Source organism: Manis javanica, chromosome Y (assembly GCF_040802235.1).
Source record: "Manis javanica isolate MJ-LG chromosome Y, MJ_LKY, whole genome shotgun sequence".
Classification (NCBI taxonomy): Eukaryota; Metazoa; Chordata; class Mammalia; order Pholidota; family Manidae; genus Manis; species Manis javanica.
Window position 1 is genome coordinate 5,967,384 of NC_133175.1, and position 72,089 is coordinate 6,039,472.

The window sequence follows — 72,089 nt, forward strand, 5'->3', positions numbered from 1 at the left end:
TACCTCGGAATTTTATCAGACACACAGAGAAGACATAATACCCATTCTCCTTAAAGTGTTCCAAAAAATAGAAGAAGAGGAAATACTCCCAAACTCTTTCTATGAAACCAACATCACCCTAATACCAAAACCAGGCAAAGACTCCACCAAAAAATAAAATTACAGACCAATATCCCTGATGAATGTAGATGCAAAAATACTCAATAAAATATTAGCAAACAGAATTCAACAGTATATCAAAAGGATCATACACCATAACCAAGTGGAATCCATCCCCGGTATGCAAGGATAGTACAACATTCGAAAATCCATCAAAATCATCCACCACATCAACAAAAAGAAAGACAAAAACCACATGATCATCTCCATAAATGCTGAAAAAGCATTTGACAAAATTCAACATCCATTCATGATGAAAACTCTCAGCAAAATCGGAATAGAGTGCAAGTACCTCAAAATAATAAAGGCCATATATGATAAACCCACAGCCAGCATTATAATGAACAGCAAGAAGCAGAAAGCATTTCCAGTGAGTTCGGGAACAAGACAGGGAATGCCCACTCTCCCCACTGTTATTTAACATAGTACTGGAGGTCCTAGCCATGGCAATCAGACAAAACAAAGAAATACAAGGAAACCGGATTGGTAAAGAAGAAGTTAAACTGTCACTATTTGCAGATGATATGATACTGTACATAAAAAAACCCTAAAGATTCCACTCCAAAACTACTAGAACTGACATCGGAATACAGCAAAGTTGCAGGATACAAAATTAACACACAGAAATCTGTAGCTTTCCTATACACTAACAATGAATCAATAGAAAGAGCAATCAGGAAAACAATTCCTTTCACTATTGCATCAAAAAGAATAAAATACCTAGGAATAAACCTAACCAAAGAAGTGAAAGCCTTATACTCTGAAAACTACAAGTCACTCTTAAGAGAAATTAAAGGGGACACTAATAAATGGAAACTCATCCCATCCTCATGGCTAGGAAGAATTAATATCGTCAAAATGGCCATCCTGCCCAAAGCAATATACAGATTTGATGCAATCCCTCTCAAATTACCAGCAAAATTCTTCAATGAATTGGAACAAATAATTCAAAAACTCATATGGAAACACCACAGACCCTGAATAGCCAAAGCAATACTGAAAAATGAATAAAGTAGGGGGAATCTCACTCCCCAACTTCAAGCTCTACTACAAAGCCATAGTAATCAAGACAATTTGGTACTGGCACAAGAACAGAGCGACAGACCAGTGGAACAGATTAGAGACTCTAGAAATTAACCCAAACATATGTGGTCAATTAATATTTGATAAAGGAGCCATGAACAAAGAATGGCAAAATGACAGTCTCTTCAACAGATGGTGCTGGCAAAACTGGACAGCTACATGTAGGAGAATGAAACTGGACCATTGTCTAACCCCATATACAAAGGTAAACTCAAAATGGATCAAAGACCTGAATGTAAGTCATGAAACCATTAAACTCTTGGATAAAAACATAGGCAAAAAACTCTTAGACATAAACATGAGTGACCTCTTCTTGAACATATCTCCCCGGGCAAGGAAAACAACAGCAAAAATGAGCAAGTGGGACTACATTAAGCTGAAAAGCTTCTGTACAGCAAAAGACACCATCAATAGAACAAAAAGGAACCCTACAGTATGGGAGAATACATTTGAAAATGGCAGGTCTGATAAAGGCTTGACGTCCAGAATATATAAAGAGCTCACATGCCTCAACAAACAAAAACAAATAACCCATATAAAAAATGGACAGAGGAACTGAACAGACAGTTCTCTAAAAAAGAAATACAGATGGCGAAGAGATACATGAATAGATGCTCCACATCGGTAATTATCCGAGAAATGCAAATTAAAACTACAATGAGGTATCACCTCACACCAGTAAGGATAGCTGCCATCCAAAAGACAAACAACAACAAATGGTGGCGAGGCTGTGGAGAAAGGGGAACCCTCCTACACTGCTGGTGGGAATGTAAATTTGTTCAACCATTGTGGAAAGCAGTATGGAGGTTCATCAAAATGCTCAAAATAGACCTACCATTTGACCCAGGAGTTCCACTCCTAGGAATTTACCCTGACAATGCAGCAATCAAGTTTGAGAAAGACAGATGCACCCCTACATTTATCGCAGCACTATTCACAATAGCCAAGATTTGGAAGCAACCTAAATGTCCATCAGTAGATGAGTGGATAAAGAAGATGTGGTACATATACACAATGGAATACTACTCAGTCATAAGAAGTGGAAATATCCAACCATTTGCACCAACATGGATGGAGCTGCAGAGTATTTTGCTCAGTGAAATAAGCCAAGTGGAGAAAGAGAAATACCAAATGATTTCACTCATCTGAGGAGTATAAGAACAAAGGAAAAACTGAAGGAACAAAACAGCAGCGGAATTACAGAACCCAAAAATGGATTAACAGGTACCAAAGGGAAAGGAACTGGGGAGGATGGGTGGGCAGGGAGGGATAAGGGGGGGAAGAAGAAGGGGGGTATTAAGATTAGCATGCATGGGGGGGAGGGAGAAAGGGGAGGGTTGGCTGCACAACACAGGACAAGTAGTGACTCTACAACATTTTGCTATGCTGATGGAGAGTGACCATAAGGTGGTTTTTAGGGGGGACCTGATATAGGGTAGAGCTTAGTAAACATAGTATTCTTCATGTATGTGTAGATTAAAGATTAAAAAATAAAAAAAATGAAAGAAAGAAAAGGGGAATTACTCCTTGATAGGATAAAGCTATTGGTAAATCAAAGATTAATGCATGCTTTAAATATACTTAATGTTGATCACTTAAAGGGTGTCAGATGATCAGCTATGGAGGTACTCTTTTCTGATAATACTCCTTTCTCTTAATAAAAGAAAAACAACAAAAAAAGCACTTCCTGTGTGCTGACCTCCAATGAGTTCTGCACAGTTGTATAGAGGGCATGTCAAAGTGTGGGCAAAGGGTCTGTTTGTTTCTATGCAGAAGATCAAGGCCAGCTTGTCTACCCAGAAAATGAACTAAGATACGATATGAGGAGGAGCTTCCGGCATCAGCACTCTCTGGAGGACTTGTGCCAGGGGGATGATCAACAGAAAGCTTCCAAAGGGATCTGGGCGATGCTGAGTTTGTGGCTGCATCCACCGCACCATTTCCTGGACTTGCCATTGGAATAAGGAGGGAGATGTCTAGGCTGGCATGTGCATACAGTGAGACAACGAATTTGACCAGATCTGTACTGTTGGAACTCAACCAGGAGTTGGGAGGGGTGCAAGTTATAGCACTCCAAAATCTTATCACTATAGACTATCTATGGTTAAAAGAACATATGGGATATGAACAGATCCCAGAAATGGGCTGCTTTAATTTGTCTGATTTCTCTCAGACTGTTCAAGTACAGTTGGACAATATCCATCATATCATAGACAAATTTTCACAAATGCCTAGGGTGCCTAAATGGTTTTCTTGGTTTCACTGGAGATGGATGGTAATTATAGTTTTGCTTTCTTTATGTCACCATATTCCTATTATGTTAATATGTGTGTGCAAATTAGTTAGTAGTTTAAAACCTATACATACTTAAGGTACTCTACAAGAAGATATGTCAAAGAAATAATCAATCCTCCCATGCTTTCTTCCACATACCACCTCTATAGCTTTTCTTCTTCCTTCCTAATTACAACCCTTAAATAGAATTCATGCCTCATATCGAATTTACCGAGTGTCATATTTCCTCCAGGAGGTAAAGATACCTCAAGACAAGTGCTGGGCATAGAAGCCACAGGGCATAAATATGCAAAGAAGTAAAAAGCTAACCTTTTCAAACAATATGGCTTCTCTCTCACTTACCAACTTTACATTTCCCTGTATGGCCCCGGAAGATGACTGGTTAGCCAGAGATGGGTTAGATTCCTCAAGGGAGGAACAACCTAAGACAGGAACAGTCGCAGGGGGGCCTTCAGGTGAGAAATTGGGGATCAACAGAGGTGAGGCTCAGAACCTCACACCCCCTGCTTTGAGAGAAATCTTCTGCATCCATGGATGTTTTGCTGCCCTTGTCTAGCTTGGATTAATACTTAGTCCATAGGCACACACTTGATCATCTACATTTGCCCTCTTACAGCACTAAACTATGTTTTCCACCTTTATCTTGTATCCACCTCCCTCTTCAGCATTTTATTAAAAATAAAAATAATAGTAATCATAAAGGGAGAAATGTGGGATCAACATATAAATCAAGTATAAAAATCAAAAGAGTATTCATATTTGACCTGATTGTTTATAGTTCATAATGCGTGATCAAAACCAAAAGTTTCTGTGATGAATGCCTTTGTTCTGTTCACCATGTAAGAACTTATTCATTATGTAAGAACTTGTTCATTATGCTTCAGAAGATTGGAGACTGACGAGAATTAGGCTTGAGATGGATTAATGATTGTGCATTGAGCATTGACCCCTCTGTACCGAATTTTATTGTTGTTAACCATTTGATGAATAAATATCAAAGATGTCCTCTCAAAAAAAAAAAAAAAAACCGAAATAACATTTGGTTCATGTGACCTCAGGTGTCATTTGGTGTGTGGCCAGCTTGTGCAGAAGTCAACAGTTGCTTGAGTAGAAAACTTTTGGATGGGAAAGAAAACACATTGTGGGTATAGTCTGCAGAGGATGTTCAGGTGGAGGACTTCGGAGGGGATATTCCAGCTGGCTGTGGGAAGCTGCCTGTCTGAATGGTTTAGGCTGCTGGGTCTTGAGCAGGATCCCAAGGCCTCTCCGCTTTCTCAGCAACCGAGATGTATCCCATGTTCTGGGGGCCACCCGTTACTTCGTGAGGGAACAATAAAACTACTTTAAGGTGAATGATGATTAGGTAAAGCGCCATTACACATCCTTCACTCCTTCCTCTTGGCCGGAGGCATTTTGTTTTTCTCCAATGGTGTAGGCCCTGTAGTTTCTACTGCTGCACTGCTGTCCAAAGCCACTGGGCCCTGGAGGTTGTGGATGATACTCTCGGGGCCCAAGTGACATAGGGCTGTTTGGATGGCCATAATCAGACTGCTGAAAGAACTGTGCTTGTCCTCCTAGTCTTCGAATGGAAGGAAATGAGCTACTGTTGTCAGAAGAATCACTTCTCTCTTCGGTTCCTTATTCCAGATTTAGTACCATAGGACCTCAAATGAAAGAAAACATTCAACTGAGCCTCAGCATCTCTGTAAGAAATGCACTAACATTCCTCTAGGGAAACTATTAAATATGCAAGGATTTTCAGCATCATCCATGGGTGTCCTGCTGATGGGATTCATATTACATTCTCAAAAAATTTATCATGTAAAAGATATATTTGCTTTTTCAATTTTAAAACACTCAAATGTGACTGGATCAAGTTTCTTTACTGCTTTGTCAACTTCTGCCCGGAAGGCTAGCTTACATAATCGTTTTAACAGCAAGAAAAAGAAAATGGCACTTATCATTGTGATTAAATGCATAATATGAATTAATAGGTATGATATAAACTAAATTCCCTAATGCATTCCCCCCCCAAAATGGTCTAACACAAAATTAAAGGAAAATACATAAGAAATATTTAATATGTAAATGTCCCCATATACAAATACACTGTGTTCATAATTGCTTATGTAAACAGAGCTAATGTTTTCCAAAATCGAGGAAATGTGTATTTACAATTATATGGCTTTCTTATTCCTACAAATATCCTAATATATTGGGACTAGTCAAAATACTTTGTATTTATATGAAAAGCATAGTTCTGACAAAAAGGGTTTTTGCATTTTCACCCATGTTGAAAGGAAAGGAGCGACACAGCAGCAACTCACCAGAGAAATCCACTTTATTAGGGAAATGTGCTGGGTTATATAGGAAGGGGCATGAGCTGATTGAGGTGTCACTTCTACGGGGCTGTTGGCTATTGGCTAGATGCTGGGAGTGAGAGGTGAAAGAGAGGTGAAAGGGCTTCAGGTGGCGCCGTCGGGAACCGAGGACATGGAAGAGAAGCTGGAAGTTCGCCATCTTACTGGTGGGGGCCCTTCATTACCCCCTTTCTCCTTTATGGGGTTGTGGACATTTCTTTTCTCTCTGACTGCTTCCTGCTAAACGGGGTCAGAGAAGGGAGTGAGGGCTTGAGGACTGGGAGGGAAGGGTTGATAGAAATCCCCACAGTAAGGACAGTAGATGTGGACTTCTTCAGTTTGGAAATCAATGAAGGTTCCCTGTACCTATAGGTCGAGGACTTGTTGATTCTAATGGTGGTGCCAGGAGGGTACGGATGCCAGAAGCCAGGTGTCTTTGGCCATTGTTTCCAGGAACAATTTCTAGCGGAGAGAGGGGTCCATCTCAGTGTATGGTGAGGAGGTTACGTGAGGGTGAGGGATCTTCTGTGGCTAGAAGCTGATAGTTCTTGAGTAAAAGCTGGTTGAAAGTTTGATTATAGATTTTTCCGATTTGGGATTTGATGAACTTTACTATACAGGGTAAGAAGAGACAGGTGAGAAGAATGATTATTATGGGGCCTGCAATGGGCTAGAGCCAGGTGAGGAATGGCTTTGTTAGTATTGACAAGAATGGGTTGGAATTGGAAGCAGAGTGGAGACTGGAGGCAAGGTCGGTGAGTTTGGTAATGTCAGTTTCTCCAATGCCGGATTTGTTGATGTAATAGCAGCACTCTTCTCGGAGGAAGACACAGGTGCCGCCCTTCTCAGCTGTAAGCAGATATAAGGCCCACCGGTTTTGAAGGGTGAACGGGGCACCCACCTTTTGAAGGGTGACCTTAGCTAGCGAAGTGACTTGTCTTTGGAGAGAGGCCGGAGAATCTGGCAGTGGATGTCAGGGCTCCCTGAAGTTTGGCGTTGAGATCTCTAATTGCCCATAGAGAGTGACCCAAGGCTCCCCCAGAAAATCCTGCCTCAATGGCTGAGGTGGTCAAAGAGATACGGACCATGATGGGAAGGAAAGCAGCCCTTTTTGTGTATGAGGGAAAGGGAGGTTGGAGCTTAAGTAATTCTGCTATGCTGTAAAGTGTAAGCTGTGGGATTAGGGTGACGAGAATGCAGGGTGTGCTGGAGTTGGGAGGCAGTGAAGTGCGCTGGAGGTGGGTGGAGTTGGGCTTACACAGTGGTGGATGGTGATATTATCTGTGTATTCTGGTTCCCATAGGGGTATGTCTGCCAGGGGGCAGAGGGGTTGTCCTTCTGTATGGAAGGAGTAGTTGGAAATATTAAGGGGCATGGCCGCCAGCAGTGGGCGCTGTATTGATGTGCACAAGAAACAATTGGTGGTGTTAAGGGTGTGGTTGAGAAAGATGGTGGTGTCCTGAATGAGCTGTAACAAAGAATAGGAGAAATTGGAAGAGGGGCCGGGATAAGTAGATGAAGAGGCGCCATCAAGAGTTTGGATAATGACTTTTTCGGAATATCTGATATCTGTTGCAACTTGAGAGATCTGGGAATGAGAAGGAACATACTTTTAGAGATATGAAGGGTACTGTGGGGGGGTAGAGGACCCCCATAATAAAGTGAGGCTGTGAATCCGGCAGCCCATCAAGAGTTTCAGGGATCTGGGATTGATAAGGAGAATGAGCTGTTGGGATATTTTATGAAACTGTTGGAGGAGTAATACTGTGGGTACTGGGAGTTACCCATGTAGTGAATGGCGCAAGACCAGTAGGGACATCTCCCGTAGGTGTCTGGCCATCACCTGCTATAGGCTTGTTTTTGATCATAGAGGAAGCAGAGGTAGGGAGAATAAGGGTAGCCGCTAGTGAACACTTCGGTGGAGGGAGGAAAGTGGAGGTATAAAGGCTCAGAGCAGCTTTTCAGAGGGCAGTCTGATGTGACAATGAGGGCAGTAACTTTTGTTTGATGCTGTGTGTAAGTCTGCCTGACTTTGAATCACCATACAAAGGATGCGGGGATGACGGAAGAAAATAGGAATGAGGGAAAAAAACGAGAGAGCAGTAAAGGAGGAAAAAGTCATGGTTCTAGTATGGATGGCAAAGGGGGTGAATGGGATTTTGGAGGAAAGAGGACAGTAAGGTCAGGAGACTGGAGGGAGGGAGAGTCTGTAAACTTTTTTAGGTTAAGAGATCACTTAGGTGATGTGGGGACGGAATGGTAAGGGGCGCTCTGAATGTCAGTTTATGAGCTTCCTTCTACAAGAGCTGTCCAGCGGCTAATGCCTGTAGGCAGGGGGCCCATCCCTGAACTGTGGGGTCTAATTGCTTGGAGAGATAAGCTACTGGGGCAAAGGATGGGCCATAATATTGATGTAGGACTCCTGGAGCTTGACTGGACCTCTCATGAATGTATAATGAGAAGGGCTTCAACAAATCAGGAAGATGGAGAGCTGGAGCTTCCACAAGAGCTCGACGGAGCTTAATGAAGGAGTGCCAGGGTGAGGAGGATAATGGTTCTTCAGGGGGGCCCTTTCTGAGGTCGTATAGGGGTCTTGCTAACAGGGAGAGGTTAGGGATCTACGCTCTAAAATACCCAGCCAGGCCTAGAAAGGAAAGGATTTCTGTCTTGGTTTTGGGAATGGGCAGGTCAGAGAGTAGCCATTTTCTATCTAAGGTAATGGACTTTCTTTGTTGAGATAGGAGAAATCTGAGGTAAGTGACAGAAAGGGAAGAGATTTGAGCTTCGATGGGGGATACCCAGTAACTTCTGGAAACTAGAAGGTTAAGTAGGGAGGCAGTGTCAAGTTGAGACTGTTCCCACGAGGTACTGCAGAGTAGAAGATCGTCCACGTATTGTAATAAGGTGGACTCGGACTGATCATGATCATGATTAAACTGTTTGAGGTCCTGAGCCAGGACCTGTCCAAAAATATGGGGACTGTTTCAGAAGCCTTGTGGCAAAACTGTCCAAGTGAGTTGTTCAGAATGTCTTGTGTATGGGTCCATCCAGGTGAAGATGAAAAAATCTTGGGAGGAGGGGTCAAGAGGGATAGAAAAATGGGTCCTTGAGATTTAGGACTGAGAAGTGGGATGCTGAGGCAGGGATTTGCGATGAAAGGGTGTATGGATTTGGAACAAAGGGATGGATAGGGACAACGGCCACATTGATGAGGCGAAGGTCTTGGACGAGGCGGAAAGATCTGTTGGTTTTTTTTAACAGCTAATATGGGGGTATTAAATGGGGAGTGAGTGGGTCTGAGGTAATTTTTGTTTAAGAGATCTTGAATGATGGGTTGGAGGCCTATGAGTGCTGAAGTGGTTAGGGTATATTGGGCCTGGCAGATATACTGAGAGGGGTTATGTAATTTGATAGAGGCAGAGGACATAGAGCCACGGAGGGGCTTGTAATGTCCCAAACTTTGGGATTTACAGGGTGTATGAGGGTGGAACTGGAGCTTTCATTGGGTAGAGGGGGTCGTCAGCTATGAGGGCCATCATAAATGGAGTACTGGGGGCTGTGGGAGTGGATATAGTTATGGAAACGTGGAGGAGGGAAAGGATGTCCCATCCTAGTAAAGGGATGGGACACTGGGGAATAACCAGGAAGAAGTGGGAAAAAGGTATGGGATTGTCTTGGATTGTGCATAAAAGGGGGGGGGGGTTAATGGGAAAATCTGTTTACTTCCTATCCCGACTACAGGAGTAATGGCAGGCGTGGTAGGACACCAGTGTTCTCAGAAGACTGAGAAGGTGGCTCTTGTATCTAGGAGGAAGGAGGTGGGGTGACTGTCTGCTATTAAAGTAACACTGGGCTCCTGTTTGGTGATGTAAATGGTCAGGAGTGAAACCCCTGGGCCCTGTCAATCTTCTTCTTCCAGCCCCATTACAGCGGGCTTAGGATTGGGGTTGTTCATCCAGCCTCCCCTTCGGGTGGCTGGGCAATCAGACCGCCAGAGGACCTTTTTGTTGCATCTGGGGCATGGGCTGGTAGGAGATCTGGGGGAGGGGCATGCCCTTGACGAATGTTGTTCTTGTCCACACTTGAAAGAAGCTCCTGGGGGGCGCTTGTTTGTAGAAGGGTGCTCAGGTTGTGGTTTTATCAGCTGGGCCAACATTTGGACGTTGGCCTGATCAGCCTTTTGTTTATGGCGTTCTTTCTCCTATTCCCGGTTATGGAAGACTTTAAAGGCCACTGTTAGGATCTTAGTCTGTGGGGTAGCAGGGCCCTGTTCTAACTTTTTGAGTTTAGCTTTAATGTTGGGGTAGCTTTGATCTAGGAAGTCTATCATAGGACATGTCTTCCGCCAGGTGTTTCTGGGTCAAGGCTGGTATACTGTAATAGGGCTTGAGTGAGTCTGTCTAAGCTACGTCCCAGAGGGTGGCGATAATTTTGGGAGGCCTTCGGGACTGAGTCTGAGGGGTCTGAAGGGTTCTGGCTCAGTCTGTGGGGGAGTGACATGGTTCAGCTGCGCCTAGTCGAGCAGGTCCTGATGTGCGGAAGGGAGGCAAAGAAAATAAAGAAAGAAAGAACTGGGAGGGCTGACGCTCCCACGTGTCACCAGCCAGCAGCCCAGCTGCTTGCCTCTGCCTCTCCAGTTGGGCTTGAATTCATGACTCTGAGGTTAAAAGTCCCATGCTCTACCGACTGAGCTACAGCAGGGCTCCGGTTAGTTGCTTATGGAATGCATAAACAGAATATTCTTTGTTCTCCATTCCTGCCACATTGGCAAGTAGGGGAAGGGCATAGCTAGAAACAGGGGTGGTGTCTCTACACATCTTCAAGGTCTCCCTATTTTCAGAGTGAGGAGTCTTGGCTCATCTTCATGGACAAGATATGTTTTTGTGGACAGATAACTTCCAAGGACTGCACCGGTTGTTCTCAACCTTGTGCTTTACTGTTCTGCGTTCAGACATAGGGGAAGGTGCTTTCCCATTCTCCCTACAGACATGTGAGAAGACAAAGGCGGTCCCCAACAGGGGAGAAACAGGTGATGAGGGCAAAGACAGAGGAGGCCCCCAGGACCTAGTTAAAAGGGGGCTGAAAGGCTCAGGCTTAATCTGTGGGGGATGAAGGCGGAGGAGGTGAGATGGGGGAGGAAGGGAGAAGGGCTGTTGTAGGAGAGGAAGGGGAAGGGAGTGAATGGGAGGCTTCTGTGGGGTCGGCGGCTTGCAGGGTAGGGGGACTTGCATCATATGGCCTGTCCTAAAGGTGGGCTGGGTCATAGTCTGATTGCTAGGGCTGACAGCAGAGTCATGGGTTATGCTGATACCCTTGCAGAACACTCACACTTTCCAGGCCACGTTGCTCCTGGCCATTTGACCTTTAACTGATCTCAAAGAAGATGTCTATACCTTTACCCTAGAGAGTAAGTGTGACCTTGACGTTGCAAAAGTGCTTAGTACCAACTTTCAGTAGGAACTTCTTTGCCCATTGTTACATGACTCTGACTGTAAATATCCCACCCTGCTTTTCCCGGAGGCCCTTACCCTACTCTGACAACACCCACCATTCTGCCTCAAAGCTACGTTTCTGAGAGCTCTTATGTACATACATGGAAATTAGCCCTAACAACAGATATAAATGTGGGTAAAATTGCAGTATTTCCAGAATCTCTTGCCTGGCCTTTGTACATCTGCATATCGGAAGTGTTTCCAAGGGTGGGGAAAAGTAGGCCATTTCCAAATCAATGGCTGATTACAAGGTGGGGCGAGCAAGGTTATATACCTGGATTGGGAAGTTTGTTGGAGTCCGTTTTTGCACTTGAGTCCCAAGAGACATGGGTGAGCCAAGGTGGAAGATTGCTTATAAGTGTTAGGAAAATAGATATAAGTGGATGGAAGGAGGAAAAAGACTAGGAAAGCCCACTGAAAAAGACCCAGAGTTAATGAGTTAGTTGCTCACATTAAGCTCAACAAGCCAGGAGTAACTTGGCCTGGAATGTTTGAATGTTACCAAAATAAAGGAAAGTATGTCAAGCATAGCCCATTTCTTGATTCTGTTAAACATGCAGGCCATGGTCTTTTTAACCTATCTGTATGCTGGTTTTTCTCCTTTAGCCCTAATCAAGTAATTTGAAACCATAGCAACGAATTTAACATGCAGGCCCAGCTGTAAACACCATAGTGAAATGCAGGAAGGATTCCTTCTTAAAGATAAGATTGCATTTTAACACTCAGGAAGTTAAGAAGTAGGATTCTTAATGTACGCTTTAGCAAACAGTCAATAACTTAGCCCACCTTGCAGGGCTGGGCAGGTAATTGTAACTGATATGTTCTCAAACCTAGGAGCTGCTCTCCTGGGAGGGAAACAGAGCAGTACATTTCTTGTTTTAATTTTATTTATTTATTATTATTTTTTTTACTAAGGTATCATTGATATACATTCTTATGAAGCTTTCACATGAAAAACGTGGTTATTACATTCACTGTTATTGAGTCGAACCCCATATCTATCCAATTGCGGTCACTGTCCATCAGTGTAGTAAGATGCCACAGAGTCCCTATTTGTCTTCTCTGACCTGCACTGTCTTCCCTGTGACTCCACACAGACACCATGTGCAACAAACATGATACAACACAATCCGCTTCTCTCTCCTTCACCACCCACCCTTTCACACCCCTACCCTTTGGTAACTACTAGTCCTTTCTTGGAGTTTACAAGTATTCTGCTATTTTGTTCCTTCTGTTTTGCTTCACTGCTATACTACACAAATGAGGGAAATCATTTGGCACTTGCCTTTCTCTGCCTGACTTATTTCACTGAACATTATAATACCCTCTAGCTCCATCCAGGTTTTTGCAAAAGGTAGGATTTGTTTGTTTCTTACACCTGAATAACATTCCATTGTTTATATGTACCACCTCTTATTTATCCATTCATCTACTGATGGACACTTAGGCTGCTTCCATATCTTAACTATTGTAAATAGTGCTACAATAAACATAGGGGTGCATAATCTTTTTGAATCTGAGATCCTATATTCCTGCAGTAAATTTCTAGGAGTGGAATTCCTGGGTCAGGTGGTATTTCTATTTTATGATTTTTGAGGAACCTCCATATTGATTTGTACAATAGTTGAACTAGTTTACCTTCCTACCAGCACTGTAGGAGGGTTCCCTTTCTAGACATCCTCACCAGCATTCATTGTTCCTAGTCTTTCTCCATCTCCTCCCCTTGAAGATTCTGCTCTCCTACAAGAAAAGTGCATGATTTAATTAGCAGATGAAAGAAAACGCCCAAATTGAGCCATAAAGGAGTCCTCAGCAATGCCCCCCACCTGCAGATAAACAGTGAGATAAATGCAGCACCTGATAGGGAGGGTATGACCAGTGTGGACAGAAGAGCGACTGGGTTTGCCATGGATATAGTCCAGCGTAGGAAAGCCTGTGCTCCAGGAACAGCCCAGTCATTGACTGAGTGTGACTTTGAAGCTCAGTTTCTATGGGATTCATTTTTGCATCCTTTTAATATGGAGATGAGAATATAGATCTTTCTAGTTCTTTAATGTGTAGAATGTGTAGAAAGCAGATAGAGGAAGGGGGGAAGTTCATTGTAAAGTGGAAAATGCCCTACATGCAATCTTTTATGATCACTAATAATCTATTACTTGGAATGGAACTACAAAGCCAAATTAAGAGAGGAAAGATGGGAAGATGCAGATCCTTGTTATTATGTCTTTAAAGATGACCTTTTGACAAAGAGTAGTAGTTTGACTTGCCTTTTAATCATAACAATAGTTATAGAAGTGATTGTTCATCTAGTGGGACATTTCCAAAAGTGCAAGATGCTCATTAAAGCAATCATTCCTTGGCCACATAAGTTAGGCACATTGTGATGATCTTTGAAGGCTCAATGAACATATTAAAGGTTCTGCAAAGCTCTTTAACAAAGAAATCCATCAGACTTTGTTTAGTCCAGTCAATCCTAAATTTATTAACCATAGACCCTCCTCCTACCATGCCTAATCTGTTCTGTGAGGGCCATCCTAATGGTGTGAGGTGATATCTCATTGTGGTTTTAATTTGCAATTCCCTGATGATTAGAGATGTGGAGCATCTTTCCATATGCCTGTTGGCCATCTGAATGTCTTTTTTGGAGAAGTGACTGTTCATGTCCTTTGCCTGTTTTTTAGTAGAGTTATTTGCTTTTTTGGGTGTTGAGGTGTGTGAGTTCTTCAATATTTTGTATATTAACCCCTTTTCAGATATATTTTACAAATATATTCTATCATACTGTAGGATGCATTTTTGTTCTATGGATGCTGTCCTTTGTCGTCCAGAAGCTTTTTAGCTTGATGTAGTCCCAATTGTTCTTTTTTGCTTTTGTTTCCCTTGCCTGAGGAGATGCTTTCAGGAAAATGTTGTTTATGATTAAGAGATTTTTCATATGTTTTCTTCAAAGAGTTTTATGGTTTCATGTCTTACATTCAAGTCTTTGATCCATTTTGAGTTTTGTTTTGTGTATGGGGTTAGCCAATAATCCAGTTTCATTCTCTTTCACATAGCTGCCCACTTTTGTCAACACCAGTGTTGAAGAGGCAGCAATTTCCTCATTGTATATTCATGGTTTCCTATATCATATATTAATCAACCATATTTGCTTGGTTTTATATCTGGACTGCCTAGCCTGTTCCACTGGTCTATGTGTCTCTTCTTATGCCAGTACCAAATTCTCTTGATTACCATGGCTTTGTAATAGAGCCGGAAGTTGGGGGGCATAATTCTCCCAGCTTTCTTCTTCCTTCTCAGGATTGCTTTGGGTATTCGGGGTCTTTTGTGTTCCATATGAATTCTAGAACTCTTTGCTCTGGCTCGTTGTGGAATGCCGTTGCTATTTTGGTAGGGATTGCATTTAATCTGTAGATTGTTATAGGCAGGATGGCCATTTTGACAATGTTAATGCTATCCATGAACACAGCATGTGTTTCCTTTTATTGGTATCTTTTTTCATTTCTCTCAGGGGTGTCTTGTAGTTTTCATTGTGTGTGTCTATATGTCCATGGGGAGGAAATCCCAGGGCAAAATATCTCTAAAATGTGAGATCAAAGGGATAAATAAAGTTTAAAACCTGTTTATTGCTTACAAACTATAGTCCAGCACCGTCTCTTTCCCTTGCTCTGGAAGAAGCAGCCAAGTAAACCCTTTCCCCTAACCTCTCAGGTTCATACACTCATGGTTGCCCAGGTAATTACCCACTGACAAGGAGATGAATTTCTCTTCAGCACTGAGGGTATTCAAATGCACCAAAGCCAGGCGAGACATTCTGGAAATATTACAATTTTACCCACAATGTCTTCTCTTCCATGGATAGGTTTATTCCTAGGTATTTTATTCTTTTTCACAAAGTTGTGAATGGAATTGTTCTCCTGATTTCTCTTTATGCTTGTTCATCACTAGGTATAGGAAGCAAAAGATTTCTCTGTATTAATTTTGTATCCTTCAACTTTGAATTCAGGTATTACATTTAGTAATTTTGGAGTGGATTCTTTAGGGTTTTTTATGTACAATATCACGTCATGTGCAAACAGCGGCAGTTAAACTTCTTCCATACCAATCTGGATGCCTTTTAATTCTGATTAAAAGGCATGTGGTCTAATTGCTGTTACAATTTTTAAAAATTATGGAAATAAAAAGCTTACATGTTAACATGATGTGTAAGGTAATTAAAAAGAGCTGCAATTGTTACCCTTAATGTAGGCTGGACTTATGATTTCCTGTAATTTAGAGTTCTCCAGAGAAACAGAAAAAATATGTATGAATGTATATCTGCATTTATGCAAAGAGAATTACTATAAGGAATTACTTTACCCAAAATCATGGAGTTTGACAAGCCCTATTATCTGTATACAGCAAGGTGGAGACCCAGTGTTTAAATTCCCAGTATGAAATCCAGCAGCCTTGATCTTAGACCCAGGAAGATGTGATTTTTACTTTGATTCCAAAAGCCAAAAGGACTAGTGTCCTAGCTCAAATAGGTAGGAGGAATTCCACATTATCCTTTGTGCTCTATTAAGTTCTTCAGTTGATTGGAAAAGGTTATCTATCCTAGACAGAAAAATCTGCTTTACTCATTTTACCATTCAAATGTTGACCTTACGTAGAAATACCATATACTTGACCAAATATCTGAGTACACTGTGGCCCAGTCAGGTTTACACATGAAATCATTTTTCTAACAAATAGAATATGGCAAAAGAAGCAAGGTGTGACTCCCAAGGATTTCTCTTTCTAGGAAGTTATGTTTTGAGTACACTTAGGCAAATCTAAGGACAGCACCATGTGGGTTGCAAGCGAGATCTTCTGTCAACAAATGATGAGCATCAACTTGACATCCATGTGAGCGAACCTCCAAGAAGTGCCTCCTCCAACTCAGTGAAGGGTTTACATGACTACATCCCTGGCCAACAACCTAAAACTTCGAAGCCAGAAACTCTCAAGTAAACTACTCCCATATTCCTGTTTCAGAAACTCTAAGGATAATGTGATATAACTAAACACTATTTATGATGTATGAGCTTTACATCATGGTTTTCAAACATGCCTTGGGAGCTTAAAAAAATTAAGTTGACAGATAATCTGCCAGTCACGTTTTCTCAGATTATAGGAGTAGGCCCTGGCATCTGAATATTTTTTACATTTAGAACTTTGAAAGCATACTGCACCTGAATTCAGCCCTAAGTAACTTGAGGTTTAGTTTGTTTCAGGATGGGACTATGTTATTTATATTTTAAAGTCAGAATTCTGATCTGCAGTCAGGGTTGGAAATCACTTGAGCTATATGGTCTCTATGTAAAGTGTTGGCTATTAAAGAGTTGGTGCTTAACATACCTGCTTGCACATAACAGGATTTTCATGGTGGTGCTTATGAGAACCAAGAGTGAATTTGCACTTCATTTTAGGGCACCTTAAAAAATGAAACTACAAAAATAATTGTTTGCAATCCAAACTTTCCACATACAGATTATAATTATTTTGACTGAAAATAGTAAGTCCACCCTGGGTGAATAAAACTATGATACAAAACGTACTTCTGAGATTTGTTTTTATTTTAGGATGGTGAAGTTTGTACTATGCAATGAACTTCCTGGGTTCAAATCACTGCTGTGTCACATATTACTGGGACCTTTATTCTCTTCAAGTCTCTTACCTACAATGTGGAATAATTAAGCACCCACCCCCAAAACAGGTCTGCTTTAAGAACTGACGTAATATACCTAAAGTGTTTACAGCAAATTGACATTTCAGAAATGCTCAAATGCTCTTACCTATTCTTTTAATATGGATTAGTGATAGTAATATACAGGATTAAAAAATTCCTTAGTGTTCTCAATACCTGAGTCTTTCCTAACTATGCTTTCATTTCTGATTAATGTTCGATGGTTCACATTAACTAAGGGTTTTGCATCTATTTAAACTCACTGGTGAACAAATTATTTCCTTTCACAGATAACCACTGATGGATGGGAAAGTTACCAGAAAAGACAAATGGAAGACACTAGCTATTGGCATACTAGAAGCTGATTCCAGAAGGGCTAGTGATTATTTGAAAGGCTAAATGCAATCAATTAAATATTCAGGTATGAAAAGAATTAGGGGAGACTAACAGGGTATTTAGAATTTTCTCTATAAACAGTAGTAGTATTAAGACCCTAAGGCAAATGAAATGTTAGCTATTTGGTACTGTATTCCCCCGTGGTTATGATCCTGCAGGAGTAAGTAAAATGATTGTCATAATGATGGAAAACAATACAAGGGATGAAATTTATTGTTTGCGGCTTCTGTAGAAATAAAACAAGTGTCTGGATCTTCAAGCTAATATTGTAGTAAAAATTTTGAAAATGAAAAGATGTAGGAATTCATCTTAAGTACAGTGTAGGCTCTTAGAATATACTACTTAACACTCACACATTTACTCATTTTACACATGATGAAAATGAAGTATATAGGAGTCACATTAAGTTCCAGAGGTTAATAGTGAGGTAGTAGTAGAGCTTCTATGGCTGTGCTCTTATCAATTCACCATAAACTGAACTTAAAATAAAGCTTTAAGTTGTGGGTTTTTGTAGTTGTTTCCTGCTCATAATGACTTTAGAGGAGAGCAAGAAAGCAAGCTAAGGACATTCTGAACGATATCCTGCATTTACTGAGAAAGCATTGTTAAATAATTTATATTAATGTTCTTACAGAAGAATCAAACATAGGACCAGTAAAGATTAAGTGGATTAGCATGATGCTGAAGGGTATGGGGAAATTTCTTCTACCCTTTTAGATTCTTGGGCTAGGTTTGGGAAAGTGATATCCAGAGATAACTGAAATCACAGTGAACTGTAATAATGCCTATCCATACAAATATGGGATATTAGAGCAAACACCGATTCTGTCACATAGCCATAGCAAGTAATGCCTTTGCAATCCTTACTGATACGTTCTATAATTAAACTGAATTGTATATTTACTTACTGTGATACCAGCATAGTTGATCAGATTTAACTACTTTTTGTATATAGTACTAGAATTGATTAGATGTATTGGGAAACTGATTTGAAGTCCCTTTCGCATGTTAATATTACAGAAAATAACTAGCTGAGGAAGAAATGGAGTTAACTAGTCATCTATACTAACTATTTTTACAAAACTTCATCTGAAGATATACTTAGCAGGTAAAAGGAAAAATTAGTAATCAAGTTACTACAGAAATATGAAAACCTATGCAATAGGATTTAAAGGATGCATTTTAAAAAATCTACATCCACCCATACTGGTTCCTTCACATGTTAGGGTATCTATATTGATAATGTGTTGCTGTACCTGCTATACAAAAGTAAAACAGAATATAGACGCTCAGCAAAATATAAATGGTTTTTATGTAGAAACAGCTGGAGGGTGGGCTGTGTAGTAAAGAGTCTACCTCCTGCACAGTGGTAAGCCTCTAAGTCTCAGAATATCCTCCCTGATAAAACCTGTTTACCTGTTGTTTTTGGGTTTCAGCCGATACTTACCACAGTGAGATTTATATGGGAGCCTACCTTGCATTATCAAGATTCATATCTAAAAGATTGAGTCAATGAAAAGTCAGCATTAAAGTTTATGTGCGCTTTCCTCTTAATACTCTATGCATACTGTTACACATCTCTGCTAGTGGAATGACTTACCATTATCCATACGTTCATGTAGAGAAGGCAACTAGGAGCTTTGACCTAGTTTTAAGTCCCACAACTCTGCCTCATGTGTCTTTTCATCTGGCTGATTTTAATTCTAATCTGTAGCCTTTTATGTAAGTAAGTTACAAACAAGAACCAATTTCATTGCTCTAATTGTGTTAACACGACTCTTTCAACTGAGTTATCAAATCTTTGGGTCGTTTGGGGGAAACCTGACTCATTACGGGCACTTAAAATTCAATTTGAAATTCACAGAACTTCCAAGTAAAGTAAAAGTAGTTCATGGGTGAGCAGAAGGAGGAAAAGTACTAATAAGTACTGGGGAAAAACATACTCTAATTTTTTAATTTAATTATTTGAATACGTAGTTATTTTCCTTAATCACTGAAATTCAAATTGAAGTGTGCCTGATCTGTGTATTTTTATCCAATATAAGGTTTAGATATTAGGATTCACTAATAAAAATTAAACATGAAGAAACATTATTTGTGCAGTTCTACTTTTTGTATATAAGTAACAAAGGGAGAAGATTGAGGAATTAAATTTCGATTGAGAAATAAGCCAGTAAAAGACAGAAACTTTTTTATTTTCTTTTAACTTGGCATGATTAATCTACAATTACATGAGGCACATTACGCTGACTAGACTCTCCCCCATCACCAAGTCCACCTGCCCACATACGCCATTAAGACACTGTCCATCGGCGTAGGAAGATGCTATAGAATCACTACTTGACTTATCTGTGCACTATTTACAATAGCCAAGAAATGGAGACAACCTAAGTGTCCGTCAGTAGATGAATGGATAAAGAAGATGTGGTGCATATACACAATGGAATATTATTCATCCATAAGAAGGAAACAAATCCTACCATTTGCAAGAACATGGATGGAGCTAGAGGGTATACCCTCAGTGAACTAAGCCACGTGGAGAAAGACAAGTACCAAATGATTTCACTGGTACGTGAAGCATAAGAGCAAAGCAAAAACTGAAGGGACAAAGCAACAGCAGAATCACAGAACCCCAGAATGGACTAACAGTTACCAAAGGGAAAGGGACTAGGGAGGCTGGGAGGGAAGGGAGGTGTAAGGGAGAGTAAAGGGAAAGAAAGGGGGCATTATTGTCAGCATGTATAATGTGTGGAGGGGGACACGGGGAGGGCTCTTGAAACACACAGAAGACAAGTAGTGATTCTGCAGCATCTTACTATGCTGATGGACACTGACTCTAATGGGATTTGTGGGGGCAACTTGGTGATGAGGTGAGTCTAGTAACCATAATGTTCCTCATGTAACTGTGGATTAATGATACGAAAAAAACAGTGGGAGGATACTACGGGCGGTGATGAATATAACCTATGTCCTTGATGGTGATGTTTTCACAGGTGTATACTTGTTCCGAAAGTCACTGTCTTGTACACCATTAAGTAAATACAGCTTTTGACATTATATCCCAATAAAATACTTTTTTAATCACATGTATAAAAAAAGAATCTCTCTGGCTTTATATTTCTGTAGTACCAAAGAAACCCTAAAATAAGAGATTGGTTATGTAGATTACGGATTATATGTAGTGGAAATAATACCTTCCATTTATATTTGTATTGCTACTTTTTCAGTTCCACATGCTTTTTGTCAAAAAAACCCCAAACCTCCTTGTCCATTAAAATGCCATTAAATTCACAGAAATATATTTAACATTTGTAGATTCTGTATTTACTAATATGTCTGGTTAGTAAAATTCACTTGTAATCTCACACTCAACACTGTGTTGCCATTCAATGAAGTGCACAAAATAGCCAAAGTTTCTAGTAGCCTCGTATGAATGTCCCCAGACAGAGCTAAGAAAGGTGAAAGTGACCTTTGTACATATGTATTTTTCTTGGTGAGTTCCACTTCTACTTCTTTTTTTCCTGCTTCTTGTTGCGCTTTTGCTCTTAATGGTCACCAAACAAAATATTAAGTGCTGTCTAGTATTCTGAAGCATAGGAAGGCTCTGTCATGCCTTACGGAGAAATTAGATTTTATATAAGCATTGACTAAGGATGAGTCATAAGGCTGGTAGACCTGAGTTCAATATGGATTGACAATGGATATGAAGTAAGGTGTCTTCATGCATATATGGATATAAGACCAGCTAATATATCAATAGGCTCATGAAAATCTGATCAGTTTTATAGGATCTAACCCTGTATTTCCTCTAGGAGCACTGGTTCAATGTTTGCTAACTCAGTGTGCACAATGACTTTATAGAATATAACTAACGTAAACAATAAGAGCTGCTTGTAAGAATGTGCCAAAAATATAATTTTGTTTAATGTGGGAAATTTCTGAATTGTCATTGCTTAGTTTTCTTTCCTCTAAATCCTTACACACATGGGCAAAGGGTGAATCCGTTTTCGCACAACAGCACAATGTATTTGAAATACTGAACTCATTGTTATTCCAATGCATATTTTGCCAATAATTAATTTTAATGTGTAGTCCTTAAGAATAAAAGAATAACCAGAACCAAAACCCACCACAGGACAAAATTACTCTCAAACCAAATTCTATTTGTGAATTAAGCAAAATAATTTCTATAAAACAAAACAGCAAAATATTCAATAGTACAGAATGGGATGTATCTTTTTTGTGGGATATTTATTTTATAAACTGGTTCCAAAATATTACACACATTCACAAGTTACCATTTCTGTTTAAATAGAGTATCAATTCGAGTTTCTTGGAATTCCGAAGCAAATGTTTATTCTAAAACAGTACTTCAGAATTACACTTATGAGAAGTTTATGTTTCAAACTCCACAACAATTGAGTTTTGGAATGGAAAAGGATCTGGGACAATTCTTGCCTCACGTAAATTGTTACTGACTAGAAAATCAGCCAGGCATCTTGGTGCAATGTTACTTCAAAACACTGGAATTCTGATGACATCCACTTCAGTGGTCTCCTGTAGAGACAAAATTTTAGAACCTTCACCTAATAATCTCTATCAGAAAGAAAACACATCAAATACAGTCTCCTATTATGTTCCATACATTCTTGCAGAACAATGTTCTGCATATTTATTTTAATATCTTAAAAATGCCTATTTTTAAAACTTCCATGTTTTTAAATCCCATCAAAGAATGTAATGTCCAACATTGAAAATAAAGAATATCTATAACTAAAAACTGCTTGTTTGTCACATATCTCCCCTTACTATAGTTTTTTTCTTCCATAAGACATAAAAACTCTTGGCGAACAGATCTTTTGGGGGTAAATTTCTCTCATTCAGGTAATTTTGTCCTCAGTGGCTACACAAACTTACAGTGTGACATCCTAAATGTTACCATTAGCATAATTACCCAGTTTTAAAGTATTGAAGTAGTAACAGAGCAATAGGGCAATGAAAAATACCCTGAAACAATGCTGTATACCAGTTTTTCCAGCATTATCCATATTAATTCAAGGGCTACTTCTCAGCCTTAACAAAGCTGCAATAACTAAAAATCAACAAGATACTACTGGTATGATTGATATGGATGAACTCTTTTGATCCAATTGCTATGAAGAAGATATACTGGTTGCAGAATGCAGCAGACGTAAGAAAAATTATTTTTTGTAGCTGATTCCTAATCCAAAATTTTTTCTTGCCTAAAAGTTAACAGACATTAATATACCATATACCCCTTTGCCATTTACATATTAGTACCAGCTATTTATTACAAAAGACTGTACACTTTCCCTTAAGTTGGCTTATATATTGACAGCAATCTTCTGAAAATGAAACTGTGAATATACCCTTTGTCATAAACAATTTTTCTAGTTTTAAATACAAGTCAGACACAGAAAAAGTTTGGACTGTAAATACAAGCCAGACACAGAAAAAGTTGGACTGTAAAGCCTGAGTGTGTAGTTAAAGGAACCAGTTAAATATGGGTGTTTCACTGATCCTTCACTTGAGATAAGGATACTTCTTCATTGACTTCCTAATTTTCTTGTGCTTGTTGACCAGTTTGCTAGTAGTTTTTCAAGGTTTGTGCTGCAGGCCCTGTATATGGCTGTCCATGTACATGATTACTCCGAGGTTGTAATAGACCTGTAGGTTTAACATTTCACATATCACAATCAATTAAAATGCATGAGCTGAAGATTGTGTAAAAGCAGATGTCTCCTATTTCTAGGAATTTCTCTTTAAAAAATACCACTCATACAGTAGTTAAGAAATCACTTAGAAGTCGATTCCTGAATTGCTACCAGTACCACTATGACAAACAGTGTTCTGAGAAAAAGCTACACATAAATCTGTGAGGTTATGACAGAATATGATTTTTCCCCTCACCAAGAAAGTGTTTTGACACTGTTTTTTTCACCAATGCCTCTGCTAACAGAATTGGTTCCTCTAAGTGTGGTCCTTGATTAGCCCCACCAACATCAGTGGGAAACTTGTTAGAAATGAAGTGTTGCACCACACTCACTCCAACTGAATGAAATATCTTGAACGTGGGACACAGCAACCTCTATTTCTATCAAGGCCTTTAGGTGATTCTCAGGAATACTAAATTTAAGAACTACTATCTTAAAATATGTGAATTGGTCATGTTTGTGGTTTAAATTCACGACCATCCTCCTAAAACTTATCCCCAAAATTCTTATTTTTGAATGAACATTTGATCATCTGTATTTCTCAGTGAACCATCTATTGAAAAATCAAAAACTTAATAAAAAACATTCTTAGTGAAAATCAATACTGCAGCAAAACCAATCAAGACTTCCTTTTCTTAACATTTCTTTGATAGTTATGAATTTTATGTTAATATAAAACATCACACATTTTTCTTAATTTAATGCCTGTGTAGTTGGCAGAGGAAATACCACATGGTCAGATAGAAACATGCTCTTTCAATCCAATAACTCCTCATCATTTTGGCAAGCTATTCTAGATAATCTGTTACTATGTAACATCACAACTAGTAAGTTATGAAAAAGTTAAGAAAAATAAATGCTTTTTAAGTAAAGCACAAAGAATTGGTTTAGGCAATAAAAATTTTTTAAAAATTCTCTAACTCTTATTTACCTGCTGATAGTGAGATCCAGATGACTTAGAATGTAATGGGGCATCTTCTGGTGCAGGGGAGTGATGCTCATCTGGGGCATCTTGGTCTTCTGGATCCTAACTTTAATTATTTAAAAGAGATTAAAAGTTTGATTATTAGAGCAACTTAAATTTATTTTCAATCTACCAGTGAGATATTTTTTTTAAATACTAAATGCTGCCATGTGTATTTAATGTTTTTTCATTTACTCTGATAAAATAAATTGCAATTAGAGGAAAAGCTTTAGATTATTCTAAATATGCTTTTAGACAGTTTCACAGAAACTTCTTCAAAATAATGAGAACAGAGGAGGTTAAGCTCTGTTGATTTCTTAAAAGAATCAATCAGCACTAAACACTAAAACCAACAAACTGGGAGACATATTCTTTGCATAGTAACATGCCCTATAAAAAATTATTTTCATCCATTTCTATTTGCTGTCCATTGGTGGTTTTTTTTTTTTTTTTTTTTTTTTTTACTTTCTCTGGGCACAATTCACTAGCTTTTCATGTGTCATCCTAGCACTATGTGACCTCCCTAATAAATAACCACTTGATGATATTTTATTGCTTTACACTGGATAAGACCAATTTTTATAAGTGTAGTGAGCATTACAAGTGTACGGTCTTCTTTCAAGTTCATCTGCAAGCCATTCCATGGCCCAGATCCACTTTCTTGTAAGATCTCCATTAAACTTCAGAAGAAATAAAACTATTTATGTAAAAGAATTTGAATAATTTCCATGTTAATTTAAAATTCAAATTCCATATTTTCATGATTCCAGTTACCACAAAACTTAAAAAAAGACTCACACCTTTAACATTTGGTAAGCAACAGGACAGTGGCTAAATAGACCAGCCACATATTTTATACACTGATACGCTCATTTTTTATTGTGATTTTTAGAGCAATGGATTATTATATCAATTAATCGATCTTGATGATCTGGGATTCCTTTAAGAGCATTACAGATTCTAAAAATGGGGAAGATATAAAAATTTGTGACAGGTAGTAAACATTTGAAGCCTACTGTGCACTGTTCAGCACACGGTTTTTTTGATGTCTTTATCTAATCGAGTTAACTCTCTTAAGCTTCAGTAAATTCATTTACTTGTTGAGAAAACAAGTACAAAAATAAAAAAGCAGCCAAATATCCCAGACTTATACTCAAGTTGGGAAGTTGGCTACCAGTCTGACCTGAGAATCTGAAGTCTTAAACTGTTATCAATCCAAAATGCTTTTGCTGTAAGAATACCAATGCTGCATTATTTTTATTGAAGTTATCTGCAAGTATGTCCTATCTTCATGGCTTGAGAATTGTTTGCTTTGAATCAGATCATTTTTAAAGATTGCTTCTTGGAGTGCAAAGTGAGTTTCAAGTGATTATTAAAGTGATAGAACTTGACAATACAAAATTAACTTGAAGTATCTTCCTTAGAATACACATATGGTGTGTAAAGCAATTTTCACTGGCAAGAGTAAAATCTGGTCCATTTGGCATTGACAATGATTGTACCTCAGTTCTAGACAAATCTCAGCATAACATTTGACATTGCCAACTTAAAAAGCAATTGTGGGCAAAAAAAAACAAAAAACCCAACTTTTTGCTTTGCAACTACCTGGACAAAGTTATCTAAACAAAAATCCTTTAATTTTACTGAATAGAATATAATCATATTACCAATCAAAATCAAATATGTGTGTATATGTATAGGTAGGCTTGTTTCGCCACAAGCACGTTGATAATTTTAGTGATTTTTCAGCCTAATCATTTCAAATAAAAAAATGTAATATGCATAGGCATTGTTTATTTTGAAACACTTGTAGTATATAGTTTTCCTCATTCTTCAGGTTTAATTAATAACGAAGTTGGCAACTCACTATTTCTGATATAGTATCATCAGTGCAACTGCTTTCGTATAACTTGCGATCAAATACTGCCTTGCCCTTCTTGTTCTGTTGCCTGTAACAGTGTCTGGCACATAGTAGATACTTTGTAAATGTCTCTTAAATAGAGTTTACTGAATAAAATAAACATTCGTTATACAAAACTTTTCAAGCTTGTGCTCATAATTCCCTGTCAATTTGTACTCAAAAGCCCACTGTTTCCCGCATTAACCCAGTATTTATACTTTTTCTATCACTTCCTTGGTAGAAAAACTGATGACTTTTAAAACATATATGTTATAGTAAGCAATGTAAGTTTAGAAGTTCTTTAAAAAAAATGAAAGCTCATTAAAATATATCCCTTAAGACTTTTCAAACTATCTCTTAACACTGAAATAGGTACTGAGTAATAATACATAATGGTGGCTTGGAAATTTTAAATTTTATTTTCATGACAACTGATTTTGGGTAATGCTATTTTTTTTAAGGGCCAGACAACAGTTGGCGCATCTTTATTTTCCTCCCTGGTTATCGTTCCAAAAATACGTTTCTCATACATATGGTGGAATTTAAATTATTTATAACAATGTAGTACTACAGTTAATCTCATCACATATGTTACCTTAAGTACTTGTATATATCAAGCAGTTGATATCATTTTAAGTAACATTTAAATTATGTCTTGAGAGCAGCATATTTCATCTTTGGAAAATTATTTCCAAACATGAAAATCAAAGCAAGATTGGTTTAGTCTATAGACATTCCATCCATAAGGAACCTACTAGAAATAAGTGAAGCAGATGTATCAGTATTACATATAGCAAAAACTAAAAAGATAAAGCATATGCTACAAATTAAAACTCAAAGGAATTTGCAGAAACAAAATACTGATAACTTTTACGCAATTTTAACTAATGTAAGAAAATCTTATTTATCTATTTTTATAAAAAACTGGAATATGAGTGCCATCCACTCACACACAACCACTTCCTCTCAGGAGGGTGTGCACTTAGGACTCCACATATAACCTGGGGCTGAACTTATGCCTTCACACCGGTTCCCAATGCCTCCACATCTTCCTTCATTCACTAAAATACTAGTTTCTAAAACTTCTCTGAAGATGACTCCTACAGAAGGTAATATTTGAAGTTTTAATACAGTTCAACTGGACAGTTAATTGAGAAAAGAGTTTCCCTTGCTTGAAGGAGAGTCAATAAGGGGTAAGACTGGGATGCTGACCTGTCAGAGTGTGACATTTAGCAGAGGGAGCCACATGGTGGACACAGATAGCAGTGATAGAGGACCCAGGTGAGAAGTGCTGTGGGAGCCCTCCAGTGGGCACTGGGAGCCCAGGGAAGGGCACGGGGGCTTGGGGCTGACTCCAAGGAAGCTGTGTTTTAAAGTGCGTTTAGAGGTCTTTTTCCATTATAAAAGTAAATTACCATTATCAGGTATTTGGAAAACATAGGAAAGTATTTAGAAAGAAAATTTGAGAGTATGCAACCCCAGGTCACCGTTATGGTTAATTTTATGTGTGTAAACTTGGCTAGGTCACAGTAACCAGGTATTTGGCCAAACATTATTCTAGATGTTTCTGTGAAGATATTTTTTAGATGAGATTAACATTTAAATCAACAGACTTTGAATAAAAGAGATTATCCACCCCCCGTAATGTGGAAGGGTATTATTTAATCCTTTGAAGGCCTTAATAGAAAAGACTGACTTCCCCGAAGATGCAGAGAATTCTGCCTCCACACTGTCTTTGGACTTGAATTGTAGCGTGTACTCCTTCCTGCATCTCCAGCCTACTCTGCACATTTTGGCCTTGTCAGCCTTTACAATTGTGTGAGCCATTTGTTTAACCTTAAATCTCTCTCCCCTACCTCCTCTCTTTCTCTTTTTCTTATGCATCTCCATCTTACTGGTCCTGTTTTCTCTGGAGAAATCTAATACATTCATGGTTCATTAAAAAATTTTTTTTCTGCACCTTATGGCTAGGTTTTTGTTTTATTCTTTCAGGGGAATTATACATTATTGTCACCAATTTTATGTTTAATTGTGTATTTCCTTATTTTAAAAAATGTATTATGTCTCTATTATCTTCCTTGTTAATCCAGTTTTAATAATTGTCACTTAAGCAGACCCTCAATGTGTATGAAGTACATAGTCCATAATTTATACTTTGGTTACTGCTATTTTGACAATACTAATTTGCTTGAAATCTATGAAGTTGAATTAGGTTGTAAGAATAGAAATAGGTTAGCATAAGCATAGCCATCTTAAAGGCCTAGAAGCCATTTTCTGAGTATGTGACTTAGAAAGAAAAACTGGAACTGGGTAAGGCCTTGAAAAACAAGCTAATCATGAACACCAGATGGTGGGCAGCTGTGGCCTTTAGTCAGCTAACCTTGGTCAGCTAATCCTACATACCAAGCTTATCGTGCAGAACCTCCCTGACAATTGAGGAGTGGTCTTATCTTGCTCCTGCCTAACCCCAGGATGTATGTCTTGCAAGAATAATGTGCAGCTGTGGAAAATTACTATGAGTTAAGTGTTTTGAAAATGCTATATAAACCCTTGGCTTTGAGTGCTCGGGGTCCTTGTTGAGACCTGCTGCATCGGGCTGACTTGGACCTCAGCTAGCTAGCTGAATAAAGACTTTGCTTGAATTTACATCTCTATGCCTGTGTAGTTTGTTCTCTGGGGAAGCCTCGGAAGCCTGGACCCTAACATTTGGGGGCTCATCCGGGATACGAGCAGCTTCCCTGAGAACAAAGGACAGCTGGAGGCAAGGTCTAATTGTCCGGACGGGGCAGTGTAATTCGAGGGTCGCCACCTTGTGTCTGCATAAATCCATTATAAAGCGGGAGTCGCCATCCCGTGTATGGTCTCGGGTTAGTGGTCCCGAGTGAGGAAGTCCGGGCTGGTAGTCCCGGCCCCCAGGTTAGCGACCCTGGGTAAAAGCCCAGGTAACCAATCCTGGCCCAAGGGTCCGAGTGACTCGGCCTTAGGAAGGCAAATCCGATCGGCAGAAAACTGGCGCCCGAGGAGGAAAAGATCGAGCTCGTCACCCTGCGGCAGTCCGAGTGGACGCCCTTCAGGAGAATTACGAGAGTTTTTGAAGACCCTGAAAGTGGTGAGTGTGGTGCGCACCAGAGTGAGAGAAGGACCGGTCCGAACGAGTGCAATCAGATGTGGTGTGTGTGTGCTCAGTGTTATCATTGACTGTTTTACTGTGTTTTGGTTTCGGTTTATATTTTTTTGCGCTTCTCATTTTAAGTTTCCTTGTTCTAAGGTTCTCCTGCTCTCTCCGTTCCTCCTTTCTGCCACTACATCATTCCCCGCGGGCACGGGTCGGGCAATTAAGAGCCATTAGGGCGCCCGCCGCTAGAAGACTCCCTTGACAGGATAAGGGGGTCACAGCCACGAATCCCAGATAAATTCGCGTCCCCCGTGGAAGGAAAACTGTGCAACGACAGGCACTCGTTCACAAGCAAATACAACAGTCATTTTGTTTGAAGTGGCATCTTCATCCTTCGCCTTTGTCTCCCTCATATTCTTTTTCCTTCTTTCTCACCATGAGACAGACTCAGACGACCCCCTAAGTGTGTAAATGAATATATCTTTCTACCTCCGGATGGTATTAATGAAATTGATTAAAAGACAAGCGCTTGTGAAAATTGGGTATTCTAAAACTTCCAGAAAACCTGATAAAAAGTGTTAAGCATTAATGCTAATTTGAGTTTGCCTGAGGCGGGCATGTCCTTGTAGTTATCAGCTGCCTAAATTTACCTGAGGTCATTTAAGTCATGTTATCTGCTAAATCTTTTAAAAATAAAATGCTTAAAGGCTTGGCTTTGTCTAACATTCAGTAAAGGTCTTGTAAGTAATCTAGAATAGTTGTTACGAATGAGTGAACTAAATGACTGAAGCAAGTGAACCTCTTTTTAATTGTGTGTTACAGTGTGTATACCTACCTACTGCCTGAGAATCTTTGTAGAAACCTAAAACCTTAAAGTTTTGCTAAGTTAAGAAGATATACTCTATGAGAGATTGTGCTGTAAAGCTCATGGTTACAGAAATTATAAAATGTGTTCATAAATTTGTCAATCTAAAGAATGTTAGTTTAACAGTTTACAATGGCCTGCTTCTCGGTGTTCACTGGAAATTAAAGTTTCTAATAGTTTTAAGTTTTAATTAAAACTACTTAAAGTAATAAAACATTTCTCTATGCTAAAAAATGTATGTTTTAATAAGAAAAAGTATAAAGAATGAAAAGTCTTCTGCATGCTAAAGAATGTGTTTTGTGATAAAGAAAGTAACTCTGTTCTAAAGTACAGATATTTATTTAAAGAGAGAAAACAGCGTGGTGCCTTTTGTTGTGGAAGACCCGCTCAGCCTGTTGCTTTGGGGGGGAGGGTCAAGATGTTTAGAGATTAAGTGAGATAAACCCAGTCAAGCCGCAGGCAAGCCCAGGCTAATTCTCACCGGCTTATGTGCTTGGGACCATGGGGCAAATGAAGAATAAATTATTATATTCTTACAGATGTAGTCGTGCCTAGTGAAATTAAAGCAAGTGAGTCTTGGTATCAAGTGCACAGCAAAATTAGAATCTCATTTCTAGTTAAACAGTTTTCTTTAACTGTTAGTCTGCTCTTAATGTTGAAAGATCAAAGCAGTTTCTCATGCTTAAAGTCTCAGTGAGTTGCCAGAATATTTTTTAAAAAAATGAAATCTTAATATTAAAAAGACTAAAAGCTAAAGTTTGTTAACAACTGTATAAGCTTTATTTGCCTTTGAAATATTTTGTTATTGAAAACGATTGCATGGCCTGAGAAATTGAATTATTTATTCCATATATTTTTATAAGTGGAAAAATCTCTAACCAACAAATGATTAAAGTTGTTACTGATTATTTGTTTTCTTAATTTATCCTCCTAAGCAGAATGGTAACAAAGCTTTTTCAGCTGATTAAATGCACTTAGTTAACAAACCAAAATTTATTCTTAAAAATTAAACTAGAATCTAGACAAGATTATGTTTCTCCCAGAAAAACAAGTTTCACTGTAAAAGTTTAAATAGACAAACATGTGACCACTTTTGAGAAAGGTTGTAATAGATTTTTTTGACAACCACCAGGTCTTCTTGTTTAATTTATATGTTGTATGTTTTTAAAAAAAAAACATGGGGGATGAAAGGAAAAGAGCGACACATAGCAGCAATTAACCGGAGAGTTCCGCTTTATTAGAGAAAGGTGCTAAGTTATATAGGAAGGGGCATGAATTGATTGAGGTGTCACTTCTATGGAGCTGGTGGTCAGCTTCTATGGGAAAACAAGTTTCACTGTAAAAGTTTAAATAGACAAACGTGTGACCACTTTTGAGAAAGGTTGTAATAGATTTTTTTGACAACCACCAGGTCTTCTTGTTTAATTTATATGCTGTATGTTTAAAAAAAAAAACATGGGGGATGAAAGGAAAAGAGCGACACATAGCAGCAATTAACCGAAGAGTTCCGCTTTATTAGAGAAAGGTGCTAAGTTATATAGGAAGGGGCATGAATTGATTGAGGTGTCACTTCTATGGAGCTGGTGGCTGTTGGCTAGGTGCTGAGATTGGGAGGGGAGCGAGAGGTGATTGGGCTTCAGGTGGCGCCGGCGGAAACCAAGGACCCCGAAGAGAAGCCAGAAGTTTGCCATCTTACTAGTAGTAGTCCTTCAGAGGACTCTTCATATTTTTTAATGCAAATGATCTTAGAGTTTTTAATAGAATTTGCATAGCAGCTTATATCTACTATTAAAGAGTAAAACATTCTTGAAGCTTTCAGAGAAGACCTGTAGACTTAAGCACTTTCTCTGCTTTTTTTGTATCTGGTCTTGGACACTTATGCTAAGTTAAAAAAAAAGTGCTTTTACCTCTAGTTAACTCTGATATTTTCCAGAGGGCCCCTGGAACATGTCAGAAGAATTTTTTCTCATTAGAGAAAGTATTTGACTAATTTGGCTTATTTATCTGATATATATATATTTATTTACCAGGAAAGCACTGTCAAAGAGAATGATGCTAAACTTTGTTACTGAATGTTTTGTATTACAGAAATATCAGCATTTCCTTATGTCAACTGTCTTACAGTAAGCTCTCATCAGATCTTTAACCATTGTCATTTGTAAGTCTTTTGTCATTTATAGTATTATCCCTAAACTGGTAAAGAACTAGATTTCAGCAGAACAGGTATTAGTTACATAAGATTACATAAACTAAAGAAAATGATTTTGGGTCTTTTTGTTTCAAATGTTGCTGATAAAGTGTTTTAACCTTGTTCTCTTAAACTGACAACAGTTTAGTAAATGACTATCTTTATGAGCAGAATTGAAACTTCCTTCTCTCTACCTGATCCCTCCAGAGTTTAAAAACTTTCAGTGACTGTTTTTGTATTCCATGGCAGTATGTTTATTTGCATGAGTTCAATAAGAATCTGCTTTCCTTGTGAGAAGACTACTTAAGAACACTGGTTATACTGCCAGGGCTTTGACTGGAATGTCATACCAGAGAGACATGTGCATGGACTCAGATGTGAACAACTTTAAGGAACTAAGATTGACTTTATAAAGCCAACAAAGCCCCTTGGAAGAACTGGCCTGGTACCTTGCTTACAGAGTTCCCAGCAGCCTTACCAGGTGAGTAAAGAAGGTCACTTCCTGGCAGGTTCAGAGACCTCGAGAAGAGAAGAATTCATCCAAATCTACAGGTACTGCAGGCAAAGCCTGATGGCAAGTCTAGCTTGGCTGTCTAGCCTCAAGAGGCCTTTAAAAGTTCAATCTGAAATTCCTTACAAAAAGTTCCAGCAAAGCATATTTAAAAGAGCCTGTGTAATCAATTGCTCTTCTTGCTGCACTTGTGCAAATGATCAAGCCAGCTGTTAATTATTTTCTTAACCTAGTTACTTCTAATAAAAATGAGGGTGATTTTAGAGAAAAGTATTGTTTCAATAACTGCAGCCTCCAGAATAGAAAATCCAACTCCAGATGTTGCTACATAACCTAATAACACAATTTGTTTTATCTTGCCTAGAAGCCACAAAACTGCAAATAGTAATAGAAGCGCCAGCCTTCTGAAGCCCTCTCAACTGACCAGTAATAGAGACCTAGCTGCACCCTTTACTGCACCCCCTTCTCAGCACGAAGCAGCCAGAGCGGTCATCGCCCCTTTTCCCTAGCAGCAGCTAGAGTCCCTATCTGTAGAAAACAAAGACCGAGACTCACTTTATCCTCTGCAAGTAGGCAAAGAACCTGCATTGAGAGAGTTCCTAAAACTTACACCTCCCTCTACAACAAGACAGAAGTAATCAGCACCACCCCAGCTTATTCTAACAAGTAGTAAGCCCGCCAAACCGGAGTCACTCCATGTGTTACCTTTATCAAAGAACGCATTAGCACCGTGCAAATCATAGTGTTGAGACAGAACTATCAGAGTGTTAACCAAACAGATGACCCCTAATTTCATGATTGAAATAGATACAAGAAGAAGAGGGGAATGTAAGAATAGAAATAGGTTAGCATAAGCATAGCCATCTTAAAGGCCTAGAAGCCATTTTCTGAGTATGTGACTTAGAAAGAAAAACTGGAACTGGGTAAGGCCTTGAAAAACAAGCTAATCATGAACACCAGATGGTGGGCAGCTGTGGCCTTTAGTCAGCTAACCTTGGTCAGCTAATCCTACATACCAAGCTTATCGTGCAGAACCTCCCTGACAATTGAGGAGTGGTCTTATCTTGCTCCTGCCTAACCCCAGGATGTATGTCTTGCAAGAATAATGTGCAGCTGTGGAAAATTACTATGAGTTAAGTGTTTTGAAAATGCTATATAAACCCTTGGCTTTGAGTGCTCGGGGTCCTTGTTGAGACCTGCTGCATCGGGCTGACTTGGACCTCAGCTAGCTAGCTGAATAAAGACTTTGCTTGAATTTACATCTCAATGCCTGTGTAGTTTGTTCTCTGGGGAAGCCTCGGAAGCCTGGACCCTAACAAGGTAACAATTTGAAAACTAAATAATTCAAGAATCTTGTATATTCAGTCCCCCTGAAATTAAGTGATCTATCTTTTAGGCATTGTGTTCTTATAAAAACTTGTTTTAGCTTTTTCTAATAACTTATGTGACAGTATGTATACATATTTGTTTCCTATATTAAACTATTTATTTCCTGTATTAAACTGGTTTCACCAGTGAAACTCACTGGGTGAATTTTAGTACAATGAACACACATGGGAGGAATTCTGGGAGGAATTCTGAGGCCTTTTAGAAAGCTAACAGTTCTAAAAACATATTAACTCCACATATACTAATAAAACTACTAAAATGCTGGGGATTGTTTTCAGAAAACAAGTATTACATAGTATAACTAATTAAGAAAATGAGTGTAATGTAATCCTACAATATTAACAGAACTTAAGTATTTAACAAGAAAACTATATTTTTCTTTAAATAAATTAAAGAAAAAACTAGTATTGAGTATGAAACAACTATGAGAAAAGAATTAAAAATGCCCTTATATTGTGATGGGTGCAATGCCTCATTCATTTTTATCATGTCGTCGTTTTTCTTTAAAGTTAACACATTTAATTGAGCTTCAAGAAATAAGAAAGTATTTTGCTACTGGAAATTTCATTCATTTCTAGAATCATAAAAAGTGTACTTACTCTGGTAACAAAGAGTGTTTACCTGAGAGTCTGCCAGGAATCGTCAATCAGTAAAATCTGCAAAAGCATATCCAAATATGGCCAAAGTTCATAGGTGTATGAGGAGGTAACTTAAACATGGGTATAGTTGAATTACTTATTTAAAGGAATAGTGAATCAAATTATAGACATTTGAATGTTTGTTTTCCTTGAACCTGCCAGAGAAGTTCACTGAGGACAGTAGATGAGAACTGAGGAATCTCCCAGCAGCAAAAATGAAGCTATCTGATGGTTTCCTCTGAGTCACTACAATCTTCAATAATTTTCTTCACGTAACCTGTTCTCACAAATAAAATGTCCTCCACATTCTTCTGAGTTGGCGTTATAGGCTGTGATAAATTAGGGTCACCAAAAGGATTGGGAAGAGCAGGATTACCTAGAACAAATTTGTCACCAATGAAAAGACAACTGATTTCTTCACAAACTTATAATACTGGATTTTATTTCAAAACTGACAGATTAAATTCCTAAGCACAATAAAATGATCAGGCAGAGTTAAGATGATAAAATGCAAAAATAAATGCTTACATTGAAGGAGAAAAACCTAGTTAATATTCTTAATGCAACCATTTCACATATAAGGAATTTTTATCATTGTAAATTATAAAAGGTTCCCTTTTAAATATGTGAGAAAGTTAATTTTTTAAGATATAATATAACCAAAGCATGGATCTTCACTGTTTTTCATTTTTATAAATGTTCACAATTTTAGCTAAGTACTATATAGGAATCTAAGATTATTTTTGAACTACTGAAGAAGGGAGCATTCCACTTTACCATTGATTGAAAACTGCATCCTTGATGAGACATTGCAACAGCGGATCAGCTGAGCTACTACTGAGTATAACTCACCTAATTCAGCATATTGATACTTGATTGGAGGACCTGGTCCTTTATCTAAAGGCACAAGCATAAATGTAGCAGATAGATTCAATTTCAGGAGCTGTGTCTTTTCTGTCATACTTGTAAAAAAAGGAGAAAAATAATGTGTAGGAAAAACAGAGAAACAAAAACAATTAAAATGGCAAGTGCTGTATTACTGAAAAAGTAATTAATATAGCCACATACTGTTGTTATGATTAAAGCTCCTCCCATTTATTTAGATTGCAGAAATGCATATGGAATGCAGAAAAAAACAAAATACATTGACTTAGTCTAACTATGGAGTAGTGATCATGACTCTGGCATTCCAAATACGGGCCCTAAGGGAAATGTACCTTTTTTAGGACTGAGAGTAGGGGGCTACGATAGCAATTCTCAACAAAGAAAGATAATATGATAAAAATAATCTAAATAAAATGAGAAAAATCTTTTGTAAACCTGCCTCCTCGTCCACTCTCCTTCGTATCAAAGAAAATTTTTGAGGAAAAAAAGCACTTAGATTTGCTGTTTGTAATTTCCTTATTTTCCCTTCCTCATGCTAATTTAATTTGTGTCCTAACCTTGATGGTCTGAAGTTTAAGAACAGCTCTCACACTTAACTACCTTATTGTTCTTGAAACGCTTTAGCTTTGTATTCCCTTGCCTTATTTTATTCTACCTCTCTTTTTTGAAAATTTCTTAATCCCAATCTACAGTAATGAGTGTCTTTATGTATATTTCAAACTTTGGAAATCACACCGTTTTGTGGTATCCTTTTATGTCCAACACTGACAAAATTTAACCTGCTATTCTTCAAGTCACACCTTGGATTTGGTAAAACTCATTAGTAAAGTAGCCCTTTCATCCATGGTGGTTACATTCTAAGACACTCAGTGGGTACTTGAAACTGTGGATAGTACTGAAATAGAAACCAAACTTGTGTGTGTGTGTGGATATAAAGTATATAGATGATGAATATAGATCACACACTATATACACATGCATATAAATGATGAAGTTTAATTTGTAAATTTGACATAGTAAAAGATTAACAGTAAAAGGACGTAACAATTGTACTGTAATAAAGCTGTAAAATAAGGTCTCTCAAAGTATTTTACAGTACTCTTCATTCTTCTTTTGATATGAGATAATTAAATACCTGTGTGATATGAAATGAAGGTGAGTGATGTAGGTACATGACATATTGTTATGCTTCCCATTGACCTTCTGATGCTATGTCAGAAGGCAGATCAAATCTATGGCTTACCTGGCTGAGGTCAGCTTTTGGTAATTGAAATTGCAGAAACTTTCCAAAACCACAGATAAAAGGGAACCAATGTATGTTAAAATGGTTCTCAATACCGCCATGGTTAAGCACAGACTGTAACAAGGCTTGCCGAGAGAGCATGATTACAGCATTTTGCGAGTTCCTTCTGTTATTTTCAGTCACAAATTTGCTTTCAATGTCCAATGAGCCAGGTCTTTCCATCTACCATTTACTCTGTTTACCAACCAATTCCTATACCACTTTCTCTAACAAGCCTTTTCTTACTCTCTAAGATATAGTTTAGATATTCCTGGCTTGTATTTAATAGCACTTTGCATTTTCTGTTGCATCATGTAATTCTTGTAATCCATTAAAATTCTTCATATATTTCTGTATTCCCAGGACCACAAAAAGAGTTCACAAAGTCTTATTTGACATTCAAAAAGTTCTATGAAGTTTTTCATAAGGTTGGTGTTATGGCATTTCTGGCAAAACCTACCTTGAGTAGACATGGGCTATCTTTTCACTATCCATTACCCACTGATTGCCCAGGAATGAAAATTCATTATACATCACAGAAATATTTATATGATTGACTGTAGGGTGCTGATACATACTTTTTTGTGGATGTCACATGTATGGCAAATGCACTCTTTTACCTTCCTAAAATCTAAAACATTCTGGAACCTAAACCTGTATCTGGCCATAAGGATTTAAGATTAAGATGTTCAATCTATACTCACTTATGGCAGTGAAAATTGGTATCAGATTATATCAGGGGCCAGTTGTGAGTAGTTTATGAAGCAGTGTTAAAAATGGAAACTGAATAAAATGGGATTTCTTTAATCCTTAAATTTGTAGTTTTGCATTAAAAGGGATTAAAACAAGGATTTTATTTATATTTGGCTTGTGTAAGTATGCTAATACTTCAAAATTTCAACAAATTTCGAAAAAATATGCTAATTCCTTGAATCACTTCCTCATAAAAACCTGAAAATATTTATTGCAAAACTCGTGTCTAGACTACACCTCAAGAAATTAGGAACTGAGTTGTTGGGACACCAACACCGGAATTCCTGACAGTTAAATTTAGAACTCAACTATAACACACTTATTCTTTCCCTTTTTAATAAATTAACAATAACTTAAAACAACACTGAAAATACTGCTGAATTTCTTATGTACACTTTTGGCTATGCATCCATTCATTCAACTGTGACTGAGTACTACTATGCCAACTCCTGATCACAGAATTTTGCAGTCTAGTTGGAGAGGAAGACAAAAGTACTTAAAACTACCAAAATACAATGGTGTAACAGCATAATGCAGGGTAACTTTTTAGGTAAGCATCTGAAACCACAGAGAAGAAATGCTCAGATGCTGTGAGAAAAAGCAGGTTCCTGTAAAAAGGTAATTTTGAAAATTGTAATTTTTAACTGATACTGGTTTCAACAGAAGAATTTAAGAGAATAATGTATGTAACATTATCCCTGATTTTAATTTATCTTCATTTTAGCAAAACATATGTACAGGCCAAATTCATGCCTGACAAGCACAAACAAGTAGGATCTTTTTCAAAAATACACATATCTTTCCTTAGCTCTAGAAATTTTTATTTATATGTGTGGCATGTGGCCTGAAAAATCAGTAGTTTTTAAAACAGCATCAAGAGATAAAAATAAATTTAAGACAGTTTCTGAACTTTATCAAGGGAAAAAGATACCAAAATACATTACTGTACAAGATGAGAAGTGCCATTAAAGAGTTATACAGAAAGTGTGAAATGGTTTTAAAATTTTTAAGTATGGAATACCACTTCTGTCTAGAATATATTAGATCTCTTCACTTCAATTAAAATGCTTTCATCAAATATGATATAATACAGTAAACAGAGTGAGAAGTTCTTACATAATTGGCATGCACTACAATGGAATGAAATACTGCTGTAAATGATGGCCATGCTCTGAAACTTCCATTCTCAGGAGATTTAAGACTGCCTTTAGTAAGCTGTCACTCAGGCTTACGTTTTCACATGCCTGTAAAATACAAAATATTTTATTGGCAACAAGCTCATATATATAAAGCTGCATTACTTAGAAATGTCAAGAGAAAAATTATTAAATATAGTCTCAGAGAGGGAATGAAGAACTGAGGATTTCACTATAGAAGCTTTATGATGTTGAAACTGCAAAAAAAAAAAAAAAAAAACCTATGTGGATAAAAAGGTTACTTGAAGATTTAAAAGTAGCCATTATAAAAATAAACCTTAACTGAACATACAATCGGAAACCTGACTATATAACTGCAAGTAACTGAATAAAAAGAAAAAATTTCCCTTATGTTTTAAGTTGCCCAATAATCATTATTCACTAACATGAAATACTTTTAATCAACTCAGTAATGCATGCATGTATTATGTTAAACAAATATGTTTACTTTTTTGACCTTGAGAAAAAGAGACTTTATTCTTATTGCGTTATTAGTGAAAAGATTTCAGTTACCTGACTGGAAAGTCCCAGAGCTGTAAAAGATGAAGGGCGAGGCCCATCTTGCAATGAAAATTGTGCAATAAATACTACAAGATTTGCAAATGCAACCCTCACTTCTGTACTAGGGTACTCCAGAAGATATTCAGAGAAGCGATTCAAAATATTAACAAGAACGTAGTGAGCAAACCAAAAATGTACATTCTTGCTGTGATGGAGTAGAATTCATAGTGCATCATACCTAAGACAAAAAAATATACGAGCATCAATTTTATTGGCGTTCTATTTTGATGGCTCCGGTGACCCAACAGGTTTCCGTAAACCAAAAGGTTGTTCTTTACGACTAATTAGGCCTGAGACTTAGTCTAGTTCCATGATTACAGAAATGAATTAAATGAGAACTTGTGTAGGTAGATGCAAATCATCAGACTCTACCTGATCCAGCCATATTTCCTTAACAAGTATTCTGAAAGATGCTGAAAATAGTTGTGAAATCAAGGTATACCAATGTCCCCGTTATTTTTGCAATCAAAATCTTAACCTGAATAGTATAAAATATTAAGATCTTGTATCTTTATTAAACACAGAAATCCATCTAGAAAGATTAAAGCTAAATGCTTTCATGATAAAATACACAAAAGATGAAATAGAAACAGGAGCCAATTTCTGAATATTAAAAGCACATCAAGCAATTTTATTATGATTTTCTCTCAATATATATAAGCATTCCACCACCTTTTCTACCGCCTGTATGACACGCATTATGATATATGATCAAATACTTGTCCTACATATTCTCCATGAAAGCACTCATTTTTCATTTCTTCATCATCATCCATTTTACACTCTTACATTTCTTTCATCAAATTTACAGCAGCAATTTCTCTCATTTTTATCATTCCTTTTAATGATGTAAGAATAATAATGCCAACACTTGCTTGATCACTGTGTACAAGCACACCCACAAGACTGTATTTTGCGTTTACTGTGTCTCACTTTCATACTGCACTTAATGTTTTATCAGTTGACTCTATGGGTATTATCTCTATCCAGCTTTGCAACACCTGGTAGTGTGTAAGTTTCCATATCCAGTTTTTGTGGAAATTCAATATTATTATTAAATTTAACTAGACAATCTCTTTTCCAGTCATAGCCAAATCGTTTAAATTGGATAGCAAGAACATGAGGTAATTTTTAAATTAGCAAGCGCTTTACTGTATCAACCTACAAGAAACAGAGAATATAAATGCATGTTTTTATAATCCAAATAAAATATTAAACAATAGAATTTATAACTTTATGATCTATCTACATTTACAAATAGATGACTAAATGATAATGAACGCAAAGCCACCTTTCACCATGAGTTTTTCAAAACATTTCTACTAAACCTAAAAATACCTAGTCTCTCATTTGATGAGAACTGCAAAAATTATGTGATACAGAAACTAATTAGCATCTTGTTCCATAATGATACTATGTGTCCAAAGCATACGGCTATTGGATCATGTTACATTTTCATGTTTTACCTTTTTGACAATGAATAGGATCTGCTATGAGCAACTTAAGAAATACTGTGAAATACATTTATCATTTATCTTCTGTATCTTCAAATACATGTTATGAATTTATCCTACAAAGTGGTGAAGTTGCTGGATAAAATTAGTTGCCTGGGTTTAAAAATCAGACCTGAGTTTAAAGCTTAAGTGGGTGTGAAAATTTTATGTAACCAAATAAAATTATGACAGGTTTTTTAAACTTCAAGAGTAATCTGAAGTATGAAAGGGGAAACAATACCAACTCTTCAGGTTTAAGTTCACTGGCAATTTTGACTTCTAAATTTAATGGCTCAATTGAAATGGTTTTTCTTGACAACTGGAAGCATTTCTAATATTGTTTCCCTGAATAATCTCTGAATCAGTTATCATCTTGAGTACCTCCCTTCTACCACCATTAACAAAGCAGAGATAGAGCAGAAATAAATTTTGTGGTTGAACACAACTTCACATTTTTTTAATTCTTTTAAATACAATCTTATTTATTTAAAAAAATTATACAGTAGGCATCACGGGAACATGGCGGCGGAGTAGTTCAGAGAAAACCTCCTCCCCAAAACATATATATTTATGAAAATACAATAAATACAACTATTCCTGAAAGAGAAACCAGTGGATGCAGTACAACAGCCAGGATACATCTATATCTGCGAGAATTCAACATCACATGAAGGGGGTAAGATACAAGCCGTGGCCAGGCGGGACCCAAATGCACCCCCACCCAAGAACCTAGCGAGAAGAAAGGAGTTGGAACAGGGAGGGAGTGAAAGCCCAGAACTGCTAAACAACCATCTGTAGGAATCTGAACGTGGAGTGCAGAAACAAGGTGCACAGTGTGCAGGATATTACAGAAATGGAAAAGCAAAAATTCTGGGAAGGGCCCTGCAACTGGTGCCCCAGAGACAAAAGAAAAGTGTGCGGTTTCTGCAAGTCTTAAAGAGACAGGGAGCCCAGAGCTGTACAATATCGTCCCAGCACACTTAGCCAGCAGCTGAGAATCCTGGGGAACATTAGACACCATAAACCCTGGGGGGGAAGCACAGCTATGAAGCCCCTCACAGCACTATAAGCAGCCTCCCATAATTCCTCCAACCGGCACAGACCCTGAAACATTGGCCCAGTAGCAGGAGAGTGGCAGCATGTGCCGGGGGCAGCAGCATCTGAAGGGACTGGGAGCAGATCGCGTGCACCAAAGGCACCAGAGGGGACCAGTGGAGGGTTGTGCGAGCCCACGGCAGTGGCGACAGAACAGCCCCAGTGTGTCTCTCGTGCACCAGTGGCAGTGGAGATAGAGGAATCTGGGGGAGGTCCATGCAGGAGAGCCCTGTGTGCTCCTGCAGCAGTGCCAGAGGGAGCAGGCATGCTCCTAGAAGTTGACCAGAATCCCACCCCAATGCACAGCCACCTGGGCCAGACCCAAAGACCGATGCTGGCATACAGTTGCTCGGCAGGGGCACCACTATCACAGAGGAGCGCACCTGGCATGAATGCCACTCCCCGCAGGGCTCTGCACTGCTCTGACAGAGACCCCGCCCACAGCTGCCTAGGGGATTAACCTGGTGGCTGCTCCAGGAGTGCGGGTAACTGACACAGGCAGTGGAGAAGGGCAAGTCATCCAGCAAGTAGGAAAGGACTATTCTCCCAGCTAACAAACCCACAGCCTGCCTACAGCCTCGGCTCTCAACATGAAAAGGCCAAAAAATACAGTCCTGTCCGAGATAGTTCAGACAACACCTGAGAGAGGAGCTGCAGAGACAGACCTAAACAGTCTCCCTGAAAAAGAATTTCAAAATAATAATCATAAAATTGCTGACAGACATGAAGAGAAATATGCAAGTGCTATGTGATAATGTCTGGAGGGAGATTTCAGATGTCCCAAGGGAGATTACATAAGTGAAACAAACTCTGGAAGGATTTATAAGCAGAATGGATAAGATTCAAGAGGCCATTGATGGAAGAGAAACCAGAGAACAGGAACAAATAGAAGCTGTTGCAGAGAGAGATAAAAGGATCTCCAGGAATGAAACAACATTAATAGAACTGTGTGACCAATCCTAAAGGAGCAATATCTGTATTATAGGGGTACCAGAAGAAGAAGAGAGAAAAAGGGATAGAAAATGTCTTTGAATAAATAATTGCTGAGAACTTCCCCAAACTGGAGGTGGAAATAGTTGCTCAAAATACAGAAGCACACAGAATTCCCGATGGATGGAATCAAAGTGGACAACACCGAGACACATCATAATTAAAACAGCAAAGATCAAGGACAAGGAGAGAGGATTAAAGGCAGCCAGAGAGAGAAAATGGTCACCTACAAAGGAAAACCTATCAGGCTATCATCAGACTTCTTAATAGAAATCCTACAGGCCTGAAGAGAATGGCATGATACATTTAATGTAATGAAACAGAGGGGCCTTGAACCAAAGATACTGCATACAGCACGATTATCATTTAAATATGAAGGATGGATTAAACAATTCCCAGACATGCAAAAGTTGAGGGAATTTGCCTCCCACAAACCACCTCTACATGGTATTTTAGAGGGACTGCTCTAGACGGGAGCACTCCCAAAGAGCACAGAACAAAACACCCAATATATGAAGAATGGAGGAGCAGGAATAAAAAGCGAGAGAAATAATCACCAGGCTGTGTTTAAAATAGCACAATACGTGAGCTAAGTTAGACAGTAAGATAGTAAACAAACTAACCTTGAACCTTTGGTAACCACGAATCTAAAGCCTGCAATGGCAGTAAGTACATATCTTTCAATAATCACCCTAAAGGTAAATGGATTGAGTACACCAATCAAAAGACACAGAGTAATGGAATGAATAAAAAAGCCAGACCCATGTATATGTTGCTTGCAAGAGACTCACCTCAAACCCAAAGACATGCACAGATTAAAAGTCAAAGGATTTAAATAAGAGATTTCATGCAAACAACAGGGAGATAAAAGCAGGTGTTGCTATAGTAGTATCAGACAAAATAGACCTCAAAGTAAAGAAAGTAACAGGAGATAAAGAAGCACATTACATAATGATAAAGGGCTCAGTCAAACAAGAGGATATAACCATTATAAACATATATGCACCCAATACAGGAGCACCAATATATGTGAAACAAATACTAAGAGAAATAAATGAGCAAATAGAATGCAATGCATTCATTTTGGGAGATTTTAACACACCACTCACTCCAAAGGACAGATCCACCAGACAGAAAATAAGTAAGAACACAGAGGCACTGAACAACACACTAGAACTGATAGACCTAATATACATTTATAGAACTCTACATCCAAAAGCAACAGGATACACATTTTTCTCAATTGCACACAGAACATTCTCCAGAATAGATCACATACTAGGCCACAAAAAGAGCCTCAGTAAATTCCAAAACATTGAAATCCTAGCAACCAACTTATCAGAACACAAGGGTATAACAGTACAAATAAATTGTACCAAAAAAAAAAAGCAAAAAAGCTCACAAAACATGGAGGCTTAACAACATGCTCCTAAATAATCAATGGATCAATGAGCAAATTAAAATAGAGGTCCCACAATCGATGAAAACAAATGACAACAACAACAGAGAGCCCCAAATTCTTTGGGACGAAACCATAGCAGTCTTAAGAGGAAAGTATATAGCAATCAGTGCATATTTAAAGAAGGAAGAACAATCCCAAATGAATAATCTAATGTCACAATTATTGAAATTGGAAAAAGAAGAACAAATGAGGCCTAAGGTCAGCAGAAGGAGGGACATAATAAAGATCAGAGAAGAAATAAATAAAACTGAAAAATTAAACAATAGAAAAACATCAATGAAACCAAGAGCTGGTTCTTCAAGAAAATAAACAAAATAGATAAGCCTCTAGCCAGACTTACTAAGAGAAAAAGAAGGTCAACACACGTCAACAGATTCAGAAACGAGAAAGGAAAAATCACAATGGACTCCACAGAAATACAAGGAATTATCAGATCATACTATGTAAACCTACATGCTAACAAGGTGGAAAACCTAGGAGAAATGGACAACTTCCTAGAAAAATACAACCTTTCAAGACTGACCCAGAAAGAAACAGAAATTCTAAACAGACCAATTACCAGCAACAAAATCGAATCAGTATTTAAAAAACTACCTAAGAACAAAGCCCCCGGGCCAGATAGATTTACCTCGGAATTTTATCAGACATACAGGGAAGACATAATACTCATTCTCCTTAAAGTTTTCCAGAAAATAGAAGAGGAGGGAACACTCCCAAACTCATTCTATGAAGCCAACATCACCCTAATACCAAAACCAGGCAAAGACCCCACCAAAAAAGAAAACTACAGACCAATATTCCTGATGAATGCAGATGCAAAAATACTCAACAAAATATTAGCAAACTGAATTCAAAAATACTTCAAAAGGATCATACACCATCATCAAGTAGGATTCATCTCAGGAATGCAAGGATGGTACAACATTCAAAAATCCATCAACATCACCCTCCACATCACATGTCCATAAATGCTGAAAAAGCATTCAATAAAATATCACATCCATTCATGATAAAAACTCTCAACAAAATGGACATAGAGGGCATGTACCTGAACATAATAAAGGCCATATATGATAAACCCACAGCTAACATCATTCTTAACAGAGAGAGGTTGAAAGCTTTTCCTCTGAGATCGGGAACAACACAGGGACGCCCACTCTCCACACTGTTATTCAGCATACTGCTGGAGGTCCTAGCCACAGCAATCAGACAAGACAAAGAAATACAAGGAATCCAGGTTGGTAAAGAAGAAGTCAAACTGTCACTGTTGGCAGATGATATGATACTATACATGAAAAACCAGAAAGACTACACTCCAAAACTACTAGAACTATTATCAGTATTCAGCAAAGTTGCAGGATACAAAATTAACACACAGAAATAGGTAGCTTTCGCATACACTAACAATGAGCTAATAGAAAGAGAAATCAGGAACACAATTCCATGCACACTTGTGTCAAAAAGAATAAAATTCATAGGAATAAACCTGACCAAGGAAGGGATAGACCTATATCCTGAAAACAACAAGGCACTCTTAAGAGAAATTAAAGATGTCATCAACAAATGGAAACTCTTCCCATGCTCCTGCCTAGAAGGAATTAATATTGTCAAAATGGCCATCCTGTCCAAATCAATTTACAGATTCGATGCAATCCCTATCAAATTACCAACAGCATTCTTCAATGAACTGGAACAAATAGATCAATAATTCATATGGAACCCCGAATAGCCAGGGCAATTATGAGAAGGAAGAATTATGTGGGGGGATCTCACTCCCCAATTTCAAGATTTACTACAAAGCCACAGTAATCAAGACAATTTGGGACTGTCACCACAACAGAGCCATAGACCAGTGGAACAGAATAGAGACTCCAGACATTAATCCAAACATATATTTCCATTAATATACGATGAAGGAACCATGGACATACAACGGGGAAATGACAGTCTCTTTAACAGATGGTGCTGACGAAACTGGACAGCTGTATGTAAGAGAATGAAACTGGATCACTGTCTAAAACCATACACAAAAGTAAATTTAAAATGGATCAAAGATCTGAATTTAAGTTATGAAAGCATAAAACTCTTAGAAAAAACATAGGCAAAAATATTATGGACATAAATACGAGTGACTTCTTCACTGGTATTTATTAATACCCCTGGCAAGGGAAATAAAAGCAAATATGAACAAGTGGGACTATATCAAGCTAAACAGCTTCTGTACAGCAAGGGACACCATCAACAGAACAAAAAGGTGTGCTACAGTATGGGAGAATATATTCATAAAAGATAGATCCGATTAAAGGGTTGACATCCAAAATATATAAAGAGCTCACACACCTCAACAAACATAAAGTAAAGAATCAATTAAAAAATGAGCAGAGTAGCTGAATAGACAGTTCTCTATAGAAGAAATTCAGATTACAAACAGGCACATGTTAAGATGCTCCACATCGCTAGTCATCAGAGCAATGCAAATTAAAACCACAATGAGTTATCACCTCACAACAGCAAGGATTCCCATCATCAAAAAGACAAACAATAACAAATGTTGGTTAGTTTGTGGAGAAAAGGGAACCCTCCTACACTGCTGGTGGGAATGTAAATTAGTTCCACCATTCTGGAAAACAGTGTGGAGGTTCCTCTAAATGCTCAAAATAGAAATACCATTTGTCCCAGGAATTCCAGTACTAGGAATTTATCCTAAGAATGTAGCACTCCAGTTTGAAAAAGATAGACGCACCCTATGTTTATCGCTGCACTATTTACAATAGCCAAGATATGGATGCAACCTAAATGTCCATCAGTAAATGAATGGATAAAGAATCTGTGTTACATATGCATAGTGGAATATTACCCAGCCATAAGAAAAAACAGATCCTACCATTTGCAACAACATGGATGGAGCTAGAGGGTATTATCTTCAGTGAAATAAGCCAGGCAGTGAAAGACAACTACCAAATGATTTCACTCATATGACGAGTATAAGAGCAAAGGAAAACTGAAGGAACAAAACAGCAGCAGAATCACAGAACCCAAGAATGGACAGTTACCAAAGGGAAAGGGATTGGGGGAGATGGTTGGGAAAGGAGGGATAAGGGCGGGTAAAGAGAAAGAGGGCACTATAATTAGCATGTATAGTGCATGGGGTGCACAGGAAAGGGCTGTTCAACACAGAGAAGACAAGTAGTGATTTTAAAGCATCTTACTAGGCGATGGACAGTGACTGTGAAGGGGTATGTGGGGGACTTGTTGAGGAGGGAAGCCTAGCAAAAATAATGTTATTCATGTAATTGCAGATTAATGATACCAAAATAAAACAAATTTAATGTTCAAAAACCTTATACAGTACCTACTTTTTTATCACATTTTCACATCGTTATGCATTTGCAAATTCTAAGAAATCTCCTTTGATACACTGTCCCAAAGAATCAAGAAGGTTTTAGTGATATCCTTTGTCTATATTCAGAGTTGTGAAAGATTTTTCACATTGATATTTAATGATATGTAAAATAATCAAATTGATTTATTCCTTAAATATATAAACGTTATCTTTAGTTACAGACTTTTCTAAAAATGTTTGCAGTATTTAAAGGCATTAGACATGGGATGTTGTAAGTTTATAGTTATCCTTTATTGGACACTTTGTTCTAAGCAATGTATTAGATTGTTTGCACACACTACTGTTCAGTCATCTTCATAAAAACCGGTTAAAGACACATATCTATCCCTATCAAAAAAATAGGGAAACTGGCGGGAGTGGAGAGAAGGTGCCGAAGACTAATTTAGTGTAGTTTACAAAGCAGATTAGTGATTTTAACACAGGCTTGTCTGGTCTCATTATTTAAGTTCTTCATATTCTCTCATACTGTTATCTGTGTGGGTAGTAATTTATGACAAAGTTAAGAATTTATAAAATTTAAAAGAGAAGAGACTATAAAGTGAATTCTAAATGTTCCTCCATTTCTGTAATACATAACACAATAACAGCTATAATCATGGCATTTATATGCCACGTTCTAACTTAATGTACAAGTTCAAAAATCCAACCAACATTTGCTTCTCATGTGGTGTTCTGTAGTCATAACAATTGGTAAAGAAAAGTAATATGATATAGACAGTCAGCATCCATACTAAGCAGATTTTTTTATAATGGGGACTTTGAAAAACTTCTGATGGCAATGCAAATAACTCAGAAAATGGGAGGTAGTTATTACAATACAGTCTCACTCATTAAATTCATGTATCAGAAAAACATACCAATTGCCTACTGTGTGTAAAATATAGGGGTTATTACATTTTGATATAGCACTTCACATTTATAAAGACTTATAATATGTAACCTAGATTAGGAACATTGTAATTCAGAAAGAGAAAACAAAAAAGTATACTAATAGAAGTATTTTTGAATGGTGTATTATACATGCTGCTACTATGACAGAAACCAGTCCAGATGAGGAAAAGGAAGTCTTAAAAGATAAATGGGATTGACGGATTCTTTTCAAAAGCTTAAAGGGAGCCCCCCAAAAAATACATTAATATTCTGTTACATGAAAAGAGATGGGAATCTTATGTAATCCTAAATTAAGAAAAGTTTATGTGGAATGTGTACGTAATTTATAGTTGGAGTATTTTCACTTAACAGAGTAAAACAATAAAATTTACAAGTGATTGATGTTGAATAAAAAACTGAGTACTAATACGAAAAGGGGACAAGAATTAGATAGTTTTTATTGTCCACCTAATGTAAAATGTCTTTCATAAGAACCAAAAGTTGGTCAAAGTAGGTATGTCTCCCATCTTCTAAATGAATGTTAAATAATGATGAAAAATTTTGATTTATGTAATATTATTTTTCCAAAAATCATTTCTAAATCTTCAAAATAACTCGCTCTTCCATTTACATGCAATTGATGTCTATAAAGTAATAAGGATGACTCAATATTACTTCTACTGGGTTGTACAAGACACCATACTATTGTGGTTATTTTGCTGAGAAGGATTTCAAAACATCGTATGACCATAACAAGTGCCAGAGTAAAATTTCCACACAATAAATGCGTCTGTCCACCAATAGACTCCGTGAACTATTAATATTGAGTTACATTTATTTATTTTTATTATTAATGATTAAACAATTTCTCTATTTACTCCAAAACACAGAATGTCTTGTCAACTATCACTAAATTGTTTGATGGAAATGTATTTAACTATCTCAAGAACGACAAGCATACATTGAAATTTTTTGTAATTTAAAAGTTGACTTTTAAATTGCTACCAGAAATTCTGCTCCAGACATGCCAGTTATTCTCTAAACATACTGTATTTAAGATATTTCAATTACTATTTTAATATAACACAACAGGTAAATACATTTATAAGTAATAACTGAAAGAGAAAACTGGGACCGATTCCATATTGTTCTGTGCTCTCCACCTTGAGTAACTATGTCACCGACATGACCTTTCCTGGAAAGTTCCCTCACAAGCCTCCCCGGCCAATCTGACAAGACCCACAGCCTCCTCGGCCAATCAACTAGAGTCACAACCATCACCCCACCAACTGCCCCTAGCCCCCTATAAAACCTTTGTGCTTTTGAAACTCACCCTCTCTCTCCAGCATCTAGCGGCTGTGCCGGTGCAGATAAGACTGAGCTCGAGCAAGCTCGAATAAAGGTTCTTTGCAATAAAGGCTCTCTGTTTTTGCATCGGACTCGGCTCCCTAGCAGTCTTTGGGGATCATGAATTCTGGGCACAACAATAACTGAAGATTTATGGAGAAATGCCATTTTATATACTGGATATGACAAGGATATAGGAATGTATGATAAAGTAGTTAAAAAAGTCAATAAACCTCTTTCGAAAAAAGAACCATATGGTACTGAAAAGGAAGAAAGAAAGAACAGAGTGCTAAAAATTGAAACACAGAGATGAACTTCATTCATAGTCCTAGGCATATAGTAATAATTGCCACACCCTGCTTTCATACAGTAAAGAACTAGTGAAAGTTTTATTTATACTATTAAAGACCACACCAAGCACATACTAAAAATGTGAATTAGCACTTACCTATGTGGACAGCCTTGGCAAATCTTCTGATCAGCAAAGGTACCTTCTAGGACATAACAGCACAGCTGGATGTCCTAAAGCTTTTAAAACTTCATCTAAACTCTCCACCAAACAATCAAAAAACTCTACGGCGTCATATTGTTCACATAGATTAATAAGTTAACCGCAAAGCATAAGAAGATGGAATAAAACAGCATTTTATATCCCCATAACTTTCATATTTTGCTTTTCATTACAATAAAAATGACAATGATATAAATAGTGATTTTTTAAAATTGAGAGAGATGGGTACCCCCTATTCTAGAATGAATGGATTTGAAACTTAGGCCAACCAATACTGAAAAACAGTACCACTTGTGTGTACACAAAATGAAAATGACTGCCGCTAAAAAAATAAGGTAATACTGGATGGTATTAGTAGCATTTTATACTTTATGTTCATGCTTAATAGAACTATATTTTTAGCAAAAGACATGGCAAAACATAGAGTTTACCGTTTTATTGACTGTGTACATGTAATGTGCCTTCATAATTCTAAAACCCGCCTATTAAAAAAATTAACTTACAATTTACATACAGTAACATTCCATCTTTTTGGAGCACAGTATGTGACCTAATGTCACAGTATGTCACTTTCACCAAATGAACATAGTTGTATAATGATCACTACAAGGAAGATGCCACCATGCACCTCAGTTCATCCTGCCAAATTTCCCATACCATATCATTAGTCAGACCACTCCATATTTTTTAATTTCTTGAAACCAACTATTTTTTAAACCTTTACAGTAGCCAGTCAAAATACTGCTTTCAAAGATATTTAACTTAGTTCTTCCAGTTTTCTTGTGTGAGTGATTGCATCTCTTTTCCCACCAGATATATCTGAAAATTAACTTTACTTAGAGCTAGCTATAATATCACATAATACCTAAATTTTCTTCCAGGTTTGGAGGATTTAAATATTTAAAGTAAGAAACTTGCTTTCCTTTTGAAACCTGCATAAACCTCTTGGGGGTGCTGGTCATAAACATAAATATGATGAGAGCTATTGGATTCAAAGGCTAACATGAAGAATAGCAACCTGATTTCCCCCATCCCTACCCCCAGCAGAACTAGCCCTTCATGTTCGAAGTCATCAATGACTCCTGGAAACAACAGTGGCTTCTTGTTTAAAATGAAACTGTACCTGCTAGAAGGATGTGTCAACAAAATATTGCTTTGCTTTTCATATTAGCCATCCACACTGTAGCAATGGGACTTCCTGAAGTGAATACTGCAAGACTTTTTCTTAGAGGAAAAATTCTCATTTTAACAAAAGGCTCAAAGGCTGAAGTGATGGTCATCTTCCTTCTTTTGTACTTCAAGTGCTCATCTTACGCAGGTTTGTTTCCACTGCCATCCCGCAGTGCCTTTCTAGCAACTGTGCTTGTTTCTGCTTCCTGTGTGTGAATGACCAAGGGCTTAATTGCTGTTCCACCATTTCAAACAGTTCTCACAAGATTCTCCCCTTGCAAGGGCTGGAATGAGGCCAGATGAAGAATGATTTGCCAAATATTCCATCATTGCTAAACCACTCTGCTCTTTAAATTTACCAATCTAATTATGATGTCTCTTCAAGTTTTTCTATTGCCATTTGATGCCTGCCTGCTGATTAAGCTGGGACACTTTCAAAAGGAATTATTTTGGTAGAATAAGTTGCTTTGTTGTGATTAAAATGTGTCTTAGGTGATTCAGTCAAGGTTGTCTCCATGGGCTCAGGAAGTAACTACAGCCAAATACCCTAGTGACTGAAAATATGAATAGCAGAGAACAGCTGTTACCTTTGTCAAGGTGTAGACAGATACTATGAGCAAGCAAAGTTGCTGGCCTCCAAAACCACAGAGTCCAGTGCAGCCAATTCCAGCAATAAGGAGTCAACAAGGACATAAAGTCAAGTTAAAAAAAAGTATTCTCTTTTGTAAAATGGAAGGAGATATAACCACTATGATTTTATGTTACATTGGAAATGAAAAGTGACATGAAAAACACAGCCTAATTAAGAGAAAGGATGGAGAGCTTAGGACTTCTTTCAAAACGTTGTGTAATCTTAGGAAAGTTCCCTCACCTCTCTGAACCCCAAATTTCAAATCAATGAGCTGATACTGAGGCTTGGCTTTCTAAATTCCTTTTCAGCTTAGAAAGCCTAGGATATCCAGTCTACGTAAAGAACCAGGCTTGTCTAGGTATTATAATAGGTAAAACAGTCCAGCGTATCAGATGGAATTAAGGGAGTTTTTAATCTGTTTATCTGAAACATTGCTCCATTTGACATGTCTCAACCTCTTAATTGAGAATGTACTTAAGATTTCAGCACCTCAATTTCCTAACCTACAGAATGGACTTATTAATAACATCTACTTCACTGAGCTGTAACAATTTAGTGTATTAATACACAGAACTGTTTGAAACAAAGTTTGGCATATAGAAAGTATTCCATAAATGTTATTAATTGGTAGTACTTGTTGTAAAATAGCTGTTTGAATCACCTGATTATTTATAGATTTTTTAAACAAATAAGCTCAGTGAGAAGTTATTTTGTCCTTTCAAACCACTTGTGAATAGGTGGCAAGAACATCTACAGTGCAGTCTCGTTCGTGGGCCAAACGAGACAAAAACAAATCACAATGAAAAGAGGAAGAACTCTTATTAAGACTGACAATAGATGGTATATAGGCCATTAAGTTTAAAAACTGAAAGTTTATGTTTCAAGTACTCCAAACCCTCTTTATCATACTAAATATTTTGACCCATCACAAATATAACAAGAGATCCCCATGCTGCAAAAGAGGTCTAAAGAATTTCTGCCAATATTTGTCATTTGTTACTCTTTTTGAAGTTTAGTTGGCAAAAAACATATTGGTTTTAAGTATACAACACAGTGGCTGAAAAGTTACCCATATTATTAATTTGCACCCTGTGTACTGCAGTTACTATGTCTTGCAATTGATTTGTTTTAATTTGTTCATTAATCCATGGTTACTCAGAAGTATGCTGTTTAGCCTCCATATGCTTGCTGGCTTGTTTTTGTTGTGTAATTTATTTCTGGTTTGATATCATTGCGGGTTGTGAAGTTGTTTGATAAAATTTGAAACTTTCTGAATTTATAAAGGTTCTTTTTGTGGCCTATTGTATGGTATTTTGTCAAAAGCATTCCTTGTACACTTGACAAAAATATGTATCTTGCTACTAATGTTTGGAATATTATGTAAGTATCTGTTAAGTCCATCTGATCTACTGTGTTGTTCAGTGCCTCTATGTCCTTATTTATTTTGTTTTGTTTATCTATTGATGAGAGTGATATGTTAAAGTCTCCTAAGATGAAGTGTTATGATCTATGACCCCTTATATCTGTTAGTATTGAAAAAAATATTTAGGTGCTCCTATATTTGTTGCATATTCATTATTTATTTATTTAAATTTTTTATTAAGTCATTATTGATTTGCGCTCCCATAAAGGTTTCACATGAAGAAACAATGTGGTTACGACATTTACCCTTATTAGCAAGTCCCCACCCATACCCAATGCAGTCACTGTCCATCAGTGTAGTAACATGCCACAGATTCACTCTTTTCCTTCTCTGTGCTGCAATGTTTTCCCAGTGATCCCCCATACTATGTGTACTAAACATAAAACCCCTCAATCTCCTTCTCCCTCCCTCACCACCCACCCTTCCACACTCCTCACCCCTTAGGTAACCTATTTTTCATTTCTACAGTTTGCTTCATTGCTTTACTCCACAAATGAGGAAATTCATTTGGCACTAGTCTTTCTCTGCCTGGTTTATTTCACTGAGCATAATGTCCTCCAGCTCCATCCATGTTGTGCAAATGGCAGGATTTGTTTCTTTCCTATGGCTGAATAGTGCATAGATATTAATAATGATTATATCCTGTTGGGCTGAGCCCTTTACCATTATGTAATGTTCTTCTTTGTCTGTTACTTTCTTTGTCTTGAAATCTATTTTGTCTGATACAAGTACTGCCATTAATGCTTATTTCTCTGTCATGTATCTTTTTCCATCCCATCACTTTCTGTCTGTCTTTGGATCTGAGATGAGTCTCCGGTAGGCAGCATATAGACATCTCGTTTCTTTATCTCTTCTGCACTCTATGACTTTTTACTGCCATTTTAGTAATTGTTCTCTGGTTCTTTTCATACCTCCTGTCTGTTCCTTTTTACTCTCTTATACTTTTCTCTTGTTATTTGATGGTTTTCCTTGGTGTTGTGACTGTATTTCTCTTTTGTAATTTTTTCTGTATCTCTTATAGGCTTTAGATTTGTGATTACCAAGTGTTCAGGGTAGCTTCCTAACTGTGTAATAGTCTACATTAAGTTCATGAGTGCTCTGTATGAAACATATTCTAAAAGTACTTTTTCTTCCTCCTCCCTTTACACTTTATATACAAGATGCTGTCATCTGCATTTTTTGTGTATCCCTGGACTGATATTACATACTCTTAATTTTACAACTTTTGGGTTTTCCTTTTCTCTTTTTCATTTCAGACTTGCTTTGGTATTACTGTGTCTACTACCTTTATTATGAGTTTAGATAAAAATACTTAGGCTTAATAACACTTCCATTTATAAAAAGTCCCTTTAATGTACTCTGTAAGTCCTGTTTAATGGTGCTGAATTCTTCTAACTTTCATTTATCTAGGAAATGTTTAATCTGTCCTTCAATTCTGAATGATACCATTGCGATATAGAGGACTCTTGGGTGAAGGTTCTCTGTTTTAATAACTGGATGTATCATGCTACTGCTTTCTGGCCTGAAAAGTTTCTGCTTGGCCATCTGGTAGCTTCTGTACAGAAAATGACTCCAGCAGCAGGACAAAATAGGCAGCTTATGATATGGGGGAACACATGCATAAACAATCCAAAAAATAAGGGGTTAACTGACATCCAACATATATAAAGAACTCATAAGATTCAATGCCAAAAATATTAAATAACAGAATGAAAAAATGCACAGACCTGAATAGACATTTCTCCAACAAAAAATAAAGATGGCTAACAGGCTTATGAAAAGATTCTCTATATTGTTAATCATCTGTGAAATGCAAATCAAAACCACAATGAGAATTACATAACATGAGTCAGAATGGCCACTAACCAAAAGAAAAGAAATAACAAGTGTTGGTGAGATGCAGAGAAAAGGGAATTCTTCTACACTGTTGGTGGAAATGTTGAGTAGTGCAGAAAAGCAGTGTGGAGGTTATTGAGAAAACTAAAACAGAAATACCATTTAACCCAGGCATTACAAATACAGGAATTTACTGGAGGAAAACAAAATCCATGATATGGGGAGACATATGAGCCCCTATGTGTACTGCCACATTACTTACAGCAGCCAAGATTTGTAAGCTACCAAAGTGTGCATTAACACATGAATGCTACACACAATGGGTGACATTCAGCTATTCGAAAACAAAGAAAGCCTGAAAATGTTGGGTCATATACGAGAATATGGATGAACCCAGAGGGTTTTATGTTCTGTGAAATAGTAAGATATGCCTTACTAAGTAAGGCATAGTAAGATAACTATTGTATGATTTCACTTACTTGCTCAATCTAAAACCAAAACAAAATTAAGAGAATAGCAGTAGACCCACAGTAAAACGTGACTGTTGTTTACTTTGGGATAGGGGTTGGGGTAAGTGAGTGAGGAAGGTGAAGGAGGTAAAGGGACACAACAATTCTCAGTCATAACACAAGCTGGTCACAGGGATGGTAGTAGAGCATGGTGAATACAGCTAATGACTCTGTAACATCTTTTGAGGTTGGCAGATAATAACCACACTGGTGGAGTTAAGAATTTAATCATATGGGTAACTGGTGAACCACCGTCTTGTATACTTGAAACTAATACAATATTGTATACCAACTAGACTTCAGTAAGAAAAAGGACTATTACAGAGTGTATAACTTTTTGTAGTTAGTATTTTTACTCAACAGAAACATATTGCTGAAATACACTGAACTCTTACATGTAATACCATTATACCAGTATGATTAAACTTAGCTGTGGAAGAACATAGTTGTTTCCAGCTGGTTAATCTATTCAGAACTGTAAGAACATTTGTGTAGAAATTTTGGTGTGAACCTAAGTTTTGTTTTCTTTGGCATAAATGTTAAGAACTGTCATTGATATCCTGTATAATTAGTGAACATTCAATTTAAAAAAACTGCTCCCCAAGGTGGCTTTAGTATTTTCTACTCACACCCACAACAGGTGTCTGATTTTTTCTGCATCCTACCCAACATTTGGTATTGCTAGTTTATAAATTTAAGAAATCTGATGTGTGTGTGTTGTGATAGTCATTGTGTGCTTTAGTGCCTTTAGCTTTTAATATATAGCATTATATTTAAATTGGATGTCTTGGAGACAGCACAGAAACTATTTTTAGTCTAGTCTGGACAAACTACGTCATTCAACTGCACTACTTTACATTTTCATAGTACTGATTTAACTAAATTTCAGCATATATCATTCTTTTGTTGTTTGTAGGTGAGGAATTTTTTCTTTCCTGCCCTTTTATGGATTAAATTTATTTTAGTATTTATTTTCAAGGCATCTGTTGGCTTTTTGCATATGTACCTTTCTGTATTAATTTTAATTATGGTAGCCTTAAGAATTATTTTTAGAACTTACCATACCGAGGTTCTTTCTTCTTTTTTTTTAATGGTTGAAATCCTAAATTTTATGTTGTGTATGTTTTAATACAATAACAAATGGTTTAAAAACCTAAAAAACCTAAAGAAGTTGTGGTGCATATACACAGTGGAATATTATTCAGCCAAAAGAAGAAAACAAATCCTACTAAAAGAAACAACATCTATGGAGCTAGAGGGTATTATGCTCTGCGAAATAAGCCAGGTGGAGAAAGACATGTATCAAATGACGTCACTCATTGGTGGTGTAAAAGACCAAAGAAAAAACCGAAGGAGCAAAACAGCTGCAGTCTCACCAAACCCAGAAATGGTCTAACAGTTGCCAAAGGGAAAGGGACTGGGGAGGATGGGTGGGAAGGGAGGTAAAAGGAGGGGTAAAAGAAGTCAATCACAAGAAGTACATACTATATGATCCATTCCACGAATTTCTAAAACATTTAGAATGAATCTATGGTGACAGAAGTCAGAATATTGGTTAACCTGGCTGAGGGAGTTTGGTTTTTTAATTTTGATATCATTAACATATAATTACACAAGGAACATTATGTTTTCTAGACTCTCCCCATCACCAACACCACCGTACATACCCCATTAGAGTCACTGTCTATCAGAATAGTAAGATGTTGTAGAATCACTGCTTCTCTTCTCTGTGTGGTACAGCCCTCCCTGTGTTCCCCCACCACATTATACATGTTAATCAAAATGTCCCCTTTCATACCCCCCCTTATCCCTCCCTACCCACCCATTTTCCCCAGTACCTTTCCCTTTGGTAAATGTTAGTCCATTCTTGGGTTCGGTGCATCTGCTGCTGTTTTGCTCCTTCAGTTTTCCTTTTTTCTTTTACTCCACAGGTGAGTGAACTCATTTGGTACTTGTCTTTCTCAGCCTGGCTTGTTTCACTGAGCATAGTTCTCTCTAGCTCCATCCATGTTTTTGCAGATGGTACAGTTTGTTTTTTTTCTTTTGGCTGAGTAATATTCCATTGTGCCTATAAAGCACATATTCTTTATCCATTCATCTACTGATGGACACTTACTTGCTTCCATTTCTTGGCTATTTTGAATAGTGATGTAATAAACATAGGGGTGCATCTGTCTTTTTTCAAACTGGGTTGCTGCATTCTTAGGGTAAATTCCTAGGAATGGAATTCCTGGGTCAAATGGTATTTCTATTTTGAGCTTTTTGAGGAACCTCCATACTGCTTTCCATGAAGGTTGAGCTAAATTACATTCCCACCAGCAATGTAGGGGGCTTCCCTTTTCCCCACATCCTCGTCAACATTTGCAGTTGTTTGTCTTTTGGATGGTTTCCATCCTGACTTGTGTGAGGTTATATCTCATTGTTGTTTCAATTTGCATTTCTCTGATGACTAGCCATGTGGAGTATCTTTTCATGTGTCTGTTGACCATATGAATTTCTTCTCTGGAGAACTGTCTGTTCAGCTTCTATGACTATTTATTAATGGGATTATTTGCTTTTTGTTTGTTGAATTGTGTTATCTCTTTATACATTTTGGATGTCAACCCTTTATTGGGTCTGTCATTTATGAATATATTCTCCCATACTGTGTGATTATTTTTGTTCTTTTCTTGGTTTTCTTTGCTGTACAGAAGTTTTTCAGCTTGATATAGTCCCACTTGTTCACTTTTGCTTTTGTTTTCCTTGCCCATGGAGATATGTACATGAAGAAGTTGCTCATGTTTAAGACCAAGAGAATTTTTCGTGTATGTGTGTATATCTGAAAAGTAAGTATTTTTATTTCTTATTTTTTCATTTTGGTATCATTAACCTACAATTACATGAGGAACATTATGTTTACTAGACTCTCCTACATCACCAAGTTCCCCCTATATACCCTATTACACGCACTGACCATCACTGTAGTAAGATGTTGTAGAATAACGACTTGTCTTCTCTGTGTTTTACAGCCCTCCCTGTGACCCCCCAAAATCACACAGACTAAACATAATGTCCCCTTTCTTCCTGGTCCCCTCCTTTTACCTCCCTTCCCACCCATCCTCCCCAGTCCCTTTCCCTTTGGCAACTGTTAGACCATTTCTGGGTTTGGTGAGACTGCAGCTGTTTTGCTCCTTCGGTTTTTTCTTTGGTCTTTTACACCACCAATGAGTGACGTCATTTGATACATGTCTTTCTCCACCTGGCTTATTTCGCAGAGCATAATACCCTCTAGCTCCATAGATGTTGTTTCTTTTAGTAGGATTTGTTTTCTTCTTTTGGCTGAATAATATTCCACTGTGTATATGCACCACAACTTCTTTATGCATTCATCCACTGACTGACATTTAGGTTGCTTCCATTTCTTAACTATTGTGAATAGTGCTGTGATAAGCATATGGGCGCATCTGTCTTTTTCAAACTGGGCTGCTGCATTCTTAGGGTAAATTCCTAGAAATTTAATTTCTGGACCAAACGGTATTTCTATTTTAAGTTTTTTGAAAAACCTCCATACTCTTTTACAAAATGTTTGAACTAATTTACATTCCCACCAGCAGCGTAGAAAGGTTCCACTCTCTCCACATCCTCTCCAACATCTTTTGTTGTTTGTATTTTAAATGGTAGCTGTCCTGACTGGTGTGAGGTGATATCTCATGTGGTTTTAATTTGCATTTCTCTGATGACTAGTGACGTGGAGCATCTTTTCATGTGTCTGTCTGCCATCTGAATTTGTTCTTTGGCAAACTGTGCAGCTCTTAGGTCCATTTTTTTATTGGATTATTTGCTTTTTGTTCGTTGAAATGCATGAGATCTTCATATGTTTTGTATGTCAAGCCTTTATGGGACCTGTCATTTATAAATATATTCTCCCATATTGTAGGATGCCTTTTTGTTCTATTGGTGGTGTCCTTTGCTGTATGGATGATTTTCAGTTTGATATAGTCCCAATTATTCATTTCTGTTTTTTTCCCTTGCCCAGGGAGATATATTCATGAAGAAGTCACTCATATTTATGTCCAATTTTTCCCTGTATTTTTTTCTAAGAGTTTTATGGTTTCATGTCCTACATTCAGATCTTTGATCCATTTTGAATTTGCTTATCTATATGGTATTAGACAATGGACAATTTTCATTCCCTTATATATAGCTGTCCATTTTTGCCAACACCAGCTGTTCAGGAGGCTGTCATTTCCCCATTGTATGTCCATGACTCCTTTATCACATATTAATTGGCCATATATTTTTAGGTTAATATTGGGACTCTCTATTTCATTCCACTGGTCTGAGGGTCTGTTCTTGTGTCAGTACCAAATTATCTTGATTACTGTAGATTTGTAGTAGAGCTTGAAGTTGGGTGGCGAGATGCCCTTTTCTTTATTCTTCATTTTCAGGAATTTTTTGGCTATTCAAGGTCTTTTGTGTTTCTATATGAATTTTAAAATTATTTGTTTCAGTTCTTTGAATAATGCTATTGGTATTTTGATAGGGATTGCATTGAAGTTGTAGATAGCTGTAGGCAGGATGGTCATTTTGACAATATTAATTCTTCCTAGCCAAGAGCATGCAATGAGTTTCCATTTGTTAGTGTTCTCTTTAATTACTCTTAGGAGTGTCTTGTAGTTTCCAACATATAGGTCTTTCACTTCCTTGTTCAGTTTTTTTCCTATGTATTTTATTCTTTATGATGCACTTGTGAATGGAATTGTTTTCCTGATTTCTCTTTCTGCTCACTCATCTAATGAGGGATAGGAAAGCAATAGATTTCTGTGTGTTAATTTTGCATCCTGCCACTTAACTGAATTCCTTTATTAGTTCTTGTAGTTTTGGAGTGGAGTCTTTTGGGTTTTTATGTACAATGTCATGTTATCTGCAGAGTGATTACTGGACTTCTTCTTTACCAATCTGGATACCCAGTATTTCTTAGTTCTGTCTGATTGCCATGGCTAGCACCTCCAGTACTATGTTAAATAAGAGTGGGGAGAGTGGGCATCCCTGTCTTGTTCCCAATCTTAGAGGAAATTCATTCAGCTTCTTGCTTTTAAGTGTGATTTTGTCTGTGGGTTTGTTGTACATGGCCTTTACTATGTTGAGGTACTTGCCCTCTATACTCATTCTGTGGAGAGCCCTTATCATGAATGGATGTCGAATGCTTTTTAATGTCTATGGAGATTATCATTTGGTTTTTGCCCTTTTTTTTGATGTGGTTGATGATGTTGATGGATTTTCAAATGCTGTACCACCCTTGCATCCCTGAGATGAATGTCACTTGATCATGGTATATGATCATCTTGAAGTATTTTTAAATCGGTTTGCTAATATTTTGTTGAGTATTCATGCATCTATGTTCTTCAGGGTATTGTTCCATAATTTTATGTTTCAGTGGGGTCTTGTCCTTGCCTGGTTTTGGTAATAGAGTGATGCTGGCTTCAAAGAATGAGTTTGGAAATACTTCCTTGTCCTCTACTTTTTGGAAAACCTTAAGGAGAATGGGTAATATGTCTGATAATATTCAGTGGTGAATCCATCTGGACCACGGGTTTTGTTCTTTGGTAGTTTTTTGATTACCATGTCAATTTCATTGCTGGTAATTGGTCTGTTTAGATTTTCTGTTCATTCTTTGATTAGATTTGTATGGCTGTAGTTTTCTAGAAAAACTTCCATTTCTTCTATGTTTTCCACAGACATTATCTTTTGATATTTTAGTAACAGCAGAGCCTCACAGCCATAAATCTGCCTGTAATTTTTTGCTTTATATTGCAAATAACGAATGTATTTTAATACATACTAAGTGATTTCTTTAGTTGGTGTTATTTTTGGTTGCAATATTTATACAACTTAAATCTGAGAACAAAGTAGACTAGTATAACCAAGTAATTCATCTATCTGTAGCTTTTCCTATTTTCTTGAAATTCCAAATTTCTATTGGAAATATTTTCCCTGTCACCAGACCTCTTAGAATATTTTAGAGCAGGAGTTGTGTAGAAATTCCTAACAAATTCCTATTTCCTTTAGAATGTACTTATTTCCCTTTCAGTGTTGAAGAACATTTTCAGTGGATATATATAATGTCTGATTCTTCATCTGTTTCTTTTGTTTCTGTAACTTTAGTGTCAAATCAAGAAATCAGTCAAATTCAGTGTCACGAAGCTTTTCCCTGTAGGTTTCTTCTAAAAGTTTTATAATTTTCTCTCTCATGTTTATGGTATTTAATGCACTTTGATTCAGTGTTAATACACATGTTGTGAAGGAGCGATCTAATGGTAAAAGACTGAAAATTTTTCTCTAAGATCAGGAACATGGCAAGGATGACCTGGTTTTTTTCTTCTCTTGTATCTACACAGCACTGGAGTTTTACCTAGAATAATTTGACAAAAGAATAATAAAGGCATTCAAATTGGAAATCCTGAAGATCAAAAAAAAAAAACCTCTTCACTCAGCAACAAATTCAGCTCAGTTTTAGGCAACAAAAATCAACACATAAAAGTCACACTGTAGGGAGTGAATATTATTAATGCACACTGAATTTCAATTTTGGATGATGAAAAATTTTGTGAAGATGGGTGATGGAGAACAAAATATGAATGTGCTTAATGTCACTGAACTGTACACCTAAAACACTTTATAAAAATGGTAAAGCTTAAGTTACGCATATTTGATAATCATACAATATTAGTGAGTTAGATTATAAACTTGAGAGAAAAATAGGTAAGAAAGATTTTATCAATATGTAAAATCTTTGTGCATTAATATAGATTAAGACATTGTAAAGACCATCTACAGAATGGGAGAAATGTTTTTAAATCACTTATCAGTTAGTACCTACTGTAATAACTGCCACCAAATCTCTCACAATATAACAATAATGATGGGGAAGGTACGTGAATAGGTATTTCCCTTAAAGACAACAACAAAAATAAGTAGCCAACACAAGATATTCAACTATGTTAATCATTAGGTAATTGCAAACTAAAGCCACTGTGAGACACCTTCACATGTATCAGGAAGGATAATATCAAAGGAAGGAAGAGGGAATGAAAAATGGAAAAAGTATTGGCTGAAAAAATGTAACCCTCATGCTTTGATGTTGGGAAAGTAAAATGATATAGAGGACGAAAAAGTAAAAGAATTCCTACATGAACCTGCAACTTCACTTCTGAGAGAAATGTTAACTTAAGTCCACACAAACTTACACATCCTGAATGCTGACATATGTGCTATTCATTATCGCTAAAACCCATCCATGTGTCCATCAATTGATGAAGGGCTCACCAAAATGTAAAGTACCCATACAATGGCTATCATTGGGACATGAAATGATGCTCTGATATATGTTAGAAAGTTGATGCACCCTTTGAACTTGTTTAGACAAAGAGGCCAGGTCCCAAAATGCCATATATTATGTGGCTATATATGAAATATTCAAAACAGGAAAATTAGATAGACATTTTGTTTCTCTCAACATGATGCCTCCATCTTTGGGGCCTTTCAATATTCTCTCTTTCACACATATACAGAGAAAACTAATTTTTCGTTTATCAAAGTTGGAAAAAGGTTAATTTGGAGAGCAACTTTTTTAATAGGCATGTGAGATTTCTCTTGGGCGATGAAATATTCTAAAACTGTACAGTAATGATAACACAAACATTTTAAATGATGTAAGCACCACTATTGTGTACTTTTAAAGAGTTACTATAGTGAATTTCATATTATATGAACTTTACCAAAAGAAAAGTCTTTTAAGAGGGTATTATGTGTGTAGATTGCAGGTAATATAAAAGTGCCAGGCAAATTGTGTCATCATATATATGGATAGAATATCTGTGAGACAAAAAGCTATATATATTCAAGTACAAACATGAAAATTCTGCAATTGCATAATTATACTTATCTATATATCCAGTTATAAGTAGACATATGTAGATACAAATACAAACATGTATTTATGGTTTTACTATCTACTTAAAATTGTACATACATGCACACATCAATAATTTAGTGAAAGGCTTTAAGATAAAATCTCACAGCATACTAATTTGGAAGATGAACGAAAATGTTGACTAGAATATGATGAAGAAAATCCTGATTCAGAGACAGGACAAAGAGGATAAAGACAGAAAGGTTTATACCAGGTGACAGAACTGGAAGCAGAAAGGCCTATATCTGGAAGGAAGCATTGTATATATGCAAATTATTCTTATAATGTACACTGATAGTTAATCTTGTGGAATATAGACACTACTGATGAAAATAGTGGTCATCGTACTCATAAATTTGTGAGGTTCAAAAGAACTTTAAGTGACAATGATTATATATATGTATATATATTAGGGGTATTGCTCTTAATACAACAGAAAGCATGACCCAGAGGTCAGATGATCTCTTTGTTTCTCCACTTCCAAACGTAATTTGCAGAAAGAGTTCTAAATTCCTATGAAGGATTTTAGCCCTTTTTTATATAGTAAGAAGAGATAGCTCTCCTAGTATAGTCTTAGGTAGTTGGTAGTTATAATTGAACATGACACATGATAGTGCTTGACAAAATTTGCAAGAGAAAGGAAATCAAGTCAAGATTTTTAGGCTTAAAAATCTAAAAACAGGCGGAGCCAGGATGGCGGCATGAGTAGAGCAGCGGAACTCTCCCCCCAAAACCACATAGAATTATGAAAATATAACAAAGACAAATCTTCCTAAAATAGAGACCAGAGGACACAGGACAAGATCCAGACCACATCCACACCTGCAAGAAGCCAGTGCCTCGTGAAGGGGGTAAGATAAAAGACCTGGCCAGGCGGGACCCAAGTGCCCCTCCCCCTGGCTCCTGGTGGGTGGAAAGAAACCGGAGTGGTTTTTTTTTTCTTTTTTGGTGATTGCTTTTTGGAAGCCTTAAAGGGACAGGGACCCCAATACCAGGGAAATAGGTCAGTAAGACTAGTGAGTGGGCGCATGAGACAGGCGCCTGAGGACAAAGAAAACCATGTATTTTTCCCTTTTTTCTGGTGAGTGCTTTTTGGAAGCCTTAAAGGGACAGGGAACCCAATAATAGGGAAACAGGGCAGCAAGACTGGTGAGCGGGTGCCTGAGACCGGCGCCTGAGGACAAAGAAAATCGTGCATTTTTTCCTTTTTTTTTTTTTTTTTGGCAAGTGCTTTTTGGAAGCCTTAAAGGGACAGGGACCCCAATACCAGGGAAATAGGGAAGCAAGACCAATGAGCGGGTGCCTGAGACAGGCGCCTGAGGAAAAAGAATATTGCACATTTTTTCCTTTTTTTTTTCTTCCTCTTTTGTTGTTGCTGTTGTTGTTTAGGGTGGGAGAGTGCTTTTAGAAGTCTTAAAGGGGCAGGACAGGACACTTAGCACACAGGCAGGGAATCTCAGGATCTCTAGGCACTGTAACCCCCTGGCCAATAGGGAGCACAGAGGCCCATTACAGAGATAAATAGCTTCCCAGCCACTACCCCTCCAACAGGGCTCCACCATTTTGGAGGAGTAGCCCCAGCCAGGTCACACCCATGGCAACAGCGGAGATGAACTCCATAGCAACCGGGCAGGTAGCAAAAGCCCTGTCTGTGCACAGCTGCCAGCATAAGCCACTAGAGGTCGCTATTCTCCCAGGACAGGAAGGCCACAAAGCAACAAGAAGGAAAGCTCTTCCAGCTGTCACTCAAAACAACTCTGCAAACTGTCTCTATCAACATGAAAAGGCAGAACTACAGGCAGACAAAGATCATAGAGACAACACCTGAGAAGGAGTCAGACCTAACCAGTCCTCCTGAAAAAGGATTCAAAACAAAAATCGTGAACATGCTGACAGAGATGCAGAGAAAAATGCAATAGCAATGGGATGAGATGCAGAGAAAAGTGCAAGAGTAATGGGATGAAGTCCGGAGGGGGGCCACAGATGTCAGGAAGGAGATCATAGAAGTGAAACAAACCCTGGAAGGATTTATAAGCAGAATGGATAAGATGCAAGAGGCCATTGAAGGAATAGAAACCAGAGAACAGGAAAGTATAGAAGCTGACACAGAGAGAGAGATAAAAGGATCTCCAGGAATGAAACAACACTAAGAGAACTATGTGACCAATCCAAAGGGAATAATATTCATATTATAGTGGTACCAGAAGAAGAAGAAAGAGGAAAAGGGATAGAAAGTCTCTTTGAAGAAATAAGTGCTGAAAACTTCCCCAAACTGGGGGAGGAAATAATCGAACAGACCATGGATATATACAGAACCCCCAAAAGAAAGGATCCAAGAAGGCCAACACTAAGACACACAATAATTAAAATGGCAAGGATCAAGGACAAGGAAAGAGTTTTAAAGGCAGCTAGAGAGAAAAAGGTGACGTATAAAGGAAAACCCATCAGGCTAAAATCAGACTTCTTGACAGAAACCCTACAGGCCAGAAGAGAATGGCATGATATATTTAATGCAATGAAACAGAAGGGCCTTGAACCAAGAATACTGTATCTAGCACTACTATCATTTAAATATGATGGTGGGATGAAACAATTCCCAGACATGCAAAAGCTGAGGGAATTTGCTTCCCACAAACCACCTCTACAGGGCATCTTACAGGGACTGCTCAAGATGGGAGCACTACTAAAAAGAGCACAGAAAAAAACATACAACACATGAAGAATGGAGGAGGAAGAATAAGAAGGGAGAGAAGAAAAGAATCTCCAGACAGTGTACATAACAGCTCAATAAGCGAGCTAAGTTAGGCAGTAAGATACCAAAAAAGCTAACCTAGAACCTTTGGTAACCACGAATCTAAAGCCTGCAATGGAAATAAGTACATATCTCTCAATAATCACCCTAAATGTAAATGGACGTAATGCAGCAATCAAAAGACACAGGGTAATAGAATGGATAAAAAAGCAAGCCCCATCTACATGCTGCTTACAAGAAACTCACCTCAAACCCAAAGACAAGCACAGAATAAAAGTCAAAGGATGAAAAAACATATTTCAGGCAAACAATAGTGAGAAGAAAGCAGGGGTTGCAGTACTAATATCAGACAAAATAGACTTCAAAACAAAGAAAGTGACAAGAGATAAAGAAGGACACGAAATAATGATAAAGGGCTCAGTCCAACAAGAGGATATAACCATTCTAAATATATATACACCCAACACAGGAGCACGAGCATTTGTGAAACAAATACTAATAGAACTAAAGAGGGAAATAGACTGCAATGCATTCATCTTAGGAGACTTCAACATACGTCTCAACCCAAATGATAGATCCACCGGACAGAAAATAAGTAAGGACACGGAAGCACTGAACAACACAGTAGAGCAGATGGACATAATAGACATCTACAGAACTCTACATCCAAAAGCAACAGGATATACATTCTTCTCAAGTGCACATAGAATATTCTCCAGAATAGATCACATACTAGCCCACAAAAAGAGCCTCAGCAAAATCCAAAATATTAAAATTCCACTAACAAATTTTTCAGACCGCAAAGGTATAAAAGTAGAAATAAATTCTACAAAGAAAACAGAAAGGATCACAAACACATGGAGGCTTAAAAACATACTCCTAAATAATCAATGGATCAACGTACAAATTAAAATAGAGATCAGGGAATATATAAAAACAATGACAACAACAACACAAAGACCCAACTTTTGTGGGACGCAGTGAAAGCAGTCTTAAGAGGAAAGTATATAACGATCCAGGCACACCTGAAGAAGGAAGAACAATCCCAAATGAATAGTCTAATATCACAACTATCGAAACTGGAAAAAGAAGAACAAATGAGGCCTAAAGTCAGCAGAAGGAGGGACATAATAAAATCAGAGAAGAAATAAACAAAATTGAGAAGAATAAAACAATAGCAAAATTCAATGAAACTAAGAGCTGGTTCTTTGAGAAAATAAACAGAATAGATAAACCTCTTCCTAGAAAAATACAACCTCCCAAGGCTGACCAACAAAGAAACACAAAAGTTAAACAAACCAATAATGAGCAAAGAAATTGAAATGGTAATCAAAAAACTACCCAAGAACAAAAGCCTGGGGCAAGAAGGATTTACCTCAGAATTTTAACAGACACACAGAGAAGACATAATACCCATTCTCCTTAAAGTATGCCCAAAAATAGAAGAGGAGGGAATACTCCCAAACTCATTCTATGAAGCCAACATCACCCTAATACCAAAACCAGGCAAAGACCCCACCAAAAAAAAAATTACAGACCAATATCCCTGATGAATGTAGAAGCGAAAATACTCAATAAAATATTAGCAAACAGAATTCAACAGTATATCAAAAGGATCATACACCATGACCAAGTGGAATTCATCCCAGGGATCCAAGGATGTTGCAACATTCGAAAATCCACCAACATCATCTACCACATTAAGAAAAAGAAAGACAAAAACCACATGATCATCTCCATAGATGCTGAAAAAGCATTTGACAAAATTCAACATCCATTCATGAGAAAAACTCTCAGCAAAATGGGAATAGAAGGCAAGTACCTCAACATGATAAAGGCCATATATGATAAACCCACATCAAGCATTATAATGAACAGCAAGAGGCTGAAACCATTTCCTCTGAGATCAGGAACAATACAGGGATGCCCACTCTCCCCACTGTTATTTAACATAGTACTGGAGGTCCTAGCCACGGCAATCAGACAAAACAAAGAAAGACAAGGACTCCAGATTGGTAAAGAATTTAAACTGTCACTATTTGCAGATGATATGATACTGTACATAAAAAACCCTAAAGACTCCACTCCAAAACTACTAGAACTGACATCGGAATACAGCAAAGTTGCAGGATACAAAATTAACACACAGAAATCTGTAGCTTTCCTATACACTAACAATTAACCAATAGAAAGAGAAACCAGGAAAACAATTCCATTCACAATTGCATCAAAAAGAATAAAATACGTTGCAATAAACCTAACCATAGAAGTGAAGGACTTATACTCTGAAAACTACAAATCACTCTTAAGAGAAATAAAAGGGGACACTAATAAATGGCAAATCATCCCATGCTCATGGCTAGGAAGAATTAATATCGTCAAAATGGCCATCCTGCCGAAAGCAATATACAAATTTGATGCAATCCCTCTCAAATTACCAGCAACATTCTTCAATGAATTGGAACAAATAATTCAAAAATTCATATGGAAACACCAAAGACCCCGAATAGCCAAAGCAATCCTGAAAAAGAAGAATAAAGTAGGGGGGATCTCACTCCCCAACTTTAAACTCTACTACAAAGCCATAGTAATGAAGACAATTTGGTACTGGCACAAGAACAGAGCCACAGACCAGTGGAACAAATTAAAGACTCCAGAAATTAACCCAAACATATATGGTCAATTAATATTTGATAAAGGAGCCATGGACATACAATGGCAAAATGACAGTCTCTTCAATAGATGGTGCTGGCAAAACTGGACAGCTACATGTAGGAGAATGAAACTGGAACTTTGTCTAACCCCATATACAATGGTAAATTCAAAATGGATCAAAGACCTGAATGTACGTCATGAAACCATTAAACTCTTGGAAAAAAACATAGGCAAAAACCTCTTAGACATAATCATGAGTGACCTCTTCTTGAACATATCTCCCCGGGCAAGGAAAACAACAGCAAAAATGAACAAGTGGGAGTATATCAAGCTGAAAAGCTTCTGTACAGGAAAAGACACCATCAATAGAACAAAAAGGAACCCTACAGTATGGGAGAATATATTTGCAAATGACAGATCCTATAAAGGCTTGACATCCAGAATATATAAAGAGCTTACACGCCTCACCAAATAAAAAATAAATAACCCAATTAAAAAATGGGCAGAGGAACTGAACATACAGTTCTCTAAAGAAGAAATGCAGATGGCCAACAGACACATGAAAAGATGCTTCACATCGCTAATTATCAGAGAAATGCCAACTAAAACTACAAGGAGGTATCACCTCACACCAGTAAGGATAGCTGCCATCCAAAAGACAAACAACAACAAATGTTGGCGAGGCTGTGGAGAAAGGGGAACCCTCCTACACTGCTGATGGGAATGTAAATTAGTTCACCCATTGTAGAAAGCAGTATGGAGGTACATCAAAATGCTCAAAATAGACTTACCATTTGACCCAGGAATTGCACTCCTAGGAATTTATCGTAAGAATGCAGCAATCAAGTATGAGAAAGACCAATATACCCCTATGTTTATCGCAGCACTATTCACAATAGCCAAGAATTGGTAGCAACCTAAACATCCATCGGTAGATGAGTGGATAAAGAAGATGTGGTACATATAGACAATGGAATACTACTCAGTCATAAGAAGTGGAAATATCCAACCATTTCCACCAACATGGATGGAGCTGCAGAGTATTTTGCTCAGTGAAATAAGCCAAGTGGAGAAAGAGAAATGCCAAATGATTTCACTCATCTGAGGAGTATAAGAACAAAGGAAAAACTGAAGGAACAAAACAGCAGCGGAATTACAGAACCCAAAAATGGATTAACAGGTACCAAAGGGAAAGGAACTGGGGAGGATGTGTGGGCAGGGGGGGATAAGGGGTGGGAAGAAGACGTGGGGTATTAAGATTAGCATGCATGGGGGAGGGAGAAAGGGGAGGGAGGGCTCTACAACACAGAGAGGACAAGTAGTGATTCTACATTTTGCTATGCTGATGGATAGTGACCATAAGGGGTGACCTGATATAGGGGAGAGCATAGTAAACATAGTATTCTTCATGTAAGTATAGATTTAAGATTAAAAAAGAAAGAGAAAGAAAAGGGGGATTACTCCTTGATAGGATAAAACAATTGGTAAATCAAAGATTAACGCATGCTTTAAATATCCTTGATGTTGATCACTTAGAGGGTGTCAGATGATCAGCTATGGAGGTACTCTTTTCTGATAATATTACTTTCTCTAAATAAAAATAAAAATAATAAATAAATAAATAATGAAATTAAAAAAAAGCAGTTCCTGTGTGCTGTCCTCCAATGAGTTCTACACAATGGTATAGAGGGCATGTCAATGTGTGGGCAAAGGGTCTGTTTGTTTCTATGCAGAAGATCAAGGCCTACCTTGGCTACCCAGAAAATGAACTAAGGTATGATATGAGGAGGAGCTTCCGGCAGCAGCACTCTCTGGAGGTCTCATGCCGGGGGATGATCATCAAAAAGTCTCCTGAGGCGAGAGATGTCTAGGCTGGCATGTGCATACAGTGAGACAACGAATTTGACCGGATCTGTACTGTTGGAACTCAATCAGGAGTTGGGAGGGGTGCAAGTTTTAGCGCTTCAAAATCTTATGACTTTAGACTATCTACGGTTAAAAGATCATATGTGTTGTGAACAGATCCCAGAAATGGGTTGCTTTAATTTGTCTGATTTCTCTCAGACTGTTCAAGTACAGTTGGACAATATCCATCATATCATAAGGGTGCCTAAATGGTTTTCTTGGCTTCACTGGAGATGGCTGGTAATTATAGATTTGCTCTGTTTATGTTACCATATTCCTGTTATGTTAATATGTGTGCTCAAGTTAGTTTGTAGTTTAAAACCTATACATACTTAAGGTACTCTACGAGAAGATATGTCAAAGAAATAATCAATCCTCCCATGTTTTCTTCCATATGCTACCTCTATAGCTTTTCTTCTTCCTTCCTAATTATAGCCTTTACATAGAATTCGTGCCTCATATCGAATTTACCGAGTAACATAATTCCTCCAGGTGGTAAAGATACCTCGAGACAAGTGCTGGGAATAGAAGCCACAGGGCATAAATCTGCAAAGAAGTAAAAAGCTAACCTTTTCAAACAATATGGTTTCTCTCTCAGTTACCAACTTTACATTT

General features: G+C 37.5%; 2 pseudogenes; both read right to left on the reverse strand.

Annotated features, from left to right (window-relative positions):
- Positions 1 to 23,022: 23,022 nt before the first annotated feature.
- On the reverse strand, positions 23,023 to 39,833 carry LOC140847585 (ubiquitin carboxyl-terminal hydrolase 9X-like; annotated as a pseudogene).
- Positions 39,834 to 40,118: 285 nt separating this feature from the next.
- On the reverse strand, positions 40,119 to 50,729 carry LOC140847586 (ubiquitin carboxyl-terminal hydrolase 9X-like; annotated as a pseudogene).
- Between the last annotated feature and the right edge of the window lie 21,360 nt (positions 50,730 to 72,089).